The 56,960-nt window shown below is 42.6% G+C and overlaps 2 protein-coding genes across 3 annotated transcripts; both read left to right on the top strand.

Annotated features, from left to right (window-relative positions):
• Positions 1-2,792: 2,792 nt before the first annotated feature.
• On the top strand, positions 2,793-17,131 carry Ltv1 (LTV1 ribosome biogenesis factor). The gene is made up of 11 exons (XM_021174449.2): positions 2,793-2,926; positions 3,794-3,925; positions 5,121-5,291; positions 10,255-10,342; positions 12,779-12,914; positions 13,243-13,492; positions 14,754-14,881; positions 15,640-15,779; positions 16,070-16,122; positions 16,454-16,654; positions 16,775-17,131. Exons 1-11 carry the CDS (start codon positions 2,924-2,926, stop codon positions 16,883-16,885), a joined length of 1,413 nt encoding a protein of 470 aa, XP_021030108.1. The 5' UTR covers positions 2,793-2,923; the 3' UTR covers positions 16,886-17,131.
• A 512-nt stretch (positions 17,132-17,643) lies between these two features.
• Zc2hc1b (zinc finger C2HC-type containing 1B) lies at positions 17,644-41,928 on the top strand. Of its 2 annotated transcripts, none has more exons than XM_021175142.2 (5): positions 17,644-17,824; positions 23,878-23,939; positions 26,340-26,459; positions 27,485-27,595; positions 41,842-41,928. In XM_021175142.2, exons 1-5 carry the CDS (start codon positions 17,797-17,799, stop codon positions 41,866-41,868), a joined length of 348 nt encoding a protein of 115 aa, XP_021030801.1. In that variant the 5' UTR covers positions 17,644-17,796; the 3' UTR covers positions 41,869-41,928. The 2 variants fall into 2 exon arrangements, with proteins under 2 accessions (XP_021030801.1, XP_021030802.1); XM_021175143.2 differs by lacking the exon at positions 41,842-41,928 and adding an exon at positions 35,737-35,817.
• Positions 41,929-56,960: the final 15,032 nt, after the last annotated feature.

Genomic DNA, 56,960 nt, shown 5'->3' with positions numbered 1-56,960 from the left:
AGAGAGAGAGAGAAAGGGAAGGGAAGGGAAGGGAAGGAAAGGAAAGAAAAGAAAAGAAAAGAAAAGAAAAGAAAAGAAAAGAAAAGAAAAGAAAAGAGAAAAAGAAGAGAAAAGAGGGCTGGAGAAATAGTTCAGAGATTAAGAGCACTGACTGCTCTTCTAGAGGTCCTGAGTTCAATTCCCAGCAACCACATGGTGGCTCACAACCATTTATAATGGTATCGGTATCTGATGCCCTCTTCTAGTTGTCTGAAGAAACTATAGTGTACTCATATGCATTAAAAATAAATAAATAAATAAATCTTAAAGAAAGTACACCTATAAAAAAAAAAGAAAAAAGAAAAGAAAAGAAAGGTCTTTAGGCTGGCTTGACACACGCCTTTAATCCCAGCAGGCAGGAGGCAGAGGGAGGATGATCTCTGAGTTTAAGGACAACCTCATCTACAGAATGAGTATCACAGTCAGGGATACACAGAGGAAACCCTGTCTCAGAAACAACAGCAGCAACAACAACAACAACCCATAAACAATCATAAGTAAATGCATTTTCCAAATACATTGCTGGGCTCTCACAGGTAGACAGGTTGCAGATGTTAGCTGATGGCATTTCTAGCTTTGGGGTTGGTGGAAACAGTGGTTGCAAGAATACGTGTCAAATGTTTTACCTAATAGCCAAAAGGTTGCTAGGTCAGACCCAGAGGAGGACAATGAGTTAGCTACTAAGGGGGAACTGAATATAGGCAACATTCCAACTTTCCACAATCATGAAGTTCTAATTAGTCATTTAAAATCTTCAACACAAGTATGGCATTTTCTTCTGGGAATTTTGGGTTGCAGTAAAATGCTCATAACAGCACCTAATAGCCCCTCTCTCACAGAGTCATAGTGGGGAAATTGGTTATTCAGGTAGAATGCCAAGTCATTAATTCCCATAAACAAATATTTATTGGGTGTGTGTATCAAGAACTAGATCCAGTAGTAAATAAAACAGAAATGAAATGAAACTGATGCTTCCCATATAAATCTTGCTTTCATATAGCAAATAATAATGGCTAGTTAGCATAAAGATATGTTAAACTATATATGGACTTTACAAAACATTTTCTCATGACAAATCGTGTGGTTCTGATCTAAACTATCTCCATTATTTTTCTTGTAGAAAAAGAACAGTAGCCCACAAACATTTACAATGATAATATTTGGCTATAATTATAGAGACATTTCAACAGAACTCAAGACATTGAAGATAAAAAAACACTAGCAATTGGGAATGAGAAAGCTAGCATCTACTGATAGAATGTTGGATTATTTCATCACGCTCCTCTCCAGCATCCGACAGAAATCTTCCTAAGAAATCACACTTAAAATCCTATTTGCTTAAGACACCACAAAATATGTGAGCAACAACTTGGGGGATGGAGATGTAGTCACAGAATGCGTGTTAGGGTGCTCTCCGAGCATGCAGGAAGCCCTGGTTGGGTTTAGTCTTCAGCATCACACACATCGAATATGCCCAACACTAGCGTGATGCAGGTAGGAGGATACATAGTTCAAGTTGGACAGAAGGCTGGGCTACACGAGACAGTGTCTCAAAAAACAAAAACAAAACAAAAAAAACCACCTTGGGTTTTTATTAGTTTTAATCTTAAAAAAATATGCAATCATCAGAGCTTTGGAATGTATTTTATTACATCAAATGCCCCTACAACCAATAATCTTAGTGTTGTGATCATAAAAAGAGCAAGAGCTATTATGATAAGTTCTGGCAGGGTGTGGGAGAAGGGGGTGCCTCGGCAGGCCCAAGCCAAGGCATCCCTCCTCAGAGAGGCCAGCCACAGGACAGTACAGTATAGAGTTTATTCAGGGCATGGAGAGGAGAGTTAAGAGAGTAGACGAGGCAGAGAAAGGCAAGAGAGAAGGAGAGAGTAGTGAAGTAGAGGCGGGCCATGACCACGTGGAGTGAGGGGGGAAGGGAAGGCAAGAGGCAAAAGAGAGGCAAATGAGAGAGAGAGGATGGGAGAAGGGGAGACAATCAGCCCCTTTTATAGGGCCATGTCTACCTGGCTGTTGCCAGGTAACCGTGGGGCAGCGCATACCTGGCAATTGGAGTCCAGACAGAATACCAACACTTACGGACTGTGCTAAAGGTACAGTTGGGAGTTGTTCATCAAAAAGATGTAAAATGAAGACCCTAAAGATGTTAGGCTCTGCCTATTGGAGCTAGGCCTTGGTTGGACATTGCTAGGCAACTGATTCCCTTTAGGTCAAGAAGCCAGGGAAGGCCAGGCAGTGGTGGCGCACGCCTTTAATCCCAGCACTTGGGAGGCAGAGGCAGGTGGATTTCTGAGTTCGAGGCCAGCCTGGTCTACAGAGTGAGTTCCAGGACAGCCAGGGATACACAGAGAAACCCTGTCTCCAAAAACAAAACAAACAAACAAACCAAAACAATTTAAAAAAAGAAGAAGAAGGAGCCAGGGAAGTGACCACTTTCCTGCCATGAACCTGCACAGCCTTGGTCTTGTTTTCATTTGTTTTGATTGTTTTTGTTTTGTTTGTTCTCAGTTAAGCATAGGTAAGGAATATCTTCCGGGACAATGTTTCACTCTGCAGCCCCAGGTTGGGGCCTGAAACTTGCCCTCAGGTAAGTAGGCTACTCCCTACCACCACCAACTCCAGCCAGAAAGCCCCGCCCACTAAGGGTCCTGCTAGCCCCACCTCCCGGAAGTCCCCGGGAAGGTTCTGTCACCGAGGGCCTACGCAACTTCCGGCTACAGCCTAGCGGCTCGCCGGCGATTGGCTCATTGCCCCGCCATCGTGTGACGTGCTGCCCTAGCCCTGTGGACCCACGTGTGGAGCTGCCGGCAGGTACCGGGGAGCGGAGGTTCGGCTGCCGCGGTTCCGAAAAGGGTGTCCCTGCCTCATTATGGTGAGAAAACCGCGGTGCTCCGAGAGGGAGCCGCTCCCTGCGGCTGACTTAGGCCACTGGCCGCGCGGGTTGGTGCCCCGAGTCCTGTCACTCTCCCGGCACCAGTCACCTTCGTCACCCCCGGGACACTTCGGAAGGAGAAAGATGGTTTCCCTTTCGCCAAACCCCGGGAGTTTCCAGTCCTGACGGTTTTGGGTAACTCCGTCCCTGTGACGCAGAAGCTCCGCCCCCTGCTTCCGGGGTTCACTTGGGCCGCTGGGTAGCAACTCTGGTTAGACCCAGAGCTAAAGAGCAAATACGAATGTATGGAGGAGTAATCTGAACCTTAGTTGTCTGTGCCCTAATCTTATTTACTACCTAGTAGATGAAATGTATGTCTATATTTTCTTGTGGCAGGCTCCTTGTCTTGATAAAACTTTTCGGGGACCTTCCCAGAGCACCCATTAAGAGAGACTTCAGAGTGAGTTCCAGGACAGCCTGGGCTATACAGAGAAACCCTGTCTCGAAAAAACAAACAAACAAACAAACAAACAAACAAAAAAACAAGAGAGATTTCAGGCATTTGCACTTCACCCTGTTTGATTTTCCCTCTTACTGATTTACTTGCTAAGAGCGGAGAGCTTCGCACACTGCCCCACATATTCCCCAGCACCTTTGAACAAGTGTCTCAGAGTAGGTGCCTAGGCAGGGTTTGTTGGAGAAGATAAGTATGGATCCTTCAGGAGACAGGGACTGTTGTCTGGCTTAGGTGTACAAATCTGAAATATCTGTTCACCCTTCACACGCTTAACTGAGTGTACCTGTGGCTGTGGCATTGCCCACTGTGTGGGAGTTCTGTTTTAATGACCATTCCTGATGATTTTGTAGCCTCACAGAAAGAAAAAGCCCTTTATAGAGAAGAAGAAAGCTGTGTCTTTTCATCTGGTCCACCGGAGCCAGCGCGATCCTTTAGCAGCAGATGAAACTGCACCCCAGAGGGTTCTCCTGCCTACACAGAAGGTAGGTCCTGTTCTGCAGCACTACGTTTTTAGGTGAATGGTAGTTTTGTAGTCCTGAACATGGAACCCAGGAAACTTAAGCATGCCGGGCATTCTCAGAAGTTGGTCCTCTTAAAAAAAAAAAAAAAAGCTGTGCCTCGGTTTCCAATTTCTGTGCTGATGTTTGATGTTGTGTATTTATTTGATTGACAGACTAAAGCATCTTTGAGATTATTAACTAAAGAGATCTTACAGAATATTAGTCAAGTTCACTAGTTCACAGCCCCCATGTGCACAGTATTATTTAGGCTATGGCGGTATGCCCAGCCTCTGCTTACTCTTGGCATTCCGCCATGTTACAGTAGTCTTCCATTTGCCCCCTCGGCTCTCAGGTCATGAAATACAGAACATCCAAGCTCATGGGTTAGCTTTGGCAATCCTAGAGGGGCCCTGAGTAGGTTGGTTTATGTTAGCATCACACTTGTTAAAGGTGGATAATGGAAACATTTTGGGGGATGCTGGAAAGATGGCTCAGTGTTTAAGTACTTGCTGATCTTGCAGAGGACCCAGGTTCGGTTCCCAGCACCCATATGTAGAGTTATAGCCATCTATAACAACGGTTGGGGGGGGGGGGCTTGCTACTCCCTTTTGTCCTCTGTGTGTATTAGCTGCACATACACACTCATTAAAAATGTAAAAAAAATGTTTTAAGTATTGCGAGGCATTGGCCTTCCTTTAACTTTTCCTTAAAGCCACCCATTACACCACTTCATGAAAAGCTTTCTTTGGGTATAAAGACAAGAAACTATACTTACTGTCAAAGTTTCCAAATCTTTTCTTCTAAGCCTCCAGTGACATTTTTTGAGTGTGTGTTACATATATTTCTTACCTAGATTTGCCATGCAGAATTGTCTAGTTGAAAGACTCGGTCTCACTCGTGTTATGTGTATGTGCTCCTGTTTCACTTTGTCTTTGAGACAAGGTCTGCGTTTTTCAGGCCTGTCATCCGTTGGTGGGTTCTAATGGCCTGCCTCAGCCTGGCTTGTTGTCATTCTGTTATAATTGTGTGTAGCACTCTGGTTTGGACTCTCTGTAGTTGTGGTATTTGTCAGGAACTAATGATTCCTATCAGCCACTATTCCTGTGCTGTCTACGAAAGTTGTCAGGGTCCTGGCCTTACTGGTGGCAGGATAGCTAACTCCATGTTGTTGTCCAAGGTCAATGAAGAGGAAAGACGGGCCGAGCAGAGGAAGTACGGCGTGTTCTTCGATGACGATTACGATTACTTGCAGCACCTGAAGGAGCCCTCTGGGCCCGCAGAGCTTATCCCCAGCTCTGCCTTTGCCACACCCCTCTGCGACAAGAAAGAAGACACCTGCGTATACTCAGTAAGCTTTCTCGGCCCCTTTACATATGAAACCCAGCAGCAATGGGGAGACACCTCATTTTTAAGTCAATAACTTTGGGTCAGTAAATGGTGCCGGTATGAAGAATATAGAGTCTCTGCCTGCTGTTGTATAGATGTGTGTATGTCTCCACCATTGGGTGTAGGCCCTTTCTCTGGTAGCTGCTGTCAATATTAACAGCCTTTTGTCAGGTTCAGAACTATGAGTCATGTCAGGCAGCATTTGCCATAGAAGAAAAACAGGGCATTCTGTATCCTGACATAGTTTTATGATCATAAACTGTTGTGGAGATGGAGTTTTCAGATCTTTAACACTTTTGTGAACTCTGCAAGGAAACCATAGAGAAAGGAGCATGGACAGGTTGTAGTGACACCCACAGCAGGAGTGCAGGCCACTGTCCCACACTTTTCCCTTTACAGACAAGCAAGCACATTCACCTGTGCCTGTGCTACTCCTGGACGTCCTGCGGGTGCCTGCTTCTGTTGAGGACGCCCCATTGGTGTGCACTTTGTCCTTTCATTCTATCGCCTGGCACTTAATAAAGGAAAAGATATTTATTGGAATGTTCAACAAAGAAGAGAGATGGAAAGATAAGGTTTAACTCTTCCAGGGCAAAGCTCATTGCTGAGGAAATAAGAGTCAGGTTTCTGGGTTGTGTCCTGAAGAAAGAGGCATCAACTGCAGCCGACCAGTTCTCTGTAGGCCATGGCACTGCCGCATCTCTACCATAGGACCAGGTTCTCTTGTTCCCCGGCTAGCAGGGTACTTACTGCTCCTTTCCTTTTCTGCCTCCTGCTCAGCTGCTTTCTCTTTTCTAAGAGGAAAAGTTTTACTAAAGTCATAGCGTTGTGCAACACTATGAACAACGTTCATGAACAGTATTCTCTGCTGAACAGAGAAAAGCTAGCTTTTAGTCCTTATTCATTTTGAGTAAGAGTAATCACTTTTCCTTAATGGAATGAAGCTACTCAGTGGGCAGTTCATTTGTGTTTGTATAGATAATTATTTACACAGATCAGATCATTTAAAGACAGAGGTGTGATATACATACATGAAGGTGCCATGTTGGAACCCAGGATATGGTAACCTAGAAAGAAATGGCTTATGTGGCACTGATTTTGTGTTGTAAAAATATGATTTAAAGCATTTTTTTTTATTTTTATTTTGTATTTATTTTTACACTCCATATTTTATTCCCCACCCCGTCCCCATCCACCCTGTTCCACATCCCACACCTCCTCCCCACCCCCTGTTTCTACGTGGATGTCCCCACCCCCCACCCCACCTGACCTCTAAACTCCCTTGGGCTCCAGTCTCTTGAGGGTTAGGTGCATCATCTCTGAATGAACACAGACCCTGCAGTCCTCTACTGCATGTGTGTTGGGGACCTCATATCAGCTGGTGTATGCTGTCTGTTTGGTGGTCCAGTGTTTGAGAGACCTCGGGGGTTTAGATTACTTAGGACTGCTGGTCTTCCTACAGGATCACCCTCCTCCTCAACTTCTTTCAGCTTTCCCTAATTCAACAACAGGGGTCAGCTGCTTCTCTGTTCATTGGTTGGGTGCAAATATCTGCATCTGACTCTTTCAGCTGCTTGTTGGGTCTTTCAGAGGGCAGTCTTTTTTGTGAGCACTCCATAGCCTCAGTAAAAGTGTCAGGCCTTGGGACCTCCCCTTGACCTGAATCACACTTTGGGCCTGTCCCTGAACCTTCTTTTCGTCAGGCCCCTCTCCATTTCCATCCCTGTAATTCTTTCAGACAGGAACAATTAGGGGTCATAGAAGCGACTGTGGGATGGCAACCCTATCCCTCATTTGATGCCCTGTCTTCCTGCTGGAGGTGGGCTCTATAATTTCCCTCTCCCTACTGTCAGGCATTAAGTCCTGAGAGACTCTCAGCTCCCAGGTCTCTGGTTAAAGCACTTTTTAAATTTGAATTTGTCGGAAAGATGGAGCACAGCACATGAAAGGACTGTAACTCAGTGCAGGGCGGTGGTATAAATGTAGATGTGCCTGTCGGAGCCTGCCTTGCCTTTCACATGACAACATGTCTTCTGGGAGAGGAGAACTGAAAACTCAGTGGAGTAGTAGGGAATTACTACAACTACTAAAATAAACACATCAGCATTGGGCTTGTCCTTTATTTGATCATGTGCCTGCTTACAAGGCTTGATAAACTCCCATAGGTAAATTTACTAACCCCTCCTTAGTCTCAGAATTTTAAGAAGAATCACTGTAACCTTTAAAATGTCTAAAAAATATATTGTTTTAACCATTCTTTTTTTTTAATAATTTTTTTTGTTATTAGTTAGGATAGAATATTGGATATTCTCCATTCAAAGTAACAGAAAACTCCACTTCAGACTTGATTTAAAAATACTAAATGGTTGCACACCTTTAATCCCAGCATACAGGAAACAGAGGCAAGAGGATGTCTGAGATGAGCCCAGTCTGTTCTACTGCAAAGTTCTGGCCAGCAAGGCTACATAGGAGGGTCTTGCTTTAAGTAGATATTAAGATGGCTCTTCTTGCTTCTTCATCCTGTGGGTTAGGGATAACCAACTTGCACCATCATGATTGGTCATCACAGTCTTAACAAAGTTACTAGTGAGGGGGTCAGTGGTAAGGGCTCTTGCCAGACTGTCAGCCTAAACTCAATTCACAGAGCCCCATGTAAAAGAAGAGAGAGCCAACTCCGTACAGTTGTCCTGACCTCACAGACTCCACAGTGATGATGACAATGATGGGATCATGGTGATGGAAAGTAATAGACAGAGGTCTATGCAGTTGTATGTGTTAATAGGTGAATTGTATAGAATGTTAAGAATGTCTCGGTAAAGGTTTGTTGGTTTGTTTCTTTGTTTTTAATATTATGGCTTTAGCCAGGAGTGGTGGTGCACACCTTTAATCTTAGCACTTGGGAGGCAGAGACAGGCAGGTCTCTGAGTTCCAGGCCAGCTCAGGGTACATGAGTCCTTGATTTTTTTGTTTGTTTTGTTGTTGTTGCTGTTGTTGTTTCGAAATGACTTTATAATGGGGGAAAAAAAAAACATGTTACCCCATATTTATGCCACTGGGAATCTCATTTTAGATGTCATAACAGCTTGTTGTGTATGCACTGCAGCTGTGAACCTTTGTGCCATTATGTCTCAGAAGGAAGCTTCCAGAGTCCTCTTCCAGCTTTATTCAGGCAGGTTCTTTATGTATGTATCCCAGGCCAATCTGGAAATCTGACTCTTTCTACCTCAACTTCCCAAAAGATGGAGATCCAGGCTTGCACTACTGCCCAGCTACGGTGCTCAGTTTGTGGGCCACAGGACATCTGTCTTCATGTTGTTCTGCGGCTGGACTGAGGTCAGGATAGATGAGCTGGGAGGCACACATGGACATAGCATTGTGTCCACTCTCACATACTAGTTGATGGAGGAGAGGAAATGAAAGCCAACGGGTCAGTCAGAGTGTATGTATTCATAGATTGCATATTAAGATTGAAGAGCGAAAGTTACAGAAAAGAAAACTCTAGGAATGGCTCTCTATAGGAGAATAGGAACTAAGCTAACCACCAGATGTGGTCCTACGTGGAAGAACATTTCAGTCAGGAACAGACTCAGGGGTGCTGTTTTGGATCACAGTGACAGGCTTATGTGTGCTCACTAAATTGTATTGAATTATTACATTCTAGTGAGGAACTAGGCTTGGTTCCTGTGGTCTCTTGCCAAGTAACAGACATTTGGATACCTAGAGTAGGCTTGGATCTTAAGGAGCCTTGAAGCATCAGGACTTGTTAAAAGTGCAGGAAGGTCACATCTGGCAGAGATAAGATTGAGCTAGGAATTGACCAGGAGCTGCTTTGCAGTGACTTCATTAACGATACATAGGATGTTGACCAAAGGGAAGGAGTGAAGTCGTGGTACATGAGAGTTCAGAGGACTGTAGTGAAGGAGAGGTGCTTGTGACCTCCGTTAGAGTAAGGCAACAGTGCCATTCGTTGCCAGACCTGTGGGATGTCACCTCCAATGGAAGAGGAAAAATGGCATTATTTTTGAGACTCCAGGCAGGTAGAGGTGCAAAGTGTGGGTTCAGTCCTCAGTCTTCTTAGAGACTGGTTTCAGGCATGTAACTTTTCCATTTTTGAGCTTTTTATTTTTCACTGAAATGTCCATACTGACAGCTAGGAGATTAAGTGGAGCAGTGTGTGAGATGCTGTGAAATGTGTGAAAGGGTCCTGTTAGGGTGGTGATGGCGTGGTAAAAGATCGAAGGGTGCGGTGGTACCAGCTTCCAGAGGCTGGTAATACTTCTCCCAGACAGTGGTTTACTGCAGACAGTTATGCTCTCAGGTCTGGAAGCCAGAAGTCTGAAACCAAGCTCTTGGCAGACTCAGTTCCTTCTTGGGGACTCAAGGAGATTCTGTCGCTCATTTGACCCTTGGCTTCCAGAGCCTGCCAGCAGTGTGTCTGCAGAGCCCTAGATGAGAGTGCCTCACTCTGTCTCCCTCCATCGTCACATCTTGTTCTCCCCTTTATGTGAGGGCAAGCCAGCCACTGAAGCCATGTTCAAGATGAAGAGAATACATATGGTTGTGGTCTTCTTACTGGCAGTAGGCCTAAGGCAAGGTAGTAAAGGTTGTCACCTAGCACATGTGACAGACCTACCCACTGGCCTTCATAGCAGACTGCTTTCAACCTGTTACTCTATTAGTCACATGAGCACTGATCAACCGTCCAGGTTCACCTGGGGTCAGCCTTAATGTTCTCTAGTGATGAGTAAATTGCTGTATTTCCTCTGGAGTAAGCCATAGCAAGCCTATTTCAAGTGTGGTCACAGCCTGCGGATGGATGGATGGCTGGCTGCACATGAATTTTGAAAGCATGTTTTCCAACCTAGTACAGTGGCTAAGCAGTATTTTCTACATAAGCCTAACAGCTGTGTAACTTCCTTTTCAAGAGCACTGGAATTAAGTTGCCTTCATCTGTGTTTGCATCCGAGTTTGAGGAAGATGTTGGATTGTTAAACAAAGCAGCCCCAGTTTCAGGTGAGTTTAACTTTTTAAAAATTTTATTATTGGAAAATGGCATGCATGAGTGCTACATTTGCATGATTTCTACCCCACACATTCACTTCCCCTGCATCCCCCACTGCCTCTCAACTTCATGACTGTTTGTTAATTAGTGTTGCATATATGTATGTGTATGTGTAAATACTGCCTGCTGGGTCCATTTATGTTCTCCATGTGTATATGTTTGGGCTTAGATAACTATGGAAGGCTGTCCCTGGAGAAGACCAGTTTTCCTCTCTCAGCAGCTATCAGTTGAAGCTCTTGATCTAGGGGTGGGGCCTTGTGAAATTCCTCCATTTACCATTCATGGTGGGAAGTCAGCTGATGCTCCGTTTTTTTGTATGGGTCTTATTTAGATGACAATATGGTTAGGATTCCATGGGTGCAGCTCCTGTTGTATAGAATATACTACTTTGAACCTCTGGCTCTTAAAATCTTCCCGGCCCCTTTCCTTGATGCTTTTTAGCCCTAAGTGTGGGGGTTGTGTTAGCTCTCCCTGTTGGGTCTGGCTACTCCATAGTCAGTTGTTTCTGCATTTAGACCAGTTGTAGCTTTCTGTGTTGATCTCTTGTCTACTGTGACGAGGGGCTTCTTTGATGAAGGGTAGGAGCCACACCTATCTGTGGATATAAGAATAGGTATTTAGAATCCAGTTGGGAATGGCACTGATTTAGGAATGCGGCAGAGGTAGGTACTCCTAGGGTCTCACCTCTCACTATACCTACTGTAGGCAGTTGGCTAGGTTTACAGTTGCCTCCTATTTAAGTGTGTCTTAAATCTGATTGGTTACCCTAAAAATACAGGTACCGTTACTATAGTCTTGGGTGTATCTTGCTGTGCTGCTCATGGTTGTGGCTATGGTTCACAGGTGGCTCATCTGATAAAGGCTAAGGCTCATAGCCAAAAAGAAAGAATTTCACTTCTTTTAAGTTTTCATTTCAGTAAGTTTGTGTTACACAAAAAGAAACACAATAATACAGGATTTTTCCATCCACAGTGAAGAGTTGAAGCAATTGAGATAAGTCTAGAATTGAGATACTAGAACAGGAAGAGGAAGTGAGTGTGGCCAGCAGTTTGGCATTACGCACCAGAGTCTTAGGTCTTTCTAGGTCTTGGTTGGAGAAAAATGTAGACATCTAGAAAGGGAAGTTCTTGTGCTCTCTTATGAAGATAACAGTCGTTATCACTTTCCTTATAATGTTGAACAATAGTATGTATTTGGAAGAAATCTATTTTGTGATTCACTCAAGACAAAACTGAGGCTTCTTTAAAGAGAACTTTAAGTACCGCATTGTAATAGTTTAAAACAAAGGTCCACAGAAGCAATTTTTAGGATTTTTTTTCCCAAGTTAACCAGCACTTGCCCTTGTAATGTTGTTTCATTAATTTATTCTAGAGTGGCCAGTGTAGAGTCTTGGGTTAAACCAGAGTAAAGCATAGTCCCTAGCCTGAGAGAATTGCTGTCTGTTGAGAAGATACTAAATTGAATATTCTAGTTGTGCATAGCAGAATAATGTAAGGGGCACAGACCTGGCCTTGGGAAGCTGGGCAAAGCTTTCAAGAGAACAGCAAAGTTGATTTGCTGCCTTTATGGTTGTTCGGGAAGGGCTCTGAGTGTGACCAAGGCCTTGAGCATGCTGGCCCACACGTTCTACTCCCCAGAGCTGCTCTCTGAAGTAGAAGGCAGGTGGAAGGAGGAGGGAGAGGGGCTGGGAAAAAGATGTTCCAGACAGAAGACTGACTGCATGCAAAACCAAGAGAAGGTAAATAGCGGGCATTGTCTACACTGGAGCATAGCAGCCGGGTTTGACAGGATGAATAAAGCAAGCATGTGGCAGGGCAGGTAGGCAAGGTAGCACAGCTGACCTCATTGGCAGCCGTGTCAAAGGAAAGTTTAAACTCCTGAGTTCATTTTATTAAATAGAGTTATGTAGCTAAAGAAGCCAGCTGGGATTTATTAACCTTTATAGTCTGACTTTGTAAACATGTAAAAAGTCACCAAATATTTAAATGAAGTTGAAACCTGGATTCTTTCTGCAGGTGAAAATTTAGGAGTTCTACTAAAAAGACAGTTTAAAAGCATAGATTCATAACAGAAGTATTTTTACTAAGAACCGTTGAAGAAGGAAGTTTTGTTTTGTTTTGTTTTGTTTTATTCGATCTTCCTAAACTGGACTTAAGTTTTTAACTCCTTCTCTTCTCTGTAGTACTTACTTAGATGTTATTGTATACAGTAAATGGAGTGGCTTTCTTGCCCCCCAGAGGGATACAGAACTCAGGACTTCTGTTTTGTTTTCTTTAGAGCAGTGGAGCCCAGGCAGGTGTCCGACTAACAGCAAAGCTGAGGTTGACCTTGAACTCCTGCGCTGGAATTAAAGCTAGTGTTTTGCTCACTTTCTCTTTCCCTTGTAGGACCTCGACTGGATTTTGATCCAGACATCGTTGCAGCTCTTGATGATGATTTTGACTTTGATGACCCAGAAAACCTCCTTGAAGATGACTTTATTCTTCAGGCCAACAAGCCGACAGGAGGAGAGGGGATGGATACGTATGTGTGGGGCTTACCAAATTGGTGTGTGTGTGTGGTGGTGGGGTTAACCATGTTCTAATAGGAAGACAAGTTTGAGAACACGTAGTCTAAGACATCTGTTTTAGTGCAGAAAATAGTTAGATTTGAACATACTATCAGTGGATCTGAGATCCCAGAATCCTGGTGGCTGATGGCTTTTCCCACCACGCCAGGCTAGTGTAGTGCCACCTCAAGTCCCATTCCCTCTGGAGCCTTCCAGTAGTTGCTCCAGATTTATGTAAAGTTGCTGTGTGCTGTTAGTTTTTTAAGTTCTCTTGACAGGCGACTTATGACCTGTTGGCTTTAGGGAGTCTGAGGGAGACGATGGCAATGAGTGGGAAGACATGGACGACGAGGACGGGAGTGATGACAGGAGCTCTGCAGGCTTTCTGTCAGATGGAGGTGACCTATCTGCCCCCGGCTCACCGCAGGAAGCCATGAAAAAGCACCTGTTTTGGGAAGAGGAAACCAAAAGCCGTTTCACAGAGTACTCCATGACCTCCTCAGTCATGAGGAGAAATGAACAGCTGACTCTACACGATGAGAGGTTTGAGAAGGTGAGGCCTGAGAGATGTGTCTGAACACTTTTTCCCATGGAAGAGAGACAGTGGAGCCAAAGTTAAACCTTTCAGGATTAGAAACTGCATATCACATTAGCATACATCAAAGCTACATCCTGCTCTGCAAAGACCTATTAGGTCCCAAGAGTCTAACATCCTGACATCTAAGGTTTGGTGGTCTGATTTTGTGTCTGACCATAATATGCAAAATTTCCTAAGAGTTAGCTGCCTTAGCTTAAACAAAATTGCATTTACCTTTTTTTTTTTAAGTTCTTCAGGTATAATTGATACTAAAAACAAAGTCGAGGTACTTTAGAAAGTTGAGGTATACTGGATTTGACTCCTGTGGCAGGCCAGCTCCTGGTTGGTGGATTATTCACGCAGAATCTTTTCGTCTATTCTGTCCTGTAGCTCTCACTACCTTCTGACACCATCTCTAATGTGCTTATTTATGTACATTATCTATAATTATAGTATATATGTCTATATTGGGTTAAGATATGATTTCTCTGGGGGAAGAGGTTCTCAAGTGTACATCCAAAGTCCTAAAGTAGCAGTGTCTGGCAGGTAGGAGGACTTGAAGCTCTTCAGTCAATAGTGAGTAATGAGGGGATGCCTTCCTTCAAGGTGCATGAGATATCTGAGGTCTCAGTTTGCTGCACAATCACAGAAGTGTTAGCTTCCCTCCTTCCTGTCAGGAGGCCACCTACTAAGCATGTGTACTCAATCAGGAGACACGGGTGTTCAGGTAAAGCACACCAGGGTTAGCAGCATTTGAATAATGAACATCATTTGAACAGGTATGTCATTATACATGAATTAGGCTTTGTTCAACAGCAAGAGTCCAGCCTGCATCCCTGTGGGATGTGCAGTTATCTTTAAGGCATTTGAGGCAAAGATCTCTGCATAACATGTTATTTTCTGATCTTAGTAGAATAAGCACTTTTATTTTCATATAAAGTAGAAGCTTGTTTTCAGACTATTTGTGAATCCCTGAAAATGTCTTCTTTGGGGCTGGAAAGGTAGTTCAGGCTAAGAGTCTGTGCTGCTTTCTGATCTCTGAATGCACTGCCACATGTACATACATTCAGACACTCAGACACATAAAACAAGGCCTCATGCCATTGCCAGTGCTGCTTCCACTCTGTTCATACATTAATGGTAGTTGCAAGCATTTAGTAGTCCTGAAATACTGCATCGGAGTAAGAAACATAGAGACTTGTTTTTCACAGTGTCTTTTTTGCTGTTTGCTTTCAAGTTTTATGAACAGTATGATGATGTTGAAATTGGAGCTCTGGATAATGCAGAATTGGAAGGTACCATTCAAGTCGACAGCAATCGGCTGCAGGAGGTTTTGAATGACTACTACAAGGAGAAGGCAGAGAAGTATGACAATTGTTCTCCCTTAGCTGCTTGGTTTTCCTACTCGCAGTGTCTGTGGTGGAGAAGGGTCCACATAGTCAAAGTCTGTCACTAGTTGACTTAAGATCATGGTACGGTAACTGAGATTATGGTGGGAAATAAAATACGAAGGGATGCTGGAGTTGGAAAGTAACATGATGCTTCTAGCCTCCGGCTGAAGAATCATAACTTAAAAATGTCTGGTTTCTTCTTTTTTCTGAAATGGTGGGTGTTCCAAGAATTGAACAGTTATAATGGCTAATAGCTAAGCTTCTCTTGAGTTGACTACCAGGGCTTACCAGTGAGGTATTTGCTCAGTCAGCATCTGCAGCAAAAGGACTCTTACCTGAGAGAAGCTGACTAGGTATTAAAATCTGCTAACAAGTCTTGTTCCATGCAACACTGCAGCAGGTGGTTTCCACAGCACAAAAGGGGCCATGGGCTTTAAGGGAATTCTGTGCATACTTTAGAGAGATAGATGAGCAGCTGCTTTTCGTCTTAGGGAATCTGCCATCTTGTGTAAGGCGTAACCTTGTACAGATGCAGCTAGATTTGATGTGCCTATCAGCAGAGCAAATGTCTGGAAACTGGGAGAGCACAGCAGCCTTGGTATAGAGACATGTAGGGAACACGGCAGGCCTAGGACTAGGAATGAAAAGTACTGTTGTTTCTCAATCTGTTTGACTGACATGGAATTTAATGTTTTCTTTATCCTGTTTTATTTTCTAAAATGTACCAAAAAGTTGTGTAAAATTGAATACTCTTGAGCCTTTTGAGGATCAAGATCTGCCAACAAATGAGCTTGATGAGTCTGAAAAGGAAGAGACCATTACTGTAGTTCTTGAGGAAGCCAAAGAGAAGTGGGATTGTGAATCCATTTGCAGTAAGTATCTTATTGTCCACTCGGCTGCCAAAAGTATGAAAGTAATTTAAAGTGATTGTGGGAAAGTAGATATGTTTTAGTAGAAGTTATTAAACTTTGAGAGAATTTGTGAGAGAGAAAGACTTAGAATATGATTGCTCCTGTTAGTGAGTTATAAATTATTTCAAAATGGTTTTCAGAGAGGCTCTAAGTGTAAATTTTACTATGAAGACACTAAGGAACATAGAGTGAACTGTAGGCGCTTTGATGAACTTACAGTACTGAAGTGACATATGATCTTCCTTTTCAAGGTACATACTCCAATTTATACAACCACCCACAGCTCATCAAATATGAACCAAAGGTAAGTCTGGAGCTACCATTTTCAGGGCTGAAGGAGTGGCTAAGAGTTAAGGTCACTTCCTGCTCTTTGAGAGGACCCAGTTTGGTTCACAACACACACATCTGTAGTAACTCCAGCTGAAGAGGACGTGCTGCCTTCTTCTGGCCTCTGTAACACCTTTCATATGGCATCCACTCACATAGACATAGACAAACAAATACAAGTTTATTGCTAATGCCCTTTCTCACAGTGCTAGTAGGAGAAGCACCAACCTTGTGTCAGCAGTGAGCTGTTTGAACAGGAATGGGAAGTAACTCGAGTTATTTTTCTTTCTTTGTTGTCTTTGCTTCAGCCCAAACAAATCCACCTGTCTTCTAAGACGGGAATACCTCTCAATGTCTTACCTAAGAAAGGCCTCACAGCAAAGCAGGTTGAACGGATGCAGATGATCAATGGCAGTGACCTACCCAAGGTGTCCACCCAGCCCCGTTCCAAAAATGAGAGCAAAGAGGATAAAAGAGCCAGGAAGCAAGCCATAAAAGAGGAGCGGAAGGTAACTCGGCCTCTTGAGGGCCTTGCAGAGAGCTATTGGGAGGGTGTGGTGGAAGGTGTGTGTGTGTAATACATAGTCTCCGTATAAATGTGTGAATAACCTGAGGATCCTCTTGTATAGGAACGAAGAGTTGAAAAGAAAGCTAACAAGCTAGCATTCAAACTGGAGAAAAGAAGACAAGAAAAGGAGCTACTGAACTTGAAGAAAAACATTGAGGGTCTAAAGCTGTAGGTGTGGGACATTCATATAAGTTATATTTCCATGTCAGCAGTCTTAGTTATGCTCTGTAATTAACCAGGATCTGAAGAGGGGTGAGCTTGCCCCTGTCATTTTTATATGCAATTAGCTGAGAAAAATAGACTATTTGTATTTTCATACAGGCGGTTCTCCTGTCAGCTAACTTGTAAATACTATAATGTTGTAAGTTTAATATTATACGCTTATATTTCCCCTGAAATAAATGACTTCATGAGAGTCCAATGTCTGGATAAACTAAAGGGAAATGTCTGTATGACATGAACGGATTGGTGTGCTCATTTATTTGTATGGTTGTCAGGGTTGTTGTTTGCAGATGTTCCCAGCTAAGTCTTTGAAACCTCTCCACGCCTTCCTGGGAATTACATGGTTTAATTTGCCGTCTGTAGAGAAGTGATCTGGTTAAGCTCAGTTTTGAAATGCTGAGTTTATTCTCAGTGGTGAGAAGAGTGTTTCTGACAAGATTCCACGGGTAAGAAGCTGATTTTCCCGTGTACACAAAAAGACCCTTTCAAAAGGACTGGAGATGAGCTCTGCAGTTGTCATGGTTGGGGTTTCCTGCTCTCCCTGAGAGCAGATGGCCTTTCCCCTTTGGGATTAGGAACAGCAGAACTGGAGCAATCAAGAATACTTACTTCACTGGAACCTAGAAAGTTGCTCTTTCCAACACTGTCTAATGTTTGGAAGCATCCACTGTTTATTAAAATATACACTCAAGAGTTTCTAGGTTTTGATGAGATGTTCTTGTCTTCACATCTAGAGACTGATTCAAGGTCTAGGCAAGGGCTCCATCATAATATTCATTATTTGGTAAACTGTGACTTCTAACTGGCCTTTGCTTATCTGCCCCTGACCAGTGTGGACTGTTGGTCAGAGTGAGGGACGGAATGGCTGAGGCACAGCTGCTTGGGGAAGGTGAGCTACACTTCATGCCTCCATTTAGAAGTGTCACCACCTGTTAGTTTAGTATGTCTTTTCCAAAGCTGATAGCTGTCCTCTTGTTCTAAGTTTTATTCATTTAAATCTAAAGTATTGTATTTCTTTGAGTTTTGAACAGTAATAGCTTAATTCTATTCTGTAAACACTTAACAATAACCTAAAAAACCCTGCATGGTCTGTCATTAAGGAAATGTAGGAGTCTTGAGTGTCTTGTAAAGCCAACCTACAGAGGCAGAAGTTAGCTGTGGTTTTATATAAATACTGGGGATATAAATCCTAAATGGATGGGTCATTTATCATGCTGACCATCTCAACAGAAGAGTCTAAAGCATCAAGAGTCCTGGGCACATGAAGTCCCCATGCCCTGGTTCTAGTCAAACTTAGCTATTTTGCAAATAAGAGAATGCAGCTGGGCAGTCTTTAGAAACAAATTGCTATGGAAGCCAATTAGTTTAGCCTAAAGATCACAATTCTATTGTGGAGAACAGTTTTGTAGTGACTTGAATCTATTTCCTAATGTTTTGTTCTCCCTACACACGCCAGACCTGAAACCACACACACTCAAATACTCAGTTTTCAGTCCTCTAGAAACAGTGTTGGAAACCAAACAGCTCTGTGCTGAACAGTCGCTCATGGAGATAAGAGGGACTTTGCCTTCAAGAAGTCATTGGTTGGAGACAGATTTGTGCTGATTCTGTCACTGTGCTAAGCAACACCTGCGAGGAGGACCTGGGTATTCCCTGTTCCCCTCAAATCTTCAGCTAGGTCTTCCTCAAGGTCGGCTCATTTGTCACCTTATGTTCTTCAGAATATATGTCTTAAAAAGTATGCCCACCTCCCTAGCACTTCCTCCTCCCCTGTGTTGGGTCTCTGCAGCGCTGACATACCAGTTTCTCAGGCTCCTCTGACTAGAGAAAAGTTGGAAGGCAAAATGTTTGCCTTACCATTTCACCCTCCTGCCTGGGCTAGCAGCTGGAAATTGGTAAACAGTCTTACGTTTATATAGATGGGTTCACACGCTAAGACACTTCAGCAAAGGATGGCTTAAACTTGAACTGTACAGTGATAGAGCCACAGAGGTTCACAGGGAGAAAGGATCCCAGGTTGGCATCATGAAATTGTTATGTAGCACTATTGGATGCAGAGGTACACGGGCCACAATGCATGTGGAGGTCAATGGACAGCTTTGTAGAGTTGATTCTCTCCTGCTTTTATGTGGGTTCTGGGAATTGACCTCAAGTCGTGGCTCTTTAACGGAAGCACTTATGTATGAATGTATGTATGTATACAGTGTGTATGTACATTAGTGTTTTGCCTACATAGTATGTCTGTGTGAGGATGTCAGAATCCCTGGAATGGGAGTTACAAGATACTTGTGAGCTGTCATGTGGGTGCTGGGAATTGAACCTGGGTCCTCTGGAAGAGTAACCAATATCCTGAACCATTGAGCCATCTCTCCAGCCCCGAGGAAGCGCTTTTACTCACTGAGCCATGTCACTGGCTCTGCCTACTGCGTTTTAGTCTTATTTGAGCATTCTCCTGAATTGGTTTCAAAGCTTTCTCATTAGATACTTGGTAGTAATATAAGTGTGCATCTTCACTGCTGGTCCCATTTGTACATGCTAATATAGCTATGGGAATATCTATACTACTGTATAGCTATGGTAATATCCACAACCTGCATTGTGATGTCATGGCCTCCCATCAACTAAGAATTGCTCTTATCCCCATCCCCTGTCCACATATTCAGTGTTGTTTGTGGTTTTCTGTATTGACAAGGATTTGCCTTAATATGCCTGTTTGACCTAGTTAGAGGGCAGAAGATGAAGATTCCAGTGCTTTGGAAGTTAATTGTGAAACTTGTGATGAAATCTGTAATATGCAGACACATGCCTGTTGTGCAAATAACAGAACAAAAAAGCAAGTGGCCTCTGGATCGATTCTAAATTTGTCTTTCCTCCTACTCATTTCTAAACTACCCAGCCCATTACACTAAACTGTAGCCCTTTTCCTTTAAAACATTTATTTATACGATACCACTAAACACAGCTTTCCCTTCTTAGAACAACTAGAGGCATACATAAACCTACCTCTGTGAAGGCAGCCTTTGCAACTCCTAGTTGAGATGTCTTAGAAATGACCTAAACAGGCCCTGGTGTGTGCACCTGTGTGCAGATGTCATCAAGCAAGGCGCTGAGTGACTCCTGGAAGCTCTCACTGGGCATTTGAGGATTCCTGCTTACAAGCTGTGTGCTTGGCTTGTATTTCTGTATCTGAGCTCACCAAGACCTACCTCCACCTCTATGTCTGCAGAACTAAAGCACTAGCCTGAAGTGACTCTGATTTTTAAAATAGTGATAACATGTTTGTAAAGACAGAAAGAAGGAAAAGAGAAAAAAAAAAGCAAGAACCTAACAAATATCGCTTTTATTCTTACCATTCAAATGTAGTTACTGTGTGTTTCTTTTTGTAAGTAAATAAATAACACCCATCAACATGTAATTCACAAATCTTTCTGGTTTCAGGGTTTTGGATGGGGTTGGGAGGGCGGGGTGTTATTTGTTGTTTTGGTTGGTTTGTGGGTTTTTTGTTTAGTGTTATTTTTCCAGACAGGATTTCTCTGTGTACCCTTGGCTGTTCTGGAAACCAGGGTGGCTTTGAACTCCTCCCTCTGCCTATTCGGTGCTGGGGTTAAAGGTGTGTACCACCACACCTGCATATGCTCTTCTGAGTTTCTGTAGTCCAAGTTAAAGTTGGACTCAAGACAGTCCTTCTGCCTCCTAAGCACGGACGTTACAAACATGAGGTTTGCACCCAGCTTTGTAGGTTATTTTTAATAGGTATATTAAATTAAATCTCATTCATCAGTCAGCAACCATATCTGTGAAGGGTCACATAGTATGCTTTTCAGGTCATGTGTCCTCACAACAATAGGTTCAAGTAAATGACTATGGGGGTGGGGTCCCCATTAATACTAGGCTTTCAAACCCATGCAGTCTCAGGTGTGGGTTACATACCACTGCTTTTCAATTTTTTTAAATGTTGCCTTCTGTCAAAATACAGTTTTGCAAAAAGTAGAAGTATAGCCAAGAGATCCTTTCACCCTTAACCCCCTTTCCTCCAAGTTTCTGGTTGAACTATTATACGACAACCTCCAAACCAGTTTAGTGTCGTCAGTAGAGTGTGGTTTCAGCTCTGTCCTCCACACAAAGGGAGTTGTTCTCCTGCCATCTCATAGCCAACTTCCTCACCCACCAACCATTCCCTTGGCTTGAGGATGTAGTTAGTGTTTTCCATCTCTGACATTTTGACATTTAGGATGCTCTACAGATGGAGTCATGTAGCATGTAGCATGGCTTTCTTTCATTGAGAGCCTTTCAGGCTGCTGCATGGATCAGTGGTACTCCCTTCTGTTGCTCTGTGGTATTCTGAGGAAGGTACACCTTTTACCCGGTGACGGGAGTTTTCCTTGTTTTAAAGTGTTCTTTTAAGGTTATAGCAGTTAACTCTTAGGTTTGAGTCAGTACCGAGTGACTGACACTATAGACCTCGACCATTATGTGTGACTCTGTTAAGGCAGATATTCTCTTCATTGTTCATAGACAAGCTTCTAGCTTATATGGAGTTCAGAGTGGAGTGCTCCCTCCATAGCCAAGTTTTTGATTGGATTATATCTGTTATTTTTAAATTCCTTGAATTCATTAAACTCACTTATTTAAACCAAGTATCTTTGGTCAGCTTGCAGATTAGCAGGGACACCATAAGCCTACAGTTGAAACTTTCTTAATCCTTATAGAGACAGAGACTTGGTTCGAATCTCAGGGTTACCACTTGAAATCTGTGGACTGAGAAAAGTCACTTAGCTTTCAGCCTCCATTTTCTCCGTTGAAATGAAACCAGCCCTGTCTTACAAGGTGACTGTGAAGAGCCCATGAAATTACCTCAAGAAGACATCAAGAAAGAGAGAACCAAATCAATATGACTCTAACATGAATAAAGCCATTACCTCCAGTACTGTTGGTGAAAAATGACAGTTTTAAAAATCGAATAGTATTTATTAACAAGACTGTGGAAAGTGGTGGTGGGGTGTAACTGCTGAAAATCATGTTTTTAAGACACGGTTTTGCTGACAGCCAAGAGGACAGGAGGGAGAGTATTTCTGTGGGCTGAGGTAGAATGACCTATGCTGAGAACACAACACCAATTAACAGACCTGTGAAGAAATCGTTTAAATCAACATCGCCTGCACAGCCTGCCATCTGCTTCCTGTTAAGCAGACCTCCCTTTTTTTTTTTTTTTTTTTTTTTTTTTTTTTTGCTTGGTTCCCCTGTTGGCTCTCACGGCTCCGAGCTCTGCTTCTCCTGGCTTATCACCATCATTTTCTTGGCCTGAGTGGAAGTTTCCCTAAGGATCCTCTCTCTACTGCTGTTTTCCACGACGTCTTCCCTGGCGGTGTCCTGCTTTACCTCTCATTCCCCAAAACCTACATCTGCGTCCCTCACCCTGGCCTCCCTCCTTTCCATCCTGCTGGCTGGACGACTCTGTTGAACTCAGGATTTCCAAGAGTGGGGTCATTTTTCTTCCTAAGATGGATTTTTTTCCAACTCCCTAGTTCTAGCCACAGCCCCACAGTCTCCTCAGGCCTCTTGCGTGTAAACTTTACATTGTCCCCAAACATTCATGTTTCTCTCTCTTCCCCATCCTAACCCCCCAAAACTCTAGTCACATTGGAGAGTCTGCAATACATTTTACCCTTCCTTGTTTAAGTCTCCATCCCATTAACAGACCCCTGTCCATTGTCAAGTATATCATGTGGTCTTCCGTAGCTCTGTGCAGGGTCCCTTGAAGACATGCATGCCTCTGGTGACTCCCTTTGTCTATAGAGTAAAAGCCATCGTTTTATTCCAGTATAAAACCCCTAGGCTTACACTTAAAACTGAGAGAGAATAAATAAATCTTTTTATACACAAATTCCCACAAAGCAAAAAGAAGTATTAAAATGGGAAATCTTAAAGCTGTCCATAATGTTTGGTTTTCTCTAACTTCTTTTAAAATAACTTATCTTCTAACTTAGTAACATACCTTCTCATTTGCTGCCATTTTTCTATGTTGGACCCATGTATGAGTTCTTTTCAGTATATTTAGTTATTGCTTGCAAGACTTTTAGTCCTGTGGTAGAAATTCAATTTTTTGTTTGACTTATATCTTCAAGCAGTACTTAATTTTTCCTTATTTTTAAAGTGTGTGATTTGCAGGTATACGTGTGTGTGTGTGTGTGTGTGTGTGTGTGCATGTGGTAGAGAAACCAGATGTTGATGTCAAGGGTCTTTCTTCATTGTTCTTCATGTTATTCTTTTGAGACAGGCTCACTCACTTGAAGCTGGCCCTCACTGATTGACTAAGCTAGCTGATCAGTGAGAGCCCCGGATCTGCCTACCTAACTCCCCCCCACCTCCAGCGCTGGACTTGCATGCATGTGTGGACCATCATGCCAGCAGCTCTCTAAGTGCTGGGAAGCCACACTCAGGTGCTCATCCTTGCACAGCAAGCAACCATACCCACTGAGCCACCCCTCCAACCCCATAGTAGTTTCCTTTGTCTAGAGAAGACATGGACCAGTTTTCCCTGAAACATCACTGACAGCCCATCTTCAGCCTAAGCAGAATCCCAAAGACATGTCCAACAGATAATTTGTGACTGTATGCTAATATATTAACTTTGTCCTTATGGCTAATGCTCTCAGCACCTCATTTACCTACTAAAGCAAATAATTATACTCTGCTTGCCCCGAGTTTGTGCCATTTACTTGTTTGGTTAGGTGAGATGTTTATATTAGGAAAAGAGAATTTGTAGGATTAGGGAGGAGGAGAAAGAAGAGGAGGAGGAGGAGGAGGGGGAGGAGGAAGCAGGTGGTGGGGACAGACAACTGTGAGGCTGTCAGGCTACTGAGGTCACCTGCAGTCCCTCATCTCTCCTCAGCCAAGCAGTTCCGTGAAACTTAACATAATGTGCTCTTGAATCCCCTGCAGATGGCAATCAGAAGTTATTTCCCTGTGAAGTCTGTGGGAGATGCTTTGCAACAGATGTTCTGGTAAACATAAAGACGTTTTGTAGATGTGTTTCGTTGGAGTTAAATGAACTGTCAAGTCAGTGAGGAGGCAACGGTGCCAAGATTAAAGACAGATGTGGAGGGGGGCGGGAGGGGAGGTCTGGAGCCTATGGCTTGCCAGGCTGGGAGGACACTGAGGCAGGCTGATAATGCCACGTTCAAAAGTGACCCTATTAACCACAGTCCCCCTGAAAGCACTCCAGATGGACTGGGCTTGGCACAGACAATTATCCCTTGAGAGATTTTGGCTCTTCCGCCTTTTCTTTAAGCATCAAAAATTCAAATTTCAAGGCCAAAACACCAGGGAAATTAGCTGGTCGAGAGGAATGAGCATTGAATTTCAGGCATCTGGAAACTTGGCTCATGGCTGCAAATTTGTCACGAATTCTGACAAATCCGGTAACCTTGCTGTTTTCTGCCTTGCCACGTACACGGAACTCTGATTTCAAGGAGGTTTTCTACCATTTGTGCAAATAATGCATGGGTATAAGCCTGCTCCAGGATCTAATTTTCCAGATACAAACTAACTGCATGTCAAATCCCCAGGCTTTAAAGTCAAATAAAAATTAGCATTATTTCAAACAGGACAGATGGGAGGGGGGCCAAACAGATGCTACCCCCTAACCTTGTAAAGAGGTGACCAAGAAAGATGAACTTTTAAAAAGAAACTCTTAAGATGATAATGTGATCATTTGTCTGTTTTGGGTCATGGGAACGGTATCTTGAAGTTGCGGGGTTCAGGGTTTAAAAGATAAGGGACCTCCAAAATGAGGTTGTGGGTATTGCTTTTCTGGTTAATTTAGAAATAACCTGCTCCTCTGGATAATCTAAGTGTGGGAGCTGCTGAAGGTACCCTCATCCAGGTCTGTTGCAGTCCTGGAACTGTCTATCAGGAACTTCCACTGTTACCTTTGCTAGCTAGGAGCTGCAACCCTAAGAGATCTTGAGACCCAGGAGGAGCCTTTGGATAGGGACCAGCAAATATCATATACTTTGCATACTCATGAGCCTCAGTCTTCAGCCTGTCTGTCGGCTGTAAGAGCACTTGGTCGGGAGATCTGATGACCTCTCTTGGAGTTTGACATGGATGATTTACAGGAACACAGATTTTGCTAGACGCTGCACTTGAGGTACTGGAACAAAGCAACTTTGCAAATGGTAGCTACTGTGGAAGAGGGCAAAGGTGTCTATGATGTCCTGAAGGCACGCACAGTAGGCATTGTGTTAGTTCACTTTCTGCCGGCGTGCTGAATCGAAACACTCTGACCTAAAGCAATCTTAAGGAAGAAAAAGGTTTTCTTTGGCTTATGGTTCCAGACAGATAAGAGCCCATCGAGGCCAAGAAGACAGGGTATGGTAGGGAAGGTACAGCAATAGCATCGGGAAGCTGGTAATCACATTTTATCAACACAGAGGAAGCGGACTAAATGAACAGGAAACAGGCCAGTCTTGCTAATAGACTTTCTGCGAGGCCCCACCTCCCAAAGTTCCCTTGGCATCCTCACACAATGCCCCCCAAATGAGGACCAAGTATTCAAATCCATCAGTCTATCTATGAGAGACATTTCTTATTCAAAGAACCATACCATAACTTTATAAAGGGAATACCAAGCAGACCTCTGTGTATTTTTCCTTTTTCTTTTTTTTCTGTTAGAAATATTGAGTGTTTAAAAGATTACTGACTGGAATAAAAAACATATAGCCTACATATTGGAATTTGGGGTATAAAATCAGATTTTAAGTAAAACTCTTTAGCTAGTGTGTTAACTCTCTGCCTATAAAAGAATGCCTGAAGTAGTCACATTAGAAGCAGAAAAGATTCCTTTTGACTCAGTTTCAGAGGTTCCATTTCATGAGCAGTTAGCCCTATTGCTTTGGTCCAAAACGTTTCCATTTATAGGCAGTCAGCAGATGAAAATTAGAAGAAGGGGCCTAGTGCCTCAGTCCTTTGACAGGGTACACCACTGGTGACCACAAATCCTCCCAGTGAGAACAGTTTTGCTGTTCTGTTTTTGAGACATGGTCTCTTTCTGTATCCCAGGCTGTCTTGTCCTCACAGGGCTGCTCCCTGCGCTTTGCTAGCTCCAAGAGAGAGATCTCCAGCACTGAGTCCAGTTTAGAGCTCACCTCTGGAAGGTTCCACAAATACAGAAACCCGTGGAGTACCATTTCTCTTTCCCTAAAGACAAGTATTGAGCTGTCTGACATGGCTGGGGTGAGCTGAGAGATTTGCTGCATGAATTTGCTCCACTGTGGTCTAGAGTCAGAGACTAGACCAGATGCTTCACATTGGCCAGTCAGTGTCCTGGGGGCCAAGTATGTAGCCACTAAAGCTTGCTGATCATGCATCTTCAAATCAAATCCCTACCCTTTCTCGTCCAGGAAAGACATGGACCGATATGTAAAAAAGTATTCAACAAAAAACGCAAACCCTTCAACTCCTTAAAGCAAAGATTACAAGGAACTGACATTCCCACTGTGGGTAAATCTCCTCAGCCCAAGGTATGCCAACAATTTCTTTACTTCTCGTTATAGGAAGTACATTTAAGCTGGTTTCTTGGCTCGCTGTTTTCATTTTTGCTTGATAAGGCAGTCTAACGGCATTTCAATATAATCCACCTTTAGTGTTTTCTGTATAATCTTACTTAGACTTCCAAATAAATCGAAGATACTTTCCAGATGTAGTAAAAAGAATCCTGTTTACATTTTCATTAGAATGCCTTTCAGTCTAGAAAGGGGCCTGGGAAGTAAGTTATTTTTCCCTTCGCTGAGATAAGGTTTCACTAGATAGCTAAGGCTGGCCGTGAGCTGACTACGGAGCCCAACTAGCTTGAAGTTCATGATCCTCCTGCCTCAACTTCCTCAATAGTGAGATTGCAAGTGTGCACCCAAACTAGTAAGAAAGTTACCGCTGGGACGAGCAAGATACCTGCTACCCTGAGTCCCCAGGGAACCACAAGGTGAGTCCCCAGGGAACCACAAAGTGGAAGGAAAGAACTGACCCCTATAGGTTGTCTTCTGATATTCCACATGTGCTGAGGTATAGACATAGCCACACACAAAAATAAATCAATAAAAATGTAATTTTCAAACAAAATTTTAAGAAGGCCACCTTCAGTCTTGCATCGGTCTTTCACTGAAGTTCTATGCTCTCATTACTACTCTGATTTTCTTTCTTTTTTTTTTTTTTTTTTTGGTGGTTTTTGTCATTGTTGTAACTTGACAATATGTTACATGACTTAACATGTTGTCACTGCAATTTCCAAACTTAAAAAAAAAAGTCTCTTTGGGGGAATTTTTTTCTTTGGGGGGGGGATTTTTGGGATAGCATTGGAAATGTAAATGGAGAAAATACCTAATAAAACAAAAGAAAGGACAAAAAACAACCAAAAAAAAAAAAAAAAACCACCAAATTACACATTCCCACTTGCTATAAATTCAAAACCTAGTTATTCAAAAACAACAACAACAAACCCACAATATGTAGTCAAGGGTAGGAGATGCTGCTTTGGTTTTGTGTTTTACAGGTTCAGGCCGTGAGGAAATCTAACTGGAGACAGCAGCACGAGGATTTCATCAACAGGATCCGATCAGCAAAACAATTCACTCTAGTCCGGCCCCTCCCACCTCCAACCCAGGTGTGTGGACATTTGGGTTGCTTTTTGACTTTTAGCGACAGTGACAGTGAATGGCAGTAACGAGGAACTTGAGACAAAGTCTCTCCATTATGCAAGTAAATCTGTTCAGCACACTTTACCTCTTTCTTACATCTCCTCCTGTCTGCACCCCCATGCAACATCATCACACCGGGTAGGGTCAGGACACACCTAAAAGGCACATCATTCCCACTGTGGCTGAGGAACGAAGTTGTACACAGTTCTACACTGGTACAGCAACCTACAGATCCTTGTTCCAAGTGCTAGTCTCACAAAGCAAAGCATTCGCAGTTGTCTAGTTAAAGTGGTTTTCACAGCTTAGTGTATGGAAAGTCTCAAAGCTATAAGAAAGAGGAAAGAATGGAACAATAAGTATTTACATGAAGTCTGAGGATTGTTCGGAGGAGTACTGCCTCTCTATCTCTGTCTGTCTGTCTGTCTGTCTGTCTGTCTGTGCTGTCTCTGTCCCTCTGTTTTTCTTTGTATCTCTATCTCTGCCTCTGACTCTCTGTTTCTGTGTGTATGTGTGTGTGTGTGTTATATTGGGTTATATTAGCACACACACATGCACACACATACACACACACATACACGTGAAGATCAGAGGACAACTTTTAGAAGTCATTTCTTTTCTCTCTACTCTTGTGGGTCTTAGAGATCAAACCAGCAAACCAGGTTGCCAGGCTTGGTGGCAGGCACTGAACCATCTTGATGACCCTGAAGTGAAGTTTTAGATAGCAATACTTTATCCTTGACTGTATCAGTGATTCAACTCTTAAGTGAAACACACACTCATGTTTTCCAAGTTACTTGAAGCATGTTTTTTAAGGCTCTGCCCACATCCCAACCCAGCCAGAATCCAGAATCTAGTCAGGATTCAAACGTTGCTTTCTTCTGTCTTTTCAGATGTTTTCCAGGTCTCTGCTACATGTTTGCCCAACCATCTAACTTTTAGGATGCTGTTTGTTCTGTGTTTGTCTGCTTATTTAGCCAGATTAATATTTAATTGTCACATGTTTCTATAAATTGGAGGTTAGGTTAGAGGCTTAGTTAGATTCATTTTAATCTCTTGTCAAATGTGAAATTGGCAAATATTTTTTACCTGTTGTGTATTGCCTTTGGACTGTATTGACAATGCCCTTTAGTGAAAACACAATATTTTAAATTTTGAACTACTTTTTCTTTTGTTGTCTGTATTTTTTCATGTTACAGCCCAAAATATCACTGCCAAATGCAATGCCAACACTGACCCCTGAGGAACTCTGAGTTTGGTATAAAAGGGCCTCGTGTAGCTCAGACAGACCTCAACCTTCCTGTATGGCCAAGGATGACCCCAAGTTCCTGGGATGCCTCCCTTCACCCCCCACCTGCTGAGGTGCCTGGTGTGTGCCACACTGACTGCCCATCTCTCTGTGTTACTTAATCTAAAGCTCTAGGATTTATTTGTAGGTGGCTGGTCTATTTTGAGTTAACGTGTGTGGAATGCAAGGGAAATCTTCAGTCTTATTCTTCTGCATGCTGATTGCCAGTTTCCTGAGCTCCATTTGTTGAAAAGACCATCCACGAGGGTATTGAGAACTAAAGGTGGGGACCACACTTGACATATGTACATCAGCAGTTTTTAACCTGCAAGTCATACCCTTTGGAGGGGGGTAGCATAGCAGATATCTGCATAGCAGATATGTGCATTACAATTCAAAAATTACAGTTATGAATAAATAAAGACTTTAAAGGGCTATTCCTCCCCACCCCACCCCCTCTCTCTCACATACACACACACACACAAACACACACATGAATAAATAAATCCAATAACTACATATTTGAAAGTTTAATCTCTCTACTCTACCCTACTCATCTATATCTGTCCTTGCACCAGCTCAACTCTGTTTTGACTACCATAGCATTAAAGGAAGTTTTAAAATAAAAAATTGTGAAGGCTCCAGATAGAAAGGGCTGTTTGGACTGTTCAGAGGTCCTCTGACATTCCATATGAGTTTTAGGACTTTTTTTTTTTTTTTTTGGCCTGTTTGTTTGTTTCTTCTACTTCTACAAAAATGTCACTTTGGGGACTGGAGAGATGGCTCATTAGATAAGAGTACTAATTGTTCTTGCAGAGGACCCAGGGTCAGTATCCAGCACCTACATGGTGGCTCATAACCCTCTCTAACTCCAGTTCCAGGTACCTTTCCCTACTCCCGCAGGCTCCTCCTGCACTCACATGGTGCACATACAGACAAGCAGGCTGTCTTTGCTACTTTTCCATTGCTGCAATAAGACCAAAGCAATTTAAGGAAGAACGAGTTTATTGGTGCTTACAGTATCAGAGTTAGAGTCGATGACCATCAAGACAGGGATGGAGAAGGGCAGTAGTAATTAAGCAGGCATGGCACTGAAGTAATAGCTGAGAGCTTACATCTTAACACACAACCATGAGGCAAAAAAAGCTAATTTAGAACAGCAAGAGCTTTTGAAACATCACAACCCACCCCCAAGTGACACACCTCCTCTAACAAGGCCATACATCTTAATCCTTCCCAAACAGTTCCACCAACAGGAAACCATGCATTCAAATATCTGAGTCTATAGTGGCCATTCTTATTCAAACCAACACACACACACACACACACACATGCACGCACATACACACATAAAAAAATAAACAAATAACTTTTGGACACTACTTTGGAATTTTAACAGGGAATTTACTAATCCATAGATGACTTTGGTTAGTGTTATCATTTTAACAATATTGTCTTCCAGTACATGGACCCCACACACACACACACACACACACAAATGGCTTTATATTTATCCATGTTTTCTTCCATTTCTTTTACCATTTTTCAATGTGTAAATCTTTTGCTTTCTCATTTAAATTTATTCATGTTTTTTATCCTTTCTGACAGTATAGAAAATGGATGTTTTTAGCTTCATTTTTTTATTGTGTGCATATAAAAATGCAGCATAGTTTTGGAATATCAAGTATGTATACTGTAACTTTGATGGATATAATAAATAATTAGCTCTAGCGTGTCTTCTGTGGAATCATTAGCATTCTGTACATATGCTTGTATGTCTTTTATTTCCCTTGTATGGGTAAATTCTGTCTAGTGCTTTCAATACTTGTTAAATATAGGAAGCAAGCGTGGGTGTCCTTACCTTGTCTCTGTTGAGTGCAGTGTGTTGTTATGCCACTGTTTCAAGCAAAAGTAATGGTGCTCTTGGTAAGATTTCGACATGTGAAGCGAGATGTAGGAAATAATGGCACAAAGTTGAATGAGGAGAACAGATATGTTTTTCAGGTTTTTACACAAGAATAGATATAATATCATGTGAAAATACACTGGAGGTTACTACAGGATCTCTAAATATTGAGGCAAACCTAGTGTCTTAGGGTTTCCATTGCTGTGAAGAGATACCATGACCAAGCCAACTCTTACACATAAACCATTTAATTGTGGCTGGCTTGCAGTTCAGAGGTTCAGTCCATTATCATTATGGTGGAAAGCATGGAAGCATACAGATAGATGTGGTGCTGGAGAAGGAGCTGAGAGTTCTACATCTTGACATGAAGGTAGTCAAAAGGGGACTCTGTCTTCTGCAGGCAGCTAGGAAGAGACTCTCTTCCACACTGGGCAGAGCTTAAGCATAAGACCTCAAAGCCCGCCCCCATTGTGATGCACTTCCTCCAAAAATGCCACACTTATTCCAACAAGGCCACACCTCCTAATAGTGCAACTTTGCATGGCCTAAACATAATCCAACCACCACACCTAGTAAGACTATGTCAGATATCAGCACGGCTAAGATCAAAATCTCAGGTGACCACAGATGCTGGCAAGGATGTGGAGAAAGAGGAACACTCCTCCATTGTTGGTGGGATTGCAAGCTGGTACAACCACTCTGGAAATCAGTCTGGGGGTTCCTCCGAAAATTGTACATAGTATTATTACCTGAGGACCCAGCAATACCTCTCCTGAGCACATACCCAAAAGATGCTCCAACATATAACAAGGACACATGCTTCACTATGTTCATAGCAGCCTTATTTATAATAGACAGAAGCTGGATAGAACCCAGATGTCCTTCAACAGATATAGAAATTTTACATTTACACAATGGATTACTACTCAGCTATTAAAAACGACTTCGTAAAATTCTTAGGCAAATGGATGAAACTAGCAAATATCATCCTGAGTGAGGTAACCCAGTCACAAAAGAACAAACACGGTAAGTACTCACTGATAAGTGGATATTAGCCCAAAAGCTCACAATACCCAAGATACAATTCACAGACCACATGAAGCTCAAGAAAAAGAAAGACCAAAGTGTGGATTCTTCGGTCCTTCTTAGAAGGGGAAACAAAATACTCATGGGAAGAAGTATGGAGACAAAGTGTAGAACAGAGACTGAAGGAAAGGCCATCCAGAGACTGCCCCACCGGGGGATCCATCCGATATACAGTCACCAAACCCAGACACTATTGTGGATGCCAAGTACATGCTGACAGGAGCCTGATATAGCTATCTCCTGAGTGGCTCTACTGAGCCTGACAAATACAGAGGCAGATGCTTGCAGACAACCATTGGACTGAGTACGGGGTCCCCAATGGAGGGGTTAGAGAAAGGACTGAAGGAGCTGCAGGGGTTTGCAACCTCATAGCAAGAACAATAATATAAACCAACTAGACTCCTCAGGGGACTCTAGTCTCTAGACTCTTCCAGGGACTAAACCACCAACCAAAGAGTGACACATGGAGGAACCCATGGCTTCATCTATATATGTAGCAGAGGAAGACCTTGTCGGGCATCAATGGAAGGAGAGGCCCTTGGTCTTGTGAAGGCTCCATGCCCCAGTGTTGGGGAATGCCAAGGCAGGGAGGCAGGAGTGGGTAGGTGGGTGGGGGAACATCCTTTTAGAAGCAGGGTGAGGGGATGGGATAGGGAGTTTCTGGGGGTGGGAGAGACTAGGAAAGGGGACAGCATTTGAAAAGTAAATAAAGAAAATATCCAATAAAAGAAATAGAAAAAATGGAAGAGAGATATATAACAAGACCTGGATTGAGCAATTGCATATAAATGGCCTATTACTGCAGATGAAAGACAGACACTGTCACCAGATGGAAGACAGACACTGTGCACCTGGATAATAAAGCAAGGGCCAATGGTGTGCTTTTCAAGAGAAACATACTTTAAGGACAAAAACTACGTGCGTGGGGAAAGATGTAAGCCATTATCGTAGAACTGGCATATCTGCTTAAGATCAGGCAAAGCAAACTTGAGGGCCAGCGTTAACAGGGACAGTGACTCAAAGACACACTCATTAAGAAGCCCTATGTGCATGTTCTTGGTGCTCCCAAGAATGTGAAACAAAATCCGGCTAAATTGGAAGGAGGTAAATTAACACTTCTATTAAATTCAGACACGCTGTTGTCCCTACCGTAATAACTAATAGACTGACCCACAGGAAAATCAGTAGAGCTGCAGAAAACTCGAGCGGCAGTACCGGCCAATCTGACCTCCCTGACATTGATAACTGCCAGTGAGGACACATGGGAGGAGCAGATTAGACACTGCTTTCAAGTACACAGGAACACTATATTCAGGGAAGTACTGTCGGCTTCAGTACTTAAAAGGATTGAAATCATACCAAATATATTTTCCTTCTGGCCACAATAAAATCAAATTAGAAATTAATGAAAAAATATATCTGGAAAATGTTCAGGTATTTGGAAATAGCAAGTGATTTCTAAATAGCTTGTGAATCTAAGAACAAATTGCACGTTGGATTGGAAAGTATTTTAAGGAGATGATAAGGGAAACATCCAACTTACAGGGGCTCTGCTTATCTGGTGATAAAGTTTTTCCTTTAAAGTAAAAATAAGAGCAAGCTAAACCCAAATTAAATACAAGGAAAAAATTAGAAGTGCAATTTATTATAATAATAAGATATTTTAAAAGTATTTGATTATCGCAAAAGAGTAAAAATGACTGACAAAGTTCAACACTGTACATGCTAAAAACAGCAGGCACTCTCTCAGCAATGGGAAAATAGATAATTATCCCCATAAAGGCAATCTTTGGAAATTTTCTATTTCTATTCAATCGAGACGAACCGAACACTTTCCTACTAAGCTGGGGGTGGGGGGTAAGCAAGACTATCCATTCTGTCCCCTTCTGTTAAACAGGACGGGAGCAGTGCCCAGTGCCATAAGATATATAATGATATACCATACACACATATATGATATCTGACCTGAAGACTGCACTGAGGCATTAGAGCTCTCTGAATCACAAAGTGCAATCACTGGGGAGGAAACACAGACAGCTCTGGATGCTGCTGGAATCGCAACAAATTCAGTACGCTCTGCACTTCTGTGGACTGAGCAGAAGCAATTAAATATAAAATTAAAAAAAAATAACATCTATGGTAACATGAAAACGTTAAACACTGGGGATAGAGTTGGCAAAATATGGTGCAGAAGTGTAAAATGAAAAACTGGTGTACTCCTTCGAGGAATTAGAGAGGATCAAAATTAGTAGAAAGACATCATTTCCATGGCTTAAGAGACTCGGTAGTTTGTTGTGATGTCAACTCTACCCACATTTCTCTATGGTTTCAATTTAATTCCAATAAAAATAGCTGCAACTCCTCTTTGCTAAGTAGGCGTCGACCAGCTAACTCTGAAAACGTGCAAACTGAAAGGCTCTGGAATAGACAAGCCAGGTTGGGAGGAAACTTATGAAACAGAGACTCTCTTGGTGTCAGGAATCACAGTGAATTTGTTTGTTTGGTTTTGCTTGAGACAGGGTCTCACTATGTAGCTTGGGCTGTCCTGAAACTCATTAAGTAGACTAGGCTGGCCTCAAACGTGCTTGCCTCTGCCTCTGCCTCACGAGTGCTGCTGGGATTAAGGCTGTGGGTTAATGCTCCCCTTGTAGTGCATTTTCTTAATTAAGGATTGGTGTGGGAAGGCCACCCCTGAGCTGGTAGTTCTGGCTTTTATAAGAAAACAGACTAAGCAAGGTGTAAGGGGCAAGCCAGTAAGCAGCACTCCTCCATGGCCTCTACATCAGCTCCTGCCTTCAAGTCCCTACCCTGTTTGAGTTCTTGCCCTGATTGCCTTTGATAGTGAACTTTGACGTCGAAGTATAAGCCAGATTAGCCCTTTCCTACCCAACTTGCTTTTTGGTCATGGTGTTTTATCACAGCAGTAGTAACCCCAAGACAATGTGCCAGGTTAATTAATTGAAGGAAACAGAAGTCTTATCAACAAATATGGCTGGGAAAATTTTGGCATCTATATGAAAAAAATAAACTCTTATGCTTCATATAACAATTAATTCAGGGCTGGCGAGATGGCTCAGCTGGTAAGAGTACTGACTGCTCTTCCGAAGGTCCTGAGTTCAAATTCCAGCAATCACATGGTGGCTCACAATCACCCTCAATGAGATCTGATGCCCTCTTCTGGTGCTGTCTGAAGACAGCTACAATGTATTTATTTATAATAATTAATAAATCTTTGGGCCAGAGTGAGTGGGGCTGATCGGAGCAAGTGGGGGTTTATCGGAGCTAGCAGAGGTCCTAAATTCAATTCCCAAACAACCACATCAAGGCTCACAACTACAGTGTACTCATGTACATTAAATAAATAAATAAATAAATCTTTAAAAATATTCAAAATAGATCATTGACTTACACATAGTAACTACTAAAATTGGAGAAAAGGTAAATAAATCTTGGTCAACAAAGATTAATAAAGCTGAAAGCTGTTTAAAGTGGTGACACAAGCATGCAATCTCAGCCCTCAGGCAAGTGGATTCCAAGTTAAGGCCTAGGCTTCAAAGTCAGAACCTATCTCAAAGGCGTACACCATTGCCTCTCAGTGGGCTCACATTAAGACTGTATAAAGAACACTTATAATTCACCAGAGAAGGCCAAGGGACGCATCGAGCTATGCGATAACATGGCAAGCATGTGAAAAAAGTATTATTTACACTGTCCAAAATAAGGCCACACGAAGGGCCACTACTTATTCTTCTAGTGTGCTTTCTGTTGCTGTGATAAACATGATGAGGGAAGGAAACTCGAGAAGGATGGGGTATTATTACATCTTACAGGTTATATTTCATCGCTGAAGCAGGAGGCTAGAGGCAAGACCTGAAACAGGAGCCATAAAGAAAGCTGCTTACTGGCCTGTTCCCCACAGCTCACTCAGCCTGCTTTTTAAAAATACAACTCAGGACTACATAGGGGTGAGTCCACCCGCATAAACTGGGCCCTCCCATATTAATCCCACATTAACCAAGAAAATGCCCCCATAGATTTGCCTACAGGCCGATCTGATAGAGACTTTTTTTTCACAATTACATTTCTCCTCTTCCTTGATATCCCCTAGCTTATCTATCAAGTTGGAAAAGAAAGAAAGAAAGAAAGAAAGAAAGAAAGAAAGAAAGAAAGAAAGAAAGAAAGAAAGAAAGAAGAAAGAAAGAAAGAAGAAAGAAGGAAGAAAGAAAGAAAAGAAAAGAAAGAAAGGAAGAAAGAAAGAAAAGAGGAAAGAAAAGAAGAGAAGAAAGAACAACAACAAAGAACAGCAAAATTGACTCTTGTCAATGTGACACATAAATACATTATTATTAAGCCATAATCTTGACTTTGTTGCTTATTCTAAGATCTCATGTTTATGTCGCAATATGAAGCATAGTATATAACTTTAAAAGTTCGGTCTTCTATGGCTATTCAAAGTCTCACAACTACGGACTCCTGGAAAATCCCAAATAAGTTACATACTTTATAATTCACAGAGGGAAGAACCAGGATCAGACTCAAGCAAAACGCGTCTAACTTTCAAACTTCAGAGCCTAACATCTAGCACTTGCTCATGATCTTCTAGGCTCCAAAGTGTGGAAGCAGATCCACTGTGAGCACAAACACTGTGTTTGGACAGACAGGCTCCACGCCACACCTCCCACTGTCTTTTGTGGAATTCCCAGAGCCCTGCCATCTGCAGTATATTGGGGTCTCCACTGTAACTGCGGCTGTACCTTCTCAACCAATGGCCTCTCCTGGGTTCTCAGGGCCAAGCCTCAGCTTCTGTCCATGACACCTTAACCCTGCAGTTTCCAAAATAAGTTCCAATGTAGGAGACTCTTACACATTACCAAGTTCTGCTGCCAGCTTGAGATACAGTTTAGTCCCCTCTGGACCACAGCTTCTGTGAGCTGACCCTGAGGAAACACTCTCCAGAAGATGATGTTGGTTTCGGTATCAATTGTCCCAGTAAATAACTGTATCACTTCAGTGCTTCTGCTCTCTTGCTAATCGTAGATTATTCTTTAGCCCCCAAGGGCCAGAAACCCCAGATTCTCAATTCAAACGTACCGTATCTATACTTCTGGTAGTTTTTGCTTTCCTCTGAAATTTTATAAGCCAGGCCTCTGTTGTCTGCATTTCTCAAGATATCCTTATCTTCCAAGCTCTGGCAGAATAGCCCATTAAACTTTGAACACTCAATGGATTTTCCAGCTCAAAGTTCCAATTCCACAGTCCTTCCCCAAACACCACCATTAGGTCTGTCAAAGCAGTAGCCCAGTCCCTTGTATGATTTTCTGTTTTATTTTATATTCTATTGCTGGGGAAAAAAAAAACTACTGACCAGGACCATATTAAGGAGGAAAGGGTTTATTGGGCTTACATATTCCAATTACAGTCTATCATTGTTGGATGAAGTCAGGACAGGAACTCGAGACAGGAACTGAGGCAGGAACTGAATCAGAACCATAGAAGAATGCTAATCTCCGTGGAGGACTCAGATTGGTTTTGTTTGTTTAGTTGCTTGGTGTGGCTCTTTTATACAACCCAGGACCGCCTATATCGAAGTGGCATTGCCCAGAGTGAGCAGAATCCTCCCACATCAATCATGAATTTTAAAAAAAAAAAGAGAGACCCACAGTCTTGTCTACAGGGCAATCTGATAGAGGCATTTTCTCATTTGAAGGCTTGTCTTCTCGGATGTTCCTAGGTTGTGTCACATCAAGAGCACAACATTCAACTCGTATGACTAAAATTAAACCCCGACAACATTGACCTTTGGTTGGAATGTGTAGCGCCTAAACATCACATATACCGCTGATGAAAAGATAAAATAAGGCAGTCCCTTTGTTCTGTTTCCTTAAGCACATGTGAGCCTATATAGCAATCCTACTTCCAGACATTTATGCAAAGGATTAAAATCTACCCATAAAATAGTCTGATAGTCACACTTACTTATGGAACATAAGCCAGGGAACAACTGAAGATGTCCATCAACTGGCAGGAAGGAAAACGAGCTGTGAAGTGATACAAATGACTCTATTCAACAGAACCACTGGACATGAGCAAGATGGATTCTCTATTATGGAAATTACAGAGCAAGTAAGACTTGTCTATGGCAACAGGAAAACAAGCCCCTGGTAATTGACTGGGGCTGCATTTGGAGAATTGTGTCTGGAATGTGGCATGAGAAAAAAATTAGGGGTAAATGTTCTTTACTTTAATTGGGGTGGTTACGCAAATATGTGTATTTGTGAAGATGCACAGACTCCCCACTTAAAACAAATGCATTTTATTATATAAATTAATCTTCCGAAAAGTTCACTTCAAAAGTCTAAAAGCAAACCACAGCGTAAGCACATAGGGACTACCTCGGAGAACTTAAATCATTTGCTATACCAGAAAATAATCTTAATAACTGCTTTATTTTTCTGCATATTAATGAAAATGTAGCTTAAAATAATGTATCTTCTTAATGTGTTTAATGCAAAGATCTATGTCTACCAAGTTAGTAACAAAGTATCAGAGAAAACATACCTTGTGTGTGCATATGTGTTTGTGTTGGTGTGCTTATGTGGTTATGCAAGACGGAGAATAAACTCACCTGTTGCCCTGGGGGACACCATCCACCTCTCTTGAGCTGGCCAGCAGCTCACTGATTAGATTAGAACTGCAGCCAGTGAGCCCCGGGGATCCTTTCTGCACACTCACAGGCAGTGTTGGGATTACTAGCGTGTGCCACCGTGCACAGCACTGTAATGTGGGCTTGGGACATCAAACTCGGTTCATTGTACTTGCTAGGTAACTGTTTTGCTGTGTGAGTCATCACCACAGAACAAAACATGTCTCTTACGAGAAACAGCTCTGTTTCGACCTCAGAAGCTGCGCACTGATGACTGACTTACAGGTACTTCAATGAAGTCAAGCCATGTTGGATGTGCTTTGTGGTCTTCTTTCCTTACTCAGTGGGCTCTAAAATTACACGATTGTTATTACTCTAAAAACGATTGCCCTCACAGAACTCATCACACACTCTACTAATTTTCTTCCTTTTGGACTTTTATGCTAAAATACAATTTTTTTAAAATTAAATTCCTTACTAACAATAATCACCAAACAATACTTCACAGTAGCATATTCTCCTTGCAATTTGATTATGTTCTTTATGAGAAGACATTGCGTTAACCTGAATTCGTAGGCTCATGTGCTAGAGAATTTATATGCATATATGAGGAAAGATTTATCTATACTATGACCTAATAAGCATGAGGAATTTGCAAGCCATTTCCTTTTACTTACCAGGATGAGTCCTCATTTCTAGATCTCAGTCTTCATGACCTGTATGTATATACTTACTCTAGTTCTTACTGGCTTATCCACATCTGCTAAAGATTCACATCTCCATATCATTGCAAGGCTTTGTAGGAGTGCCGAGATACAATACTTAGGATTGCGATCATTCTGTGGTCCTTAGCATGCTGGTCGGCATTCCTTAGGCTGTCAAGGCCCTCAGGGTAATCTTTTCTTGGAGAATACTTTTTATCCTTCTACCTTACCGGAGATCTGGCAACCACCTTTCCTACCAGAATCCTTCTGTGGTCCAGTTTTTGAACTCGCCATCAGTGGTGCAATAATTGGTCCTCTAGGCTTTGAAATTATTTCCAATAGAGATAAACAGGACACAGTAAGTTTTGTGAGCTCACAATTAATAAAGGAAAAGGATTATTCAGTCTGAGACTAGGATAAATAGGATAGATGTGTAGCTGTGACACACCATGTTCAGATGACTCGATGTAAATTCAAACAGCAACCCCAAGGACTCAGCCACAGGGTCTTCTCCAACTCTGTTCTACACCCCCATACCCAGGCTGCTTGTTCCTCCTGGGGGTCTCAGGGCAGTTAGTGCCCCCTTACTAATTGGGAAGTATGTTTGCCTCATTATCTCAGAGACTGGTTGGCAGGAAAATATATTCAAACCTTGTTGCCTCCTTAGTGGTATGCAATTAGAAGCTCACAGAAAAGCAGACATGAATGGAGGGACTAATGGAATTCAGCTCCAATGCTAAATCATTGTCTTCAACTGACCTGAGTAGGTTTTATAGGATCAGTGTGTCTGCTCTAAGACTCAATCTCCCACCTGGGAAAAGCAAGAAATAGCTACTATGATGAATGTCCATTTCTACATAGTTTTTCTACAGCACGGTGAGTCCTGAATTGTCTTGGCTCTTTCTAGTTTCTGAGCAGTTGCTCTTTTGTTTAGAAGTTGGAAGCCTATGCTTGCTGGACCTGTTTCCATACAGCAAGCGCCAGCATTTATAACATTCTCCTATGTCCCACCCTTCCTGTGGTACCAAACCCTCGTGTGGATTATCTATGAACTTTCACAACACCCTGATGAAATGGGCGATATGGTTGTGCTGAGGAGATGGGGGCCTATCTAAGTTGAGCAACTCGTCCAAGTTCAAATGAATAACAAGTGAAGAACTTGGGCCCAAAACCAGTCAGACAGGCCCTAGAAGTAAGCTCATCATTATTTCTTAATGCTGTCCAGTGCTTGGGTTGGTTTTTTTTTTAAGCCATTTATCACTGGGTGAGATTTTCATTTTTTGTTTCTGCATTCAAATATACATTCATTGTCTGCAGAGACATTGCATCTTCATGTAAAAATCAACGTGTGGCCTATGGTAGGCATTGAATGAATGATTAGTACTGGATTCCAGAGTGACCACTAGATCATCTCTAAATGTTTATAATTTTTACATTTGAGGAGTATGTTTAGGAAGAAATTTTTTTTCAAATAGAAAACTCTGCAAACTGCTTAAAGATAGGGCTTAAAATAGGGCTAAAAAAATAAATAAAAGAACTTCTCTCTCAAGACATGCATGGCTTTATGTGTAGGAATTTTGACTATTCAATAATGTAAACTTCCATCCTAAAGTGCAAGGGTGATGCAGCTCAGACCCTTTCTGGGAAGAAACTCTTGATGTCACCCACATCCCCTAAAGATGTCTAAGTCAAGAACAAAGCTGACCCTAATCCCTGCGTGCTTAGAGAAGATAGGCAGAGACCTGAGGCTGCTTATGAGAATCTCCACATTACAAGGCGACCTTCGCTCTTTCTCCATTCCCATGTCTTTCACTAGCCAGTTATATCTGATAATAAAACATGAAAGAACATTTGACAAGGTGCTACCCAGAACCACAGATGAGCTAGGATCGCTAGAAGCGGCCTGGGAAACTGAAGCTATTTCTAAAGCTACTTTCCCACCAGCCTTCCCCACTTGCTCTTTAACTTTTCACCCCCTATCCGCTCTTCTCCTACTGTCTTTATGCATTGCCCCTTCCCAAGTATGGCGTCTGCCTCCTCGTGTAAATGAAGAAAAAAACAAAAAACCCTAGCCACCGCAAAAATACATTCTTGTTGCTAATGACTATGATATTGGAGCCCAACCTCATACCCCCCAAACCCACATTTTGAAATTAAATAATAACTCTCTATAACTCTATAACTCTGAACCACCTTCTGCCTCAACTAGTACCTCCCCTGGGCTTCTTGTGGGTCACCCATGAACATTCTTACCATTAAAGTTAGTCTGCTGTGATGTCAGCCTCTACACACAGCCGCAATTTTAAAGTTCCTAAATATAATTAATCTATTATCTAAAAAAAGATATTATGCAAACATTTTAAAGGGGTGTTCTTAGTTGAAATACATGCCTAGAGAGTGCTCCCCCCACCCCCCGCCATGTCTTTATTTAGGCTTCCCCTTTTGGCTTAGGCCACTTCAGACCACAGTCTGGGACCTTGTTCTTCAGTGCTACAGTAGTTTACAGCCTATTAATCCATTTCAGATAGTTTCATTCCACAGTTGTTTTTGCAGTGTTAATCAGGGTTTGTTGGTCTGTTCACATCCAGATTATATTCAATGCCCTTATTGTATGAGGAGGTTTAACGAAACCGCTGCCCAACGACATATTAATTTCTGCAAAAATCAGACCTCTCGACCCGTCTTTGATCCAATCCAAATGGCAGCCAGACTGGCAGCCAGAGCTCAGGTAAATATCTCTTCTCCTGATTTGAGCTTTGTGTCCTTGCATGCCTGGGGCAGATAGGTAGGACCTGCCAAGGAGCTCAAGTGTGCTCAAGTGTCCATCCTCAGGAGCACGAGGATCAGAAAGCTGATCGTTAGCATTCATCTCCATGGGAGTTGTCTACTTCTGGCTTGAAGCACCTTTGGGTGTTACAGGGAAAAATAAAAACTTATTTTTAAGTGTTTGAAGCATCTCAGGATGAAGACTTCAGTATCAAAAGAATGTCTCTGTGGTATTATGCTAATACCGGGCTTATCCCGTGGTATTTATCAGCCTAACCCACCCAGCAAAGGCTTATGACTCAGTGGAACTGGTCTGGGTGGGAACAGGGTTGCCAAGATGATGCCTGGCGGGTTGAGTTCTGATGTGTAGAGGCGAAGGGGGAGGGATGAGATATACAACAAGTCTAGTTTATGGCCTGAGGCATTAACCAGAAACACAGTCTCTGATGGGGATTGACAAGATGGAGCAACAAAGGCAACAGATGTAGGGGGTTATGGTTCAAGCCAGTTAAGATTGGAGGATGAAAGGATGGGTTGCACAGATGCTCGGAGATCTGGGAACAACCAAGCCCGAGAGCCTGGGAGCAGGAACAGGAAAGTTTCTGGGAAGCCAGGCAGCTGTGTTCCCCCTTTTACCCATTTCCCACGGCTTCTGGCTTTTTTTTTTTTAAATGAGACAGTGTCTCTCTGAATAGCTCTAGCGGTCTTGAAACTTCCTCTGTAAACCAGGCCGACTGTCTTCAAACTCAGAAATCTGCCTGCCTCTGCTGCCCAAGTACTGTGCCACCGTGCCTAGCAGCATTGGCTTTTCCATTGCCTTTTTTTTATTAGTAGCTTCATGTGTTATCATAGGTAGGGTAGATGTGAACTCAGTAGGGGAAAACAGAGTGGCGTGCAATGGACTTTTTGCAGTCACTGTCCAAGGTCAACAGAGGGAGACCAGGAAGAACACACAGTGGCAGACTAATAAGGGCTCCTGGAGGGAGGGGAGAATGGCATGAACCATTCATTAATGAACCTGAAAAATAATTGGCACTAAAATAAAACTGGGCATTAGAGTCTACACAGATAATAGTACAGGCTGAAAATCCCATATCTAAAATGATTGGGACCAGAAATATTTCAGATACATACACACACACACACACACACACACACACACACACACACATTCACACGTGTGTACGCTTAAGACGTGGACTGAAGGTAATTTATACAAAGCTTTCCATGCACCTGTGTTTCAACTGCAATACATCACGTGAGGAAATGCGCAGAAAGTTTTAACTTGTGACATGCTGGTGGTCAAAATGCTTCTAACTTTGGAGGGCTTCTGATGACTTGGCTTTGGGTTAGAACTGTTCTAAACCTGAAGGAGGATGCTTGTGTGTTGGGCAGGTGGTGAATGCAAGTTAGAGTCAGTCTTCCAAGCTGAGATAGTTTGGGGTACTCGGTGGTTGGTGGTGAGGGCTCTATTTTCCATTGTCATTGTATGATTGGTTATTTGTAGGCAAGGTTTGAGATTTACTTTCGCCTGTAAATAACACTAATCCCCCATAACTGCAGGAGTTGTTGGGAGTAAGGGGCTGGCCCAGAAGGTTCCTTGGCTGTCCTTTCCCTTTCCAAAAGCCCTTTGCTCTTGCTGGTCTTGAAAATCACAATTTTGAAGGACTCTGGCAGCTTTAGGCTTGAATCCAACCTAAGTGTGGAGAAGTCTGTATCTTCAGCGCTTCTTCCACCCGGAACAGCAGTACCAGCAACTGTTATTATCACAGATGGTTCTATCCACTCCACGGAGCTTGCCAGTATTAGTATTCGGGGCCAAAGAGGGTGAAGGGAACCAGCAAACAGAAGTAGTTTTTATTTGTGAAAAAGGCCAGCTGGCTATCCTGAGTGTAACCAGTGACTTGGCCCCATTCCTCTCCCTTTTTTCCAGAGCTTAGTGGTGACTGGGAGCACAGAGTGGAGCTTGCTTGCTCCCTGAATTCCATTGCTTGCTGTCTGAATGGCCGTGTTTGCTCCCCAAGTGCCAATGCCACCACTCTGGGACCTTGCCTAAGAGTGAAGCTTGTTCAGAAATGGAACAAGAAGGGAGGGTTTGTTTTGGGCTTGCAGGACTGCTGGTGACCAGGCCAGGATGTGTTTCTATTTCAAACAGAATCAACTGTCATGCCCTTAATCAGAAGAGACCAATATGGGCCTCTGAAAATAAGCCACTGGGGGCTAGAGAACTGACCCAGTGGGAACGTTGGCTGTGAAAGGAAGGGCCCTGAATTCAAGTCACCAGCACATAAACGCCAATTATAGCCACACATGTCTATAATCACAGCACTGGGAGCAAAGACAGCCAGGTAGCCAAAACAGCGAGCTTCCAGTTCAATGAAAGACCCTGTCTCAAAAAGTAAGGTGGATGACAATAAAAAAAGATAGCCCATAGGGTTGGAGAGATGGCTCAGTCGTTAAAGGCTAGGCTCACAACCCAAAATATAAAAAAGATAGCCCACATCTTCCTCTGACCTCCACATGCTTGGGCAGACACTAACAGCACCTTGAACATGTACACACACCCTCTACACACAAAATAATAATAACAGCCAAAAGAATAATATTTTAGCTGGCTGAGGACAGATGATCTGCCTGCTTGTATTATCACAATAATCCTCCAAGTGGTGAGAGCTTTACTTCAATATCAGATTGTCTTTGTGCTGTATTTCCCATAGGCCTAGAGGGAGAGCTGCAGCAGGCTAAGAGGGGCTCCTCAGCAGGCTTTTGTCTTCGTCTTGTTTCCATCTGTGCAGTCTGCAGCTGTTCTGTGGGACTAGCAAGGGTCTGGGGATATTGGAATTCTACACCTAAAACATATGCTGCCTGTCAATCTCTGGTTTTTTTCTCTTCTCTTTAGAAAACCAAGCCTTCTTCAAGTGTAAAGAAAAATAAAAATATTCCATAACCATATCCCTACTGACATTAAATGATTTATTCCGTCCTCCCACAACTGATTTTATAGACTAACCTGACTACCATCAACCCCAAGGATTGCTTATCGACTGAATGCTTCAAGCCCAAACTGTGCCTTCGAGCATCAGCAGAAGACCGGGGTCTAGGCTAACTGAGGTGAAGAGTATGTGTCTCCTTCCTCGGGGTGAAAGAGTCCATATGATGACTCTAACCTTCTGCTGGTTGGGTGAATACAAGTTTACTTCAGGCTCGGTACCCAGGGTTAAAATATTTCTCTTTCTAACTGTAGTGTAAGGCCCGGGCAAGTCTCAAAAAATAACCAACGGTTATGAATGCTGTGGGTGCCCTGCAGCAGAGCAGAACTGTGGAGACCAAGAATGACATCATGGCTAGCTCAAGTAAGTCAGAGCAGGCACCATGCGTTGTCAAGTCATGGGAGCAGAGCCTCCATTCTGCCAAGATGATCTGCTGGTGATCAGTAAATTTGAAAATGACATCCCGTGCTGCTGCTGCTGCTGCTGCTGCTGCTGCTGCTGCTGCTGCTGCTGCTGCTGCAGAAAACTATGTGTGGGTTTGCTTGTGGTTGAAGCTTATTGGTCTAGAGGGAATATTTCTTATCCTGATTGTGCCACTCTGACCATGTGGGAAGTTCTGTTTGATTAGAGCAGCAGGGATCCACTGCGCTTGCTCTCCAGTCTGCTAAAACAGAAAAGACTGGGATTGAAAAGTCACATGTCAGGTGTACAAATGAATAACTTCATCAGAGTGGCAGCAAGCATAAGCCACCATCATGATCCTGGCCTTGTGCCTCCCACTGAGCCTCTATGTGGTAGTTAATGTTGTCACCTACAGAAAAGGAGACTGAGGCTCAAAGGGGATGGCCTTTCTAAGGGAGTGGCTAGAAACCAGTAGGCCGGATTATATACTGCTGTGCTCTCTACCCCACGTAAGCTGCACAACAAACATGCCCAACATGCATTTTTATAAAGTCAACCTACAAAGGAACACAGTGCCCTATGGTATTTGCGTATACACTTTGTTTTGGTTGATGTCCCTCCCGCTCCCTCTCCTCTTCCCCACTCCCCCATTTCCCTGGTCCCTTTCTCAGGTTCCCTCTATTCCTGCTACTCTTACCTGGTGCTTTGATATCACTTGCCAGCATGCACTGTTCAGACAGTATGTGTTATTTCACAGCCACGGCATCACTTCCGGGCAGTAGACATGTTTAGAAAGTACTAGCCAGTCTCAGCCCCAGTGGTAATACCAAGAAGGTTTGCTGTTTATTTTGAGTGGTTTATCACAGGACTGAAACCTGAATAGAGTCCTGGGGAATGGTTCAGTGGGTAAAAGGCTTGCTGCACCAGCGTGAACATTCCAGTTCCCAGTAAAAAGCTGGGAGTGGCCAGGTGCATAACCCCAGAGCCCTGGGAGAAAGTGTTTGAAGACTGCTGGAGCTTTCTGGATGTCAGTCTAGCTCCGGGGTTCCACAAGAGACCCTGTCTCAATAAGATGGAGAATTACCTGACACCATCCCTCGATTTCCATATGCATATAAGCATAGGTGTATGCACCCACACATGTAAATGTGCATATACGCCACAAACAAAATGCATACACATATACCGCAGACACGGGAAACAAAAACAAAAACAAAACAAAGTTGATATTTTAAAACTATCTGCACAGCCTTACAAACCGTAGTCAGAGTTTTTTGTCTCTTTGGTTTTGTTTCAGTCATATTATGGTTTGTATTTTTTTATTATTTTTTTTCATTTTTCCCAATTTTTACATACATTTACCATCTTAACTGTTTTAATATATAGCTCAGTGATATTAAATGCATTCATCATGTCTGCCTCTATTGTTGTCACCTGCCCAGTCCTGAGACTGAGACCTGGGTCCTTGCTCATTCTGAGCCAGTGTCCTATCACTGATCTATCTCCATCTCTCTTTCTTCTTTTAAATTGCATTTATTTAGACCGTGTGCATGCGCACATGCCAATGACACTCCTCTGGGAGTCAGAGGACAACTTACAGAGTCAGTTCTCTCTTTCTATCATGTGGGCCCCAGGGATCAAACAGCAAGCACTGTTACTTGACAAACCATCTTGCCAGCCTTATTTTGCCTTTTTCTTTTGAGAGACACACTCAGTGACCCAGACTAGACTTGAACTCATTCTGTAGAAACCATGATCCATGTGGTCCTCTAATTTGGGATCTTCCTGCCTCAGCCTCCCCAGTAGCTGGGTGTATGGCTTTTTCATTCTCTGAAAATGAAAGTGTGTACCCATCAAACATTAACTTTGCATTGTCTCTTCTCTTGGTCTCTGGCAGCCACTGTCTCTACAGTCTTGTCTCTTCCAGTTATATCCACAGCCATACAGCATTTCTATTGTTGTGACTAGATTTTCTACTTAGTATAATGTCCTCAAGGTCTGGCCATTCTGTGCCATATGTTAGAATTATCTTCCTTTTTAAGGCTTAACATTGCTCTGTGTGTGTGTGTGTATGTGTGTATGTGTGTGTATGTGTGTGTGTCTGTGTCTCTGTGTGTCTGTGTGTGTTGTGTGCATGTGTGTCTCTGTGGGTATGAATCTACTCATCCATCCATGTGCAGTGGGTCCCTTGAGATCTGAACTTTCAACTCCTGGAATAGATGCTCAGAAGCAAAATTGCTGGGTCATATACTAGATCTGTTTTTACATTTTTGAAAGACCACGATAATATTTTCTATGCCAGCTGTACAATTTTACATTTCTACCTACTAACATTGTTCAAGAAATAGGCCCATTTTTCCATATCTCCACCAAATTGGGGGTGGGGGGAGGAGGGGGCAGTCCTAATCTATAAAGTGATGTCATTGTTATTTTGATGTGTATTTGTTTCATGATTTATGATACTTAGAAAAACTTTTCACGTGCTTTTTGACCATTAACAGATCATCTTTGGGGACATGTCTACTCAAGTCATTCCCACTTTTAATTTGTTGCTGTATTTTCTTCTGTGATAAACTAATGCCCAACGGAACCAAATTAAGGAAGGAAGAATTTGTTTGGTTTAGAGGTATCTAGACATACGTTTGAGGACGGGGCATAGAAGATAAGCTCTCATCATGGTGGCCACGAAGCAGATGAAGCTATGCATGGAAGCTCACATGTACTGAGCTGGCTTGCTCCCTTTGTCCCCTTTTATTACCTAAACCCTCGGCCTGGGTAGATGGTGCCTCTCCATTCTGGGTGAGTCTTTAGTCCTAGTAAAACCATCTGCAAACACCCTCAAACGTGTACCCAGAAGGTTGACTATCTCTAAGTCATTCTAAATGCATCCAAGTTAACAATCAAAATTAACCCTTTGTCTTGTACACTTTTCTGTTGCTGTGATAAAAAATAACCTGGCTGAAGCAAATTAGTAGCAAGGGTTTGTCCTGCTTCAGATGAGTTCCCAAATTAGGCTGTTGATTTGATTTCTTTTTCATTTAGGGGCTTTATACAGCAAGAGTCTGCTATGTAAACTTGACTAGAACTTTGTATGCAGGCCAAATTGGCCTTGAACCTGGAGTGGATCCCCCACCTCTGCACCCTACTGCTGGGATTGCAAGTGCGTGGAAGCACACCTGGCTTTGTTTTTGTTTAATTTTAACATAAACCTTTATAGCTATACATTTTTCGTAGCTCTGCCTTTGGTGCATTTTATAGGCCTTGGTAGGTTGTGCTTTCAACTTTATTGGTTTATTTTTCCTTTTAATTCTTTTAGGTTTCCTTCCCCTATGTTTTGAAGAATCTAATATGTATAATATCCTTCCTGTCTCTTGAAAACATCTTGATTTCAAGTCAATTTCATGCAACATTCGAATGACAACTCTTGTTCTTTTTTTTTACTGATTTTTTTTTTCCTGAGACAGGGTTTCTCTATGTAGCCCTGGCTGTCCTGGGAATCACTTTGTAGACCAGGCTGGCCTCGAACTCAGAAATCCGCCTGCCTCTGCCTCTCAAGTGCTGGGATTAAAGGCGTGCGCCACCACTGCCCAGCTTTTTAATGACTTTTTTTTTACAGTACATTCTTTTCTGTCCCTTGATTTTCAAACCTATTTGTTTATTTAGGTCTAAGATGAGTCCGCTGTAGGGATCATCTGGCTGGACCATGTCTAGATCTTGATTGAAGCATTTACTCTATTCACGTGTAAACTAATTGCTGAGGGATCCTCTACATTTTGCTATTCATTTGCAATTTGTCTTTAGGGTTTGTTTTTTAATTTATTTCCTGTATTGCTTTTTTAATTTGCCTCTTGTTGAATTTTATAGTGAAATATTTAAGTTCCTTTCTTATTTTCTTTCATATACATTTTATAGCTATGAGCTTTGTGGTTACCATAAGAAATACATTCAACATGCTAAAGTCATAACACTCTAATTTGAATTTATAGAATCTTCTGTAACGTACAAAGACTTCTGTTCCTTTAATAGCTGTTTCCCAGACATTTTTTTACATCTATCTATCTATCTATCTATCTATCTATCTATCTATCTATCTATTTTGTATATGTGGATTCCAGAGACCAAACCCCGGTCATCAGGCCTGCCTGTAACTACTTTGCCCACTAAGCCATCTTGTTGGCCCGGTGCTCCGCCTCTTTTTTTTGTTTGTTGGGACAGATTGTAAAGTGTCTTCCCTAGGTAATCAAGGCTGGCTTCAAACAGAGATCTACCTGCCTCTGCCTCTTAGGTTCTGAGATTCAAGTCACACCACCATGCACCTTTTTTTCTTTTTGATATCACAGAATTATGTTTTTGTAGAAACTTTGTACCCACAAACAGAAACTAATCATTCTCTTAAATTATGTTGGGGGGAAAAATCTTCCCAGCTAAAGTTGTATGGATACCAACTTCCATCATTGCCCACATAGTTACCTCTACTACCTCTTTATTTCTTCAGTTTTGAGTAACTGCTTACAGTCCCTTAATTCGCTCTGAGATGTTCCCTTGAGCATTCTTACGAGATGAACATAACAAATTCTTTTAGCTAGGAATCTCTTCACTTCTCTCTTACTTTTAGATTCTTGGCTGATGCTTCCTTGTTTATTTAGTTGGCTATTTTTAAGACACTTTGAACATACTGTCTTCTGCCCATGAAAGTTTCTATGAAAACCGCAGGTGGTCTTTCCCCCCACCCCCAGGAGTCCCTTCTATGCGGCATACCCCTCCCTCCGCTGCTTTCAAGAGTCCTTGCCTTTTGGAAGTTGGATTTTGTCTGAGTGTACTCTTTAGAGTTCATCTCGCTTGGGGTTTGTTGTACTTCTTGGGTGCTTATAGCTATGACTTTCATTAAATTGGGGAATTTTTTCAAGCATTGCCGTTGTTAATCCTCTCGGCTCTTTTCTTTTAATCCAGAATAAATGTTCCCTCTCACAGTGCATACATTCACCGGCATGATGATTAATCATCATCAACTTGACTTTATTTAGAGTCACCATGGAAGCACACCTCTGGGGACATCTACAAAAGCATTTTCCTAAAGGTTTGAGTGAGCAAGGAGAGAGTCACCTTTAATGTGGGTCACATCACCCCATGGGCACTGAGTCAAAAGACCGCTGAGCGACAAGACAACCAGTATTTGCCTGGGCACCTTTTCTTGGAGCTGTCACTCACTCTCAGGCTCACACTCAGGTTACCACACCTTCCCTGCCGTAATGGACTGTATGTATCTCTCAGACCTGGGAAGCCAAAATAAAGTTCTTCTTCAGTGTCTTCTGTCAGGTGTCTTGCCAAAGCACATCGCTAATGCAGCTGCCTTGATGCACTTCTGAAGGTCCCTAAACACAGTTTCATTTTCTTTCCTCTTTGTACATTGACATTCGTGAGCGCGTGTTACTTGTTTTTGTTTTGTTTAGTTGTTTTGTTCTTTGGTTTGTTTGTTTGTTTGTTTGTTTGTTTGTTTGTTTGTTTGTTTGAAATAGGGTTTTGCACAGCCAGGGTCCCCCAGCTGGGGTAGGCTGGCTGACCAGCAAGCCTCAGGCATCTGTCTGATTCCACCATGTCAGCACTGGCAGAAAAGTGAGCGCAACAGTGCCCAGAGTCTGTGTTTGACCAACTGTGTTGCCCATGCTTGCAAAGCAGACCGTTCCCAAATGAAACGTTTCTCCTAACCCTTCAACCATTTTAACTGCCTGATTTTTCTATACTGATCATTTCTCATCCCTTATTTTCAAATTCTTCCTTCTCCCTGATCAACTGTGTCCCAGAAACCTTCTAGGAAAATGTTCCCTTTTAAGTTCTGTTTTTCAGTTACAGAATTTATTTTTGGTTTCTGTCAGGAATTCTGTCTCTTTGCGGCTGTTTCTTTTCACCCCGTACTTCACGTTCTTGACTGTTTCCAGGGTTTCCTTTGATTCTTTGTGCACTTTAAGACGGTTATTGAAGTTTTTGTCTACTAGATCTATGTAGAAGGCCTGTCACCAGAACATTTTCAGGGACAATTAATTAATTTTTTTTTTCCTTTTGAGGGAACCATGTTGCATTACTTCACTGTAAACCTTGTGGTTTTCTTGTTGCAAACTAGGCACTCAGGGGATAAAGCACTGGCCCAGTACTTAAGAACACTTTCTGCTCTCGAGGGGGACCCAGGCTTGGTTGCCAGCACCCACCTGGAGGCGCACAACCATCCGAAACTCCCGTTACGGATTCAATGCCTTCCTTTGAATTCTGTGGACACTGCCGTGCAATGGTACATGTACATACATGTAGTCCCAACACTCGTGCACATTAAATAAATCTCAAAAGAAGCTGTTGTTGCTGCTTTGTTTTAAACTAAATATCCAAATCTAATCGTGTAATGACTCTGGAAATGGGTTTCTCCTCCTTGCCCGGGGTTCGCTGAGTTGTAAAACTTGTGACTGCCTTGGTGCCCTTGGTCAGCACAAGTAGATCCTCTAAGGTAGCATAATGACCCCCTTGGAGTCATAACCCTCTTTCTTTCACAGGGGTCATCTAATGACCATCTGCCTCGCAGGTACTTGCATTATGATTTATAACGATAGCAAAATCACAATTATGAAGTAGCAATAAAAATAATTTTATGCATAGAGGTCACCTGCAACATGAGGAACTGTATTAAAGGGTCACAGTGTTAGGAAGGTTTGAGAACCACTGCTCTAAGCTCTTCCCAGATCCTGTGCCTTTCTCTAGGAATACATACTTACTTCTCAGTTTTCCTGGATACATAGTATCTTTCAAATGCCACGATTCTAGTATTTGATTGCCCAAAAGGAAAAAAAGATAAGAACAAAGGATTCACTTTTTAAAATCTCCTAGAGCCAGCATAGGAGATCAAGCCAACCTGGGGGATCTGCGGAGTAAGGTGTCATGTCAGAGGCCACTTACCTCTTTGCCTGCACCCTTTTGATTAGAAACACCAGCCAGTGGTCAGAGCACAGACCCCAGCTGACCAGAGAACAGGATCCCACATGTCATGGGCAGACTGAGCTAGGAATATGGGAAGAGACAGTAAAATTGTGACTTTGCTAAGAGTTGAGGTGGCTGGAGAGATGATTCAGTGGTTAAGAGCACTGGCTGCTCTTCCAGAGGTCCTGAGTTGATTTCCCAGCAACCACATGGTGGCTCACAACAATCTGTAATGCCATCTGATTTCCTCTTCTGGTGTGTCTGAAGACAGTGAAAGTGTACTCATATAAATAAAATAAATAATTCTTTAAAAAAAAGAGTTGAAGTTGAAAAAATTATCTGTGTTTACAGATCAAGCCTTCTCCTAGGAATGGCAAGATTTTGGTCTCCAGAGCTCTACAGCAGTTCTGCCAAGCAGACCATGCTCTTGCAATGGGGGTCGAGATGGGGGATGCCTAGTGCTTCTCAGTCTGCCTTCTCCCCAGAAATCTTACAAGTTTTTACGTTTCTCCTGAGCTGGGAAATAATATTGTAAGGTAGATTTTTGCTTTTAACTGAGAAAAAATAATTCAGGCCATATATATTTATTTAATAAAATTTTACTAACAAACTTCACTCTAAATTCTAATGACTCATGTTGTATATATTTTTTAATTCTCTATTTATTTCTTTAGAGAGTATATGATAATGCTTTAAAAACTAAAAAGCACTCTGTAAATTTTGAGGTCAATACACATTGGTCAACATGGAATATTTCTTAATTCATCAGGGTTAGATGATGGTGACAGTGTACAAAGTTGACTCTGACTTCATCACTCGATGTCTGGGACCCTTAATCTCTAATCTAGTGAGCTTGGAAAGAGGAAAGAAGAAGAAGAAGAAGAAGAAGAAGAAGAAGAAGAAGAAGAAGAAGAAGAAGAAGAAGAAGAAGAAGAAGACAGAAAAAGGTGTGTGGGGGAACCCTAGCATGTAAGGTTTATTATTAAAACTCGAAGTTTCTCTGGATGATTTCTTTATCATGGCAGCATGCAGAGATAGCAGAGCTGGCAAGTGAGAAGGCAGACATCTTCTGTCCTGGCTTGGGCCTGCACTCTTGACTAGGGCACTCATTCTAAGACTCCATTATTGCCCATTAGGTAGCAGAACAGCAAGCTGGTAGTGCTCAGGGAATGCCATGTCTGTTCTTGGCTAGTCAATGGAAGTTGAGAACCTCTGTGCTGCTGCTCCCCAGTGTGGCCGTGCTGAGAGGTGGGACCTTGCAGATGTGATGAGACCATCGGTCCTCTATCCTAGAGAATAGGTTAAGGCTGTTCCTCCGAGAACGGGCAGGTTATTGGAACTGTGTTTCATGTAGAAGGAAGAGATCCTCTTGATCACATTCACACATAGTTGGCCTCCTACTAAGGGTGCTGCAGCAAGAAGGTCCTTTGCCAAATGCAGACAGTTCACCTTGGACTTCCCAGCCTCCAGAACAGTGAAATCTCAGTCTAGACAAATCTGGTCTCAGACATCCTGTTATAGAAGCACCAAACAACAACAACAACAACAAAACCCTAAACCAGAGAAAAATCAAAGACACATTTGTGGAGGCACACATACAGCTTTAGAGCCGGGTAATTGGTAGAGGCTGAAAGAATGTGGAGAATCAAGCTAGAAACACTCTAGATTGTTGTTGATGGAAGAAGACTAATTCTGATGGGGGGCTAAGAGACAAGAACACCAGGCAAATCCTAAATAATCTTAGGAATGACTGTCCTGGGCCACACAGTAGGATGCTGGTCAAGATGCTGCATCTATAATGATGGTCTCACAAGTTTCCAGTTGAACTTGAAAGTGAGAACTGGCTAATGGTGGCATCACTTCCTTAGGATTGTAACCTAACCTGCTGCTGATTGATATGTTGGCAGTGATGCTGACCTAAGCCAACCCATTGCCTGACAACAATATAAAAGTATAGCACATGCAGAATGTATAGCACAAAGTGCTTCCTGGTGGTAGCAAGTAACTCGGTTGCCGATTTGTGTGTTTATAGCATACTTTTTAGCATTATTTTGGAGTGTGTTCCTGTTTATTAAAAAATTATTGTATTGTAGAGCAGCTGTTTTATGCTGGCAATGGCTTCATACATCTCTTGTTCACTAGTCTTTGACCACTATAGCCTGACCAGGTACCAGTCTCCAGCTCACCTAGAGGACACCAAGTGACTGACTATCCCGTGGATTGGTTTAGGTTTATGTAAGTGATTCCCGTGCTATTAGCTCAGCAAAACTACATGTCCACACACTCCTGGAAATGTACCTCCATTGTGAAGTGGCGTGTGACCACCTGCCTATACTTTAAATCCTTGTGCTCAAAATGCAGAAGTACAGATAGCAGACAGCCATTCCACCTAGGTTCCGGAGGGAAATGAGAAAAAGGCATTAGAAATTGGAGTTTGTATGCAACTGCACAGAGCTTAGCAGGGCTTGTCTGCATGCTAGAATTTTGTGGTAGGCAGACTTTAAAAGCAATAGACTAAAATGTCTGGCAGAAAGGGTATCTAAGCCATGAAGAACTCAAGGTTCCACCCAGCTGAGTTTGGTCACATACAGTAAGAAAAAAATCAGAAATGATTTAGCTGTGGAATTCATAATTAAAAGGGAAGCAGAAAGGGAGGGTTTGGAAACCTCTCAGCCTGGCCATGTATAGAATAAATAAAAGATCCCCGCCTTTGGGAGCGACTGCAAAGGGTGTGGCCCAGCAACTGTTTGCTCAAGAGATTAATGGATACAAAGAAGATGGTTTCTAATCCTCAAGTCAGCAAAAGACCCTGAAGGTATTTCAGAGAATTTCCAGGCAAGCTAAGACATTGAGTGTAGAATTTCCAGAGATGTGCCCACAGGACTTCAGCATTCACTGCCCTGTACCTCAGGACTCTGCTTTCTGAATTCTGGTGCATCATCCCTCAGCAGTCCTAGCCGTGGCTCAAGGTAGGGAGTGTAGGGAGGAGCATGTGACTCCAGTCACCGCGCAGGAAGGCACAAGCTTCCAGAGCTCTGGCAATATCTACCTCTGTGGTTGTAAAACCACTGATGCCTTGGTGGCTTACCTAGACTTCAAGTGATGTCACCGACAGCTTGGGGATCCAGGCAGAAGCCTGCCTGACTGGAATAGGCTCTGCAGAAGAATTCAGCCTAAGGCAATACTTAGCGGAGCTGTGGGGGCAGGGTAACCCCTGAGACCAAGGTAATGCAGGAATACATGGTTGCTACCGTTCTTGTTGATGGGAGAAAAATAAGACAAAGGGATAAAAAGCCTGTTTAGACTGACAGTTTGAGGGCATAACCCATCCTGGCAAGGCAGTCAATATGGCGACCAGAGCGGCTCTAGCTGTCATAGCAAGGCTGTGGGACAATCGGTCACATTTCACCTCCAGGACTCACTTTCTTCTTTTTTCTTTTTGATTCAGACAGGGATTCTTCGAGTATGGGATCCTGCTGCATACATTGATGGTAAACCCTTCAAATGGACCGTGAAAATTAACATTGCAGGCCTTATAAATAAGCACATAACTCAGGTCAAGGAAGTCTGCAGTGGGGAAACTCCATGCCATGAGAGTTGCTTGGGTAGACCAAGCAGAGCAGAGCCAGATGAGTAAGACTGCTTCAAACCTTGGGGGCCAACCCACTACTTCGGTGTGTCCAAAATGTGAGGCACAGCACCAAAAGAGGTTATTCTGGGGTCTCAAGATTTAATGATATTGCCTCTCTCGTATTTGGGACTGATTAAGAATCAATTAACCCTTTTCCTCCTATTAAGATGAGCCTTTATCCTAAGCCTGTCTGGTTGTCTCATTTAGAAGCAAGTGACATTTAATTCCACAGACTCTCAGAGAGGGGAAATTTGCCTGATGAGTGAATTATGACATAGATTTAAAAAAAAAATAGTTAAGACCAGTGCTATTGACATAGAGTGGATTTATTGTGGATAAAAGGACAAGAACTGGGGCCTGCTAAGGCGAATGCTATGGTAAGAATATGTCCACCGAAGTTCATGCTTTAGAAACTTAATTCCCCAGTTCGACTGTGTCAAGAGGGAGATTTCCGAGAGTCGATTAGAGTCTGAGAGCTCCACCCTCCCTCATATGTGTAAGTATGGTCTCTTACCACTGAGTTTTCTGCCATAGCATGACACAACAGAAGACTGTCAAAAAAAAAAAAAAAAGTGCCTTTGGGTAGCAAGATGGCTCAAATGGACAAGGGATATGTGCTTCCCACCAAACCTGAAGATGCAAGTTCGGACTATGGAGACCAAGTGGTGGGAAGATGGAAGACTTTGATATTAGTAGCTTAGGCTAATTGGTCTTACTCTTTTTTTTAAAACTCATGACCTTCTATAGTGTCCTTCATCTATCCAGCAGTTAACTTTTGTATCAGTCCATTTTCAGTTACTATAATGAGAACCTGAGACTAGACACTCTATGAGGAAAAGTAGATTTGTTTAGCTTACAGTTTTATAAACTGAAGGCCACAGGTATGGGAGAGCCAATCGTGAATTCTATTCATAGTGGCAGGTGTGTGTGTGTGTGTGTGTGTGTGTGTGTGTGTGTG

Source organism: Mus caroli, chromosome 10 (genome assembly GCF_900094665.2).
Source record: "Mus caroli chromosome 10, CAROLI_EIJ_v1.1, whole genome shotgun sequence".
Classification (NCBI taxonomy): Eukaryota; Metazoa; Chordata; class Mammalia; order Rodentia; family Muridae; genus Mus; species Mus caroli.
Note: the sequence above shows the minus strand (reverse complement) of the source record. Positions and strands in the feature narration are given on the sequence as shown.

Coding starts and splice junctions, on each gene's coding strand:
- Ltv1 (XM_021174449.2), top strand. Junction 5,292..10,254: donor AAGACACCTGCGTATACTCA/GTAAGCTTTCTC, acceptor TTCCTTTTCAAG/AGCACTGGAATTAAGTTGCC. Junction 16,123..16,453: donor TCATCAAATATGAACCAAAG/GTAAGTCTGGAG, acceptor TCTTTGCTTCAG/CCCAAACAAATCCACCTGTC.
- Zc2hc1b (XM_021175142.2), top strand. CDS start 17,797: ATGGCTGAGGCACAGCTGCTTGGGGAAG. Junction 17,825..23,877: donor GGCACAGCTGCTTGGGGAAG/GTGAGCTACACT, acceptor AATCCCCTGCAG/ATGGCAATCAGAAGTTATTT. Junction 23,940..26,339: donor GCTTTGCAACAGATGTTCTG/GTAAACATAAAG, acceptor TTTCTCGTCCAG/GAAAGACATGGACCGATATG.